This window comes from Centroberyx affinis, unplaced genomic scaffold (genome assembly GCF_046629955.1).
Source record: "Centroberyx affinis isolate AG114_WGS23_722 - 3 ecotype Tasmania unplaced genomic scaffold, CSIRO-AGI_Caff_v1 ptg000979l_1, whole genome shotgun sequence".
NCBI classification, from domain to species: domain Eukaryota; kingdom Metazoa; phylum Chordata; class Actinopteri; order Beryciformes; family Berycidae; genus Centroberyx; species Centroberyx affinis.
The window spans coordinates 3,951-76,039 of NW_027279548.1; the positions used below are offsets into that span (position 1 = coordinate 3,951).

At 41.0% G+C, this 72,089-nt stretch overlaps 2 protein-coding genes and 1 pseudogene across 2 annotated transcripts in view; 2 read left to right on the forward strand and 1 right to left on the reverse strand.

Annotated features, from left to right (window-relative positions):
- gm2a (ganglioside GM2 activator) overlaps positions 1–10,886 on the reverse strand; it is a 14,830-nt gene extending 3,944 nt beyond the window's left edge. Inside the window, exons 1-4 of the mRNA XM_071522377.1 lie at positions 10,636–10,886; positions 8,900–9,052; positions 1,840–2,022; positions 1–774 (exon numbers count right to left, since the gene is read on the reverse strand). The exon at positions 1–774 is cut by the window's left edge and continues 3,944 nt beyond it. Of these exons, the coding sequence (XP_071378478.1) occupies positions 619–774; positions 1,840–2,022; positions 8,900–9,052; positions 10,636–10,746 (603 nt within the window). The 5' untranslated portion in view covers positions 10,747–10,886 and the 3' untranslated portion in view covers positions 1–618. The remainder of the gene's footprint in view (positions 775–1,839; positions 2,023–8,899; positions 9,053–10,635) is intronic.
- Positions 10,887–18,485: 7,599 nt separating this feature from the next.
- On the forward strand, positions 18,486–24,393 carry LOC139646355 (N-acetyllactosaminide beta-1,3-N-acetylglucosaminyltransferase 3 pseudogene; annotated as a pseudogene).
- Positions 24,394–30,189: 5,796 nt separating this feature from the next.
- Positions 30,190–36,159, forward strand: LOC139646354 (N-acetyllactosaminide beta-1,3-N-acetylglucosaminyltransferase 3-like). The gene is made up of 2 exons (XM_071522376.1): positions 30,190–30,294; positions 34,940–36,159. Exons 1-2 carry the CDS (start codon positions 30,289–30,291, stop codon positions 36,065–36,067), a joined length of 1,134 nt encoding a protein of 377 aa, XP_071378477.1. The 5' UTR covers positions 30,190–30,288; the 3' UTR covers positions 36,068–36,159.
- Positions 36,160–72,089: the final 35,930 nt, after the last annotated feature.

The following is a 72,089-nucleotide window of genomic DNA, read 5'->3' on the forward strand; positions in this document are numbered from 1 at the left end:
GGCTTCATTTATCCTGGTTTTCATGTACGCTGAAATGAGCAGCAGACCCTAACGACTGGGAAAATATTTTTTCGACAAAGAAAGTATATTTTCTGGTGAGTAAGGCAACGATAAAATGCAAAATTTTGGCGAACTGTTTGATTCTACATTCTCTCCCATATGGCATGTACTGCAGCTAAGATACTCACTCCCAAAATTACATATTTACTGTATTTTCTATGTATGATGTTTGTGTAGTTTATCATTATTATTATTATAGATTGTTCAGCACATATCTCTGCAGGGTTTCCTCTTATTTTGGGGATTTTTTTTCCCCACTGGGGTGAAACACATGCGCAGCAGAAATGCAGTAAGCATGGAAAACGTGGAACGATTTGCTGATTTGCTCAATGTAAAAGTTTTGTGTATCTGTTTTGTCATCATGATTTTTTTTTTGCTCTTTTTCGTTTGAGATGCAGAGTTTCCAGAAAAACCCCCTTGAGGTTTCTCGGTCTGAGTGGTTTGTCTGTGCAACTTCTCCTTTCTTTTTCTAGGTATTAATCATTTAAATGTGCAAATGAACAAAACCTAAGGATCCTAAATGCGTCGGGGTCGGTGGCGGTGGCGGTGGCGGGCGTGTTACTCGGAGTGGAGAGAGAGCGCCACTTTGAGGCAGCCCAGCTCTTTGCCCTGGCTGCCCAGGACGCCCTGCACCCGGTAGTTTCCGTTGGTGAGCCAGTAGGGCAGATCCATGTAGGGCAGGTAGAAGTCCGACTGGGGCAGAGAGTACGAGCCCTGGGGATGCAAGAAGAATAGAATAGACACATAAGAGCAGAAAAATAAAATAAGTAGACATGTACACGGACACACACACACACACACACACACAGTCATGAGTATACATCCATCCACAGACACCTGATCAAACAAAACAAAAAGTTAGAGAGTAAAAGTGTTTTAAGACGATTCTTAAACTCTTCCACAGTTAGGCTGCGTTCACACATAGTGTTTTTCCCCAACCTCCAGTCAGTCAGTATAAGCAGCCCAGCCTTGTTATCAGGTTTGAGCGGGAGACAGAGCTGTGAAAAGGACATGTTGTACTTCTGAATAATTTTACCTAGTGGAAGCATGTATAGAGAGAACAAAAGGGGGCCTAAAATAGAACCCTGGGGAACCCCACAAGAACTACAGGCAGGGGTGGAAGATGAGTTACCTACAGAGACAGCGAAACTCATCAGCTGCATTCCCCCAAGCCTCAACAAAATCCAACAAACAAACAAGCGTCGTAGCATACACATATAACACAAAGTAAGACATGAAGTAGAAGCAATAAAATACCATAAAAAAATAAAATACCACAACTAAAATACCATAAACTAAGAAATATGTACCATGGGGATAAAATCACCCACTATACCCGTCATATTGCACACTCCCTTAGATCTGACAAACAGTCTGCAGTGCCTCAGTGCCTCAGTACAAGAGTTCAGGAGGTGGACATTATTTTGGGAAACCTAGACGTTCTGGTCTTAATGCTACTGAGTCTTTTAAAAGAAGACAGGAATTTAAAAAGCTGGTTCTGCCCTGTGACTAGAAAATACCCTCATAAAAACAGTCATAATAATAATAATAATAGCGGTCAAATTTCTGTGTTACTAGCTTGTTGCTAGCTCCCAAAGATCCCTTCCCACCCGGCATTAACATACATCTCATATCCACATTTTGCCTGGATCTGATGGAGCTGGATTAGATTTACTATTTGCACGTCACTTGAATCGCTATTGTGTTATATCAAAAGTAACAAAACGGACATTTATCTATATGAGAACGTCACAGATTATGACTTTAAAGCAGACTCACAGCCTTGAAGGGGCAGTGGCAGGGCAGGCCGTAGGTGTGCAGCGGCTCGGGACAGTCCTGACCCGGCGGGACCAGCTGGTCCAGGAGGTCACAGGCGTCCGGATAGTGGCAGCTGCCCAACTCCTCCACACAGGGGATCTTCACCCAGAAACCTGCCACCTCCTTCTCCAGGGTCACATTCACCTGGTGGGAGGAGGAGGAGGAGAAGGAGAGGAGGAATTATGAACAGAAACAGGAGGAGGAAGAGATATGGAGAACGATTTGGAGGGTGGTGAGGCAGATCTTCACCCAAAATCCTGACGATGACTTCTCCAAAGATCACATTTACCTGCAGGGAGGAAAGGAGGAAGGGTGAATGAAAGAACAGATGAGGAGGAGGAGATGTGGAGAACAATTTGGAGGTTGTTGAGGTAGTTTCTCTGCTCTTCTCCCCTTAGGATCTTCATCCAAAAGATGGAGAACGTCAAAAATGGTGCATCATAATCAAAGGAAAGTAGGAGACACAGTAGGTAGAACAGTTTTGGGTTGCTGAAATGAGGAAAGGGAAGAGGAAAGTGGTGAATGATGAACCAAAAAGAGGAGGAGAACAGTTTGAGGTTCTTGCAACGGCTTCTCTGCTCCTCTACCTTTGAGATCTTCACCCAAAATCCTGACATCTCCTTCTCTATGGTCACATTTACCCAAGGACAAGGACAAAGAATGTGAAAAATGGTGAATCATAATCAAATGAAAGTAGGAGACACAGTAGGTGGAACAGTTTTGAGTTGTTGGAACAGCTTCAATGCTCTTCTAGCCATGAGATCTTCACCCCAAAATCCCCTCCCACCTCCTTCTCCAAGGTCCCATTGACCCGAAAAGGTGAAAGGAGGAAAAATAAATGATAAACAGATGACGAATTACATCATCGAGGATGGAAAATGGAGTCTGGATGCTGAAAAAGAACCATGAACTCTCAGTGAACTTTCCCTGAAAAATTAAAGGCATTATACCTGATATGCGGAGAGACAAGAAAGGGGGTAAAGAGTGAATGATGAATGAATGATTATCTGAGAAAGAGAGAGTTGTAAACATGGATTGAATAAAAACGACAATGTGCAATAAAAAGAAGGGTCAATAAAGGAGTAAAAGGTTAAAATAAACGAGGTTGAAGTGGGCGAAAAGAGAACAACGGGCCTGTATAAAAACGGAAACATGACAGAGGCTAAACTAAAAAGAAGAAATGCTCAGTAGAGTTTTGAGGAAGTGACTTCACACAGAGGACATTACCCTCTAGATACTGTCAACATCTACAGTACTGAAAACCTTTTTACATCAGGTCATAACACCGGTGACCCAAACTAACCTCCATTCTCTGACTTCCAGGGCAATAAACCAACTTTTTCATCCAAACTGACTGCTGGATCCAAGAATCCCCTCCTACTTTTACTATTTCACCAGCCGAACAAGTAGAAATTACTCTAAAAAGCCACATCCAAAGTTTACCAGCGTTTGGTAAATGGTTGGTGTTAATTTTCATTTGTTAAAGGATAATTCTGTTTATTTTTTTCAAGCTGAGGCTTATTGTCTTAGTTTTTGCCATCATGCCGATTGATTCTAATAAAAAAAAAATGTAAACACTTTATTTATAGATATTCAGTTTACAAAATAAAAAAAACAAACATTGGCAGCATAGAACAACCCCCCCCCACCCCAAGGCCTCAGTGGAGAAAATAAAATAAATAAATAAATACCTATAATATGGTTGCAGACAATTCCTGACATGTACATCGTTAAGCAGTGTTTAGAATAGGAACATTGCACAACATTATGCATCAATGAATCCAACTGGCTATCTCATCTATATGTAAGTGTGTAAGAGAAAATGATATCAAGTGAAGGGTAGGGTCTGCTTTCGACAAATTCCATAAAGGGGACCCAGGTTTTAATATATCTATCCCGGGAGTTGTTTCGATTATATCTCAATTTCTCTAATGGAATCATAGAGAGTACTTCCTTAACCCATTGATTTCTGATCAAGATTTTGTCGATTACTTACACTGTAGAGTTCCTCTCAGTTTGCAAGGAGCGCAGCAGGGCCGAGGGAAACTCAAACAGTCGAACCCAAAAAAAAATCCTTACACTGTAAAGGCTCTAAGATGAGTGTAGATCAGGTCATAAGACAAGCAACTCAACGTAATCTACATTTCTTTGACTTCCTGGTTGTTTCCAGGGAAAGAAACCAACTTTTTCATCCAAGCTGACTGCTGGATGGAAGAATTCTAAAGTGACTTTTACCGTTTCACCAGCCGAACGAGTTGATTAATGATTTATGATAAATTAATGTAGGGCTGCAACTAATGATTATTTTCATTGTCGATTAATCTGTTGATTGTTTTCTCGATTAATCGATTAGTTGTTTGGTCTATAAAATGTCAGAAAATGGTGAAAAATGTGGATCAGTGTTTCCCAAAGCCCAAGATGACGTCCTCAAATGTCTTGTTTTGTCCACAACCCAAAGATATTCAGTTTACTGTCATAGAGGAGGAAAGAAACCAGAAAATATTCACATTTAAGAAGCTGGAATCAGAGAATTTTGACTTATTTTTCTTAAAAAATTACTCAAACCGATTAGCAAAATAGTTGGCGATTAATTTAATAGTTGACAACTAATTGATTAATCGATTAATCGTTGCAGCTCTAAATTAATGGTTAGCTGCCTCTTAAAGTGGCTGGTAGAGCAGACAGAAGTACCAGCCACAGCCAAAGTTTACCAGCAATTGGTAAAATGGCTGATGTTAATTTGGTTTCTATTTGTTAAAGGATAATTCTGTTTATTTTCAACCTTAATATCCTAGTTTTTGCCATCATGCTGATCGATTCTGATCAAAATGTTGTCGATCACTTCAGTGTAGAGTTCCTCTCTGTTTGCAAGGAGCGCAGCAGAGCCGAGGGAAACTCAAAAAGCGATTAAAACACACACACACACCCTTTCAACACTCACACAGCACACGTATTTAAATAGCTGTGGGTCTGAACAGTTATCACACAGCTTATCAGTTAATAGTTCATTTAATATTCTTTGGCACTGCTCACACACTTCCTTGTTCCCTCTTCTGGCGGCTGGTGGAGCGTGGCAGTGCCGTCTGCAGCCTGGAGCTAACGGAGTAAACTTTCTGCTTATATACAATAGTTGAAATAAACTTTCTGCTTATATACAATAGTTGAAATAAACTTTCTGCTTATATACAGTAGTTAAAATAACATATGTAACACCTCAGTATACTCAAGCTGCAGGCAACCGATATTCAGAAAATTGGATATAGTCAGGTCACATTGCAGTGAGTGTTACTGTGTTTTAGGTGCTTTTGGGTTTTACTGTTTGAGTTTCCTTTGGCCCCCGTTGGCGCTCTTTATGTCAGTGGTTCTCAAGATGGGGTCCGGGGACCACCAGGGGTCCTTGAGGGGGTTCCAGGGGGTCCCCAGCAAACTGATGAATTGTTAAACTTCAACATTATTTCATTTACAAGAAGTTAACACAATTAGAGAATGTAGAGGAATGTCTTGGGAGTTCTGGACAAAATCATATCCGACAATAAAAAAATTATCTAAGATTTGGGTCCGAGAGGCAAAATCTTATCAAATGGGGGGTCTAATGTGGACTAAATTAGGGGCCCTTGATATGAAAAAAGTTGAGAATCACTGCTTTATGTTGCTCTACAGTGAAGTACATTTTGATCAGAATCGACTGTCATGATGGCAAAAAACTAGGAAAATAAGGCCCAGGTTGAAAATAAGCAGAATTATCCCGAGGTTCGCTATCTGAGCTGTCCCGCTGCAGAACCCCACCCATCTGGTTTGGTTAAAAACACACACAACAAACAAAGGATGATTCACAAATTCAGTTATATCCACACATGATTTATAGCAGCACTTTAAAGCCTTGATGTGTGGGAAGGTATAACAACATCTACTGTTAAATCACTGAATGATTAACAGCCAGAGAAGCTGTTTATGACACAGAAGCAGGCATCATAAACTCAGTAGGCCTGTTTTAGGGTTTGTTTTGAGGGTTTATTGATGATGTAAATAATGTGATATGAGACAGAGTTATGTGTGAACTTTGCTGACACACACATGACTATACTTTGGGCTGGAACCCAAAATGGATCATAAACCTACTTCTGGAGGGTGGCAAGTAAAAGAAAAACAAGTCATGATAGATCTTGTGAGCCTTGCTGCCAGGGTGAGAGCAGATTTGGACCATTTTCTTTTTACGTTTATTTATCCAGAGAAAGTTGCATGTTCTGTTTTGGCACTGCTGTTTCATATTCATATATTTCCACACGTTCACTCTGGGAGCTGCACAGTCACAAGTGCCTTGCTCAACGGCAGCTCAGCAGGTTTTGTTGAGGGATGGGAGAGAGCATTTCTCAGTCTCTTTGGGATTCAAACCAGCTAAATTCCTGTCACAAGCCTGCCAGTCTAACTTCTAGTCCAGTGCTTCTCACGTTGGTCTGGTCACGAGATAATTATTTGGCGGGTCAAAAGATGATTTATGGGATAGGATATAAACATATTTATGCTGTACAAATCAGTATTATTATGTCCATTTTTCCTGATTTCTCTTTTTTGCTTTTCCCTTGTGAAATACTGAATAGTTTTCAGCCTCTCTGCCTCCTCTGATAATGAATCAAATGAAACGACCTGAAAAAAGGAAAATCATTCTTTGTTCACCAATCTTTACTTATGTTTTACCTATTTTATCTCTTTCTTTCTTTCTTACTTTCTTTCTTTCTTTTCATTTTAAATAGTTGTGGTGTGTGGCCCTGTATTTTTTCTGTTTTATGTGGCGCATTGGATTTGCCTTGTGTCTGAAATGAGCTATATCAATAAAGTTTGCCTTTGCCTCGCCTTGTCAATCTGTATATCACTGTTGTCATGTGGAGTCCTCTAGAGCTGCAACGATTAATCGATTAGTTGTCAACTATTAAATTAATCGTCAACTATTTTGATAATGGATTAATCGGTTTGAGTAATTTTTTAAGACAAATAAGTCAAAATTCTCTGATTCCAGCTTCTTAAATGTGAATATTTTCTGGTTTCTTTCCTCCTCTATGACAGTAAACTGAATATCTTTGGGTTGTGGACAAAACAAGACATTTGAGGACGTCATCTTGGGCTTTGGGAAACACTGATCCACATTTTTCACCATTTTCTGACATTTTATAGACCAAACAACTAATCGATTAATTGAGAAAATAATCAACAGATTATTCGACAATGAAAATAATCGTTAGTTGCAGTTGCATAACTCCAGTTCTGGTGATTTTCATTTTTTTTTAACTTCACTTGAAGGATTCAGTGTTGCTCTTCCACACTTGGCCTTATGAAACCCTCTCAAACCCCTTTGGATAAAGTCAAAAATACTTGGCGGTCAAGCTGAAAACAATACTGCTTTTCTTAGTTCCTGAAAAGTTCTGGAACATTCTGGAGATAAAAGTTTTTCGCTCGACCTCGTGACGATACGCAGCCTGTGACAGGAGGAAGCATCTCTTGGTCTGAAGAGTCTCAAGCCTAAAACCCAGAGGGCCGCTGCTCTCGCCCGCCTCCAGCCTCCATTTTAAAAGCAGGAGAACTCCACAGAGACTGGTGACTGCAACTGTTCATGTTGCTGATCTGAGGCTCACAGGATCAGAGGCAGATCCAGACACGTCTGTTCCCGCTTCACTGCTTCACATAACCCATATGACCGATAATAACCCCCCCCCCACCACACACACACACACACACACGCTGCAGACAGAGGGCCGAACCGCTCTTAACAGCCCACTGCTGCTTTCAGCTCTCTGATGGTTTTGAAAGCAGACAGTTAAATGGGCAATAAGGAAGATAATGCACTCATAGTACAAACAGACCATAATATATCTGCAGGGTCAATAGTGTTGTTGATCAATACCAATGAATCAATCAATACTTCGTCAGCTGCTTTCTGAGATTTCTGGCTTTCAAAACTCACTTTCTGGCCTGGACTCTGTTTTGGAACAAACCAAAAAAAAAATCTAGAATATAGAAATATGTAACCACATCTCTATTTTTTTTGCATAAATTATTTCTCATAGTGAAACATTTTTCAGCCCCTAGGCTTCCTGTAATAATGAATCAAGTTTAACAGCCTGAAAAGGAGAGGAGGAGAAGATATCTGGATGGCCTGCAAGGAGTCACTTTGTTTTTAGGGGCAACAGAGACCCAACCACACTCAGTTTACCCTCCTTTTTATCTGTGGAATAGATTTTACCTCCTTTTTAGGCTGACATAAATATTTAGGACATGAATTCATAGTACTGGCAAATGTCTCTCACATATATAGGGATGGGAGGATATAAGATTTTTATCTTTTATCGCGATAAAAACACTCAAGATGATTTTATCTTGGTGAATTTCCATTATCGGGATAATCGTGAATATCCTCACATGAGCATAAATATCCTCACGAGTGACTTGAAAAAGCTGTCTAGCTCACTAACGTACAGTCCTATTGATTTCCTGATTTATTTTGAACCATGTGAATGCTTGGATATCAGGTTGATAGGTAGATTCTTTTTATTAATGGATTTTTTTTCTCTCATTGTGATTACCTGCTGGGTGTTGGCGAGAGTCTGAATCTGTCCTTGTTTGTTTTTCACTAAAAAGGATGTTCACAAAAAAAAAGATATGTGTCCTGTGATGCAATAAAAATGTTTGTTTCTTAACAAAATGTAAGGTAAAGTGATTCCAGTATGTTTTAGAGCCAATTTAAGAGTTTTAAGCATATTTTGATGATTATCGGGATAATATCGTGAATTGCAATTATTTTGGCCAGGATAATCATGACATGAAATTTTCATATCGTCCCATGCCTACACATATATTTCTCAAAACAGTTTCCAAAGCTGTTTTAATATGATTTTCTGTACCATGCCATGCCATTATATCACACTGAGAAAATGTTATGGTCATTTGGGTTTGAACCAGGCCACTCTCTCTCTCTCCTCGCTGTCTAACCCTGACCCTACAGGCCAAAATGGAGTCTCAGTCTACTCACAGCCAGTGGAGAAGCTAATTCGACGGAGGTGGATCCGGATGCGGCGGCGGTCAGGTCTCCTGGGATGGTGATCGGGTCCGGAGACAGGGCCAGGGTCTTCAGCACCGCCGGGGCGTCCGGCTGGCCGCAGTTCTTCCAGTCGAATCCCGAAATCTGTCCCACCAAGCAGACGGTTCACAGGCTGAATCAGTTAAGTCACTCTAAAGGTTACTGAAGGTTTTACGCTTTAAATTAGTTAACTCACTTTAAAGGTAAGTGATGGTTTACGCTTTAAATTAGATTCCTCACATTAAAGGTAACTGACGGCCTACAGTTTAACTTAGTTAATTTAATTTACCTTAAATTAGTCTACACCGTATTTCTACAAGAAATACAGAAATCCTATAAGAAGTTTTAGAATGACACTATGCAAATATCACAACAAAACTATAATACCATGCAACTGCTACAGGTAAAAAAATTATTATAGCCTACCAAAGAAAATGAATGATACCATAGAAGTAAAAAAAACAAAAAACATTAAGTATGATAAGGAGTACCACAGCCACAATTTAAATTCCTGTATGAATATTATATCAATATTACAGTGATACTATAGGGGATAATGCCACTATAAACTAAGTGAGTACCACACACATAATAGGTCAGTAGCCTGCAGTAATATTATAGTGATGTTATAAGAAATTAATAAAGTACCATCAAATCACTATAAAGTCACTATTGAGCACCACAGACACTATAGACTACACTATAGACATTATATATCCCTATAGGAATATTATAGGAATGTTATAGTGATACCATAGGAGATATCACAGTGAATAGACTATTATAAGCATTGTGATACCATAAGAGGTACTGCAGTGGTTAAAATATTGTAGAAATATTATAGTGATACCATAAAAGATATTCTAGAGAATAGAATATTTTTTGGAGTATTACAGTGACTTTGTAAATACAGATATTACAGTGAATACAGTATTATGGGCATATAATGGTTCTAATAAGAGAAGCTGTAGTGAATACAATATCATAGGGAAATTGTGGTGTTTTTTTCCCTGTGTGTGTGTGTATGTGTGTGTGTGTGTGTGTGTGTGTGCACGCGCAGTGGTGGAAAGTAACTAAGTACATTCACTCAAGTAGGTACTTAAGTACAATTTTGAGGTATTTCAATTTTATATAGTATTTCCATTTGATGCTACTTTGTACTTATACTCTACTACATTTTAGAGGGAAATATTGTACTTTTTACTCCATTACATTCATTTCACAGCTATAGTTACTAGTTACTTTTCAGATCAATATTCAATATTTAAAACATTTGATCATCTTTATAAAATAACTATAAAATAGCATTGTTATAGATTAGACTACCCAAAAGTATAGCTAAATTGTTCAGATTAGCTTCACGTTGACAACGTTAAAATGCTGCTTACATGTACATGTATGTCAATAAATCAGTATTAATATTCCAATAATTTATGAAAAATATAACTCTCTAAATGGGGACAGTTTGCATAATGAGTACGTTTACTTTGATACTCTAAGTACATTTTGCTGCCAATACTTATGTACTTTTACTTAAGTAAGATTTTGAATGCAGGACTTTTACTTGTAATGGAGTATCTTTACATTGTTGTATTGCTACTTCCACCACTGTGTGTGTGTGTGTGTGTGTGTGTGTGTGTGTATAATGCTGCTGTAATTACATGTTAACGGTGCTTTCCTCTTCTTACCTTTGCATTAGTCCGGCGCGTCTTTCTGGAGTAGGACTTGCAGGTTGCTGGCATGATGAAACAGGCTGCAGCCAGGCTCAGTGTGACCGCGAGCACCAGATATCTCCTCATGGCTGTCGGTGAGTTTAGAGCCCGAGCGGATCGAACCGGGAGAAAACGGAGGAGAAAAAAACCAGCTGTGATGACGTTGACTACTCGTTAACTCCACGACGATCAAACCCCAACTGATTGGATCAGACTGAATGCCACCCCACTGTTTCTGACTGTTGAGCAACGTTACTTCCGTGTTTACCAGTCCAGTCTGTCACATGACCACTCAGAGTCAGCATGTCGATGAGTCACGTGCGCTGTTTCTGTTGCCTCGCCTCAATTGTAATTTAAAGTGAGTGTTATTGGGATTATTAGTGGGCTGCAAGCAACCATTTATTGATTTTATTTAACTATTATCGCTAATTAATTCCACATATACAATCATGACGGAATGTTCACAGTAGATGATGATGATGATAATAATAATAATAATAATAATAATAATAATATTTAGTTTGTAATGCACTTATTTATTTGTTTCTTTATTTGATAGGGACAGAGCACGTTAATAATCATCAGTATAAAAATACAAGATGTAAACATGCCGGAGTTAGCAAAAATGCTAATTTACATCCGTAGTCCCTAGGCAGGTAACAAAAACAGGAACATTACAAGTGACAATATACAAATACAAATATACAAATACACAAGTAGAAAATGACAAAATACATTGTACAACATGTCAAACCCTGTCTAACCGTGCCTAACCCTAACTCTAACCCAATTTACAAATTAAAAGTAAATTTCAAAGTGCTACAGAGTAAAAAACAGGTGCATAAATACAGATAAAATGAACAGCGAAGATCATTAAAAGCAGCACAAAGGAAAAAGGCCTGATTAGAAAGGAAAAGTTTATAGACAACGCATAAAAACAAAGAGATAAAAACCAACCGAAAGTTAAAGAAAGGCTCTGTTAAACGCACAGTATGTAATTTCTGCCGCTAGGGGTCTCTGTTTATTTGAACTGTTTTTATTTGGAGGATGGTGGTCACAATATACACAATAAAGACATAGTGGCATGACCTTCACATATGACCATACGACCAAAACATACCAAAACATACTCCATAACATCTACAGAAACAGACAATGAATAACACAGGCAATAATAAGTAACTTAAAATGTAAATAAAAAAAACAAAAACTTATGAGGTCCGGGGGGTGGGTGGGTGGGGGGTGGAGCTACCCTAGATTGCTAGAGGCAAACTCTTTCTCAAAGTAACTCAGAAATGGTTCGCTAGGGGTCTCTCAATCAATAACATAAGATGTAGTTTGATGACGTCGTGAAGTAGTGTGGGATCATGGGAGTTTTTTTTACAGGGACAGCTTTGGCGACAGAACACGCAGCAAACGGGAATGAATAATCGTGATCCGTCACAGTGAGCGATAAAAACAATAGAATGAAAAAAACAACAGAGCGGCTAGAGCGGCTAGCTAGCTAGTTGGCCGACTTCCTTCCTCACTCTCTGACGGATCATCTGGTGTTTCCCGTGTTTCCCCGGAGGTTAGGGGGTAAAGGGGATATGACGCCATGACAGGAAGTTAGGGGGTAAAGGGGATATGACGCCATGACAGGAAGTTAGGGGGGAAAGGGGATATGACGCCATGACAGGAAGTTAGGGGGTAAAGGGGATATGACGCCATGACAGGCGACCAAATGAAACGCACCGTTACCTTGAATAAAATTTTAACATTGTTGGAAACATTTGGGATAATGTAAGTACACAAATCAAAAAAATATATAACATAGGTCTAGTCGTTTTTAGATATTTTAATGCGGAAATGTTACATATTATACCTTTAAAAAGGACGTTTTTTAGGCCTCTTTTAAAAGCATGGAGAGTCTGTGGCGCCCTCAGGTGGTCAGGGAGAGTACTCCACAGACGAGGTGCAGCCGAGCAGAAGACCCGATCCCCCATGGTGTGGAGCTCGGTCCTGGGGCGGCGGAGAAGGTTGTTGTTGCCGGATCGCAGGTTACGGGTGGAGGTTTGTGGTGTGAGCAGTTCCTTCAGGTAAGGAGGGGCATTTCCGTGGATGCACTGATGAGTCGGCAGAAATATTTTGTATCCGCTCATCAGGATCCTAGCAGCACTGATCTGGATTTCTCCGCGTCTGACAGGTTAAGTGTGGGACGGAGTTTGGAGATGTTCCTGAGGTGGTAGAAGGAGGTCCTGCGCAGATGTTTGATGTGGGTGTCAAAGGTCGAGTGAGGGTCGAACCTAACGCCCAGGTTGAAGACTGATGAGGAGAGGAAAATGTCTTGGCCAGAAAAGGTGATGTGAGTTATGGGAGAAAACTGGACCTGGTGTGGGGTGCCAACTAAAATACCCTCAGTTTTGGAGCTGTTTAGCTGCAGGAAGTTGTGATTCATCCAGGCCCTTATCTCCTCAAGGCAGGTGGTTAGTGATGATGATGATGATGATGATGATGACAAGGCTGCAGAGGGGGTTGGGACAGTTTTTAGGTATAGTTGTGTGTCATCTGCATAGCTGTGGAATGATATTCCATGCCGGCTAATGACACGGCCGAGGGGGAGTATGTACAGGAGAACAGGATGGGGCCGAGAACCGACCCTTGAGGGACACCACAGGTGACGGGGTGTGTCTGGGACTTTGCACCTCCCAAAGAGACAGACTCAGTTCTTCCAGACAGGTAGGACTGAAACCAGGGGCCAGTTGCATAAAGATAGACCTGGTCTTAGACGTAAATGTGACTTTAAGTCAAACTTGCTATAGACATTTATATTTACCTGTTCCTACTACTTCTTGGTTGTTGTAGATCTCTAATGGCTTGTTTCTGTCTCTAAAGACTCTCTCTCTTCTTCAGACTCTTCCCAAAAACCAAAGATTTGGCATCTTGTATGAAACAGCTTCAGTATTTAAACGTCCCACTCTGACAGGCCGACTCGTTGCCATAACAACAAAGTTCTTAACTCAAGATTAGCCGGGGGGGAAGGTGGCTAACATTCCTACCTCAAAATAAGTCAGTTGTAATATTTAAGTAACAGACAGTCTTAATTAGACTAGTCCAACCTGAGAATCTAAGACCAGTCTAAGGCTTAGACTAGTCTTAAACTAGCTTTATGCAACTGGCCCCTGATCAGTCTGATGGTGCAATGGAGGCACTTAAGGAGGATGGAAATGGGCCTGTAACTGGCAAGAACTTCTGGTGATGTCATCAACTGTCACAGGCTCAGCTGTGCAGCCACCTCTCTCTCTCTCTCTCTCTCTCTCTGACTGACTACCTGTCTAACTACTCACCTGTCTAACTGACGAGCTGTCTAACTGACCACCCGTCCAACTACCTGTCTAACTACATGTCTAACTGACTGACATGTCTAACAGCCTGTCTAACTTAAGTATTCTCATACTTCCAGCTGCTTGCAGCATGCCCATCCAGTTTCTCCAGGAACTGTTTTTCTAGATATTATTGTTGTATTTATTTATTAATAGTTTATTGGTTAAAATATTATCATTTGATTAGTAGGTTATACAGCGATTTAACCATAATTTAATCTGGGGTTAAAGTTTCCATATTTACTGTATCCTATATGCGCTTTGTAATTATGGTTGTTTAATTTACTTGGATTTGTTCATCACCTTTGATTTACATTAACACAAATGCAGTTTTATGAGATTTTAGGCTCAGGATAAATACATAGATAGATAGATAGATAGATAGATAGATAGATAGATAGATAGATAGATAGATAGATAAAAGGGCCATGGGTCAGTTCACTTGTTTTGGAACAATGGATCCACAAAGACCTGAAGGTAGAGGAAGAGGACACAGGAGAGGAGGTGGAAGAGGAAGGGCAAGGGCAAGGGGACAAATAGTTTCTGATGAGATTCTCAAATTGGGATGCTGAGGCAGAATAAATGTGATTTCTTTCTTTATCTACAAACTGTTTTTTTGGTAAATACATGGAAATTATTTTACTGTATTCTACGTTCTTTATCAGTTGCATATTTTTACAGTACATTTACTTTTTCACTCAATTCAGTTTATTTTACTACAGTACATTGAGGAATTAAAAATGTTGAAAATGTATACATGTGTTGTGTCTTTATATTGTGTTCATCATGTAAAGAGGTTGTTCTGGGGGAAAACCATAAGTGCCATTATTCATTGCAGTAACAGGTTTTTACAGTAGTGTTTTGAATTGATCTCACCAGTGTGTAATGGCTACTTTGTAGTGTGTGTGTATTTGATGGCTTTTGTGTGATGTCTGAAGACAAAGTTTGGTTTAGATGTAAGATCACATGGTTTTGAGTGGAGAGTTTGGTTTTGACATGGAAGTTTGAAGTTTGTGAAGATGAGTGTGCAGTTATACATTTGTGTTTAGAGTTTTGGGAAATGGAGCATAATTTCAAGAAATGTGTCTTAGCAATCAAGAAAAACTGTATTATCTTATTATTAATATATTTAATAGGCGAGTTAGTTATATTAAATATGTGTGTTCTGTTTGTGTGTAACTCATTTATATAATGTTTGTGTGTGGACAGTTTGAGGAACAAATTGTGTGTAAGTTTTCAGACCAGACAGTATGAAAAGGGTTAGGAATTACTGTTTGGGGGCTTTTTGGATGATTGCAGCAGCACTCTGTCACTCTGCAGAAAGAGAACATTTTCCTATGATTCTTGTTACTGATAGTTATAGCAGAACTTCGGATGTGTATGGTAGATAGGTTAATACAAAGAAAAAATAATTGTGAACCTGAACCTGAACCCAAAAAGGAAGGAAAGGGACAAGAGAGAGAAGTAACAGGAAGAAGAGAGAAGCAACAAGAGAGAGAATTAATGTTCATAAATTCAGCTGCTAGAATTAATGTTTGTGATTTGAGCTGCAGACTCTTTCTCATCTGGGATTCAGAGGAACGCTCAACAGAAAAAAAGTTGAGTTAATTAGAAATGACTTTTTATACTTTAAGTAAATTTAAGATCATGTACTTTTATACTTTGACTTGAGTAAAGGATTTGAAATGGTACTTCAACTTCTACCAGAGTATTTTTGAAATGGTACTTCAACTTCTACCAGAGTATATTCTTAGAAGAGTATTTGCACTTTTACTTGAGTAGGGAATTTGTGTACTGCTACCACCTCTGGCCACAAGAAGTGTAATTTTCAGCATGTAGCTCTCCCCAGCTCTGCACAGAAGTGAAACGGTTTTGCTCAGCAGATAAGGGGGGCAGGATATCTTGTTTACAACCTCTGAGTCTGGTCAAATCATCCTCAGACCAAACTTTATTGTGCATAAAACTATCAACAGGGTTTAGGGGGTCTTGGGAATCAGAAGAGTGACGCTGGCTAATTATGGTAGAATGAGTTTTCTAAAGGTTCTCATTTCCCGTGTCTAGATCTAGGTTGATAGGCCTTGGTGACCAAACCACTTCCTGTGTGACTACTGTTTCTCACCCTCCAGTGTTCTATCAGCACACCGCCGTTCAGAATCAGCTTCATCAGAGCCTCATGTTACATTGGTTTGGTTTCACTGGAGGCAAACTGCAACACTAATAGCAATTAAAAGTGAATGTTTTACCACAAACAAGTTATCACATAGAGCTTTAACCCAGCACTCGGTTTTAAACAAACAAATATATTTTTTTTAACAACCCATCATATTAAATTTATTGTACCCTGACTTTAGCTGACCCAAAAATGAAAAAAGGTTGCCACCAACTCCATAGCAGCCTTCTCCAGCACAACTGAAGTCAGTAGGGACCAGTTCTTCAGAGTTCCAGAAAGACCTACAGTATATTTACACCATCATTTAGTGCAAATCTTAACTACAGCTGACTGATTTGCAACAAATAATGGTGTCCAGGTCTTTCTATTCACAGAGTGTGTCATGGTTGTGACTTTCTGCCTCTGTTCATTGTCTAGGTTTTGTATTTCTTTGTGTATTATGTTTCACTGTCTAGTTCTTTTAGTTCTGTGTGTACAGTGTTTCTTGTCTGCCCGAGCTGGGTCTCATTTGTAATCACCCCCCATGTGTATATTAGTCTTGTTTCCTAGTCAGTCTTGGTCGGATCATTGCTTCCTGTTACATGTGTCAGTTTATGTGTGAAGAGCTCTCGTTTTTGGTTTCCTGTGTCACCTGCAACCTGTTTTATTAAACACCCTGGGGTTAGATCACCACCTGCCTCGCTGTCCTGCATTTGGGTCCTGACCACACCTCCACGTAACAGTGTGATTGTTTTTGTTTTGGAACTCCAAAGAACAGGGGGGGTATTCCATCAACGCAGCTAATGAAAGCCGCGCTTACTTGAAAAAGCCCGGCTTGAATTAACGTCAACTCTCACTTAAGGCTCGAGCCGTTCCACTAACACAATCCAGCCTTGTCTAGTCAACGTTAACTCTAACCAGGCTCGAATAATCTTGCATATCTCAATCATCTTGAGTACATAAGCAGCCCAGAAGAGTCGATTGTCGAAAAGACGATATATGACGCGAAAAGAAGGGAAAACGAGAGCTGTGTTCTTCTCAGCGGCGGAATAAACCCTGCTGATGGAATTATACGAGTTATATAGAATTATACGAGCCATATAAAGGGTCATCACCAAAAAGGGCAATACTGCCGCAATCAACAAAGCGAGGGAGATGGCTTGGCAAAAACTTGCAGACAGACTAAATGCGTAAGTTATACAAGCCTACTTATTGTTTCATCTGTATTTATTAATAAATGAACATTCAGATCACTAGATACAGTAAGGCTGTGTGGCTATATTATCAGTAGGCTAGATAATATCAGATGTATGTTTAAAATAATGGTGTAGGCTAACTTAGGAGAACCAACATACCTACAATGCATTTACTGTTAATTAGCCTGATTCAGTGAGGTGTGTTAAGCCCCTCTGACATAGTAATCCTTGGCCTCTATATTCATTCTTCACTGTTACATCTCAACAGGAGCCATCTCAATAGCCGGAAAATTAGTAGTGAAAATTAAATACAAAAACACTTTCCAGAGTGGTAATAGCCTATAATGAAATGTGAAATGTATTTGTTAAAATAGTTGTTGCAACAGTTGCTGCAAATATGTACCATTATAGCCACCAAAAAAATGCCTACTAGCCAATCAGAGGCAGAGTAGGGCGGGTCTTCGTGGAATGCGGGTGGGAAATGAAATAAGGCCCCCCCCCCAGGTCCCCATTGGCTTCAGTTGTTTTGGAGAAGGCTGCTACCAAGTTGTGCTGGCAACCTCCCTGTGTGTTATATGGACTAACAAATTTCACCTGTGTTTCATATGGCATGAGGGTGAGTAGATGATGACAGAATTTTCATTTTTGGGTGAACTATTACTTTAAATTTCCCCTTAAGTAGCTTCAAAGGTAGACATTTTTTTTTATCTGTATCTGCTGTTCCAACGCTTTCTTGAAGCTCTAGCTGCTTATATTGAATGAAATATTCTAATACATGACGCCATGTTTTTATGGCTGCACCATTACATCAAATGGAACAAAGCTAGTGCATCATTATATACACATTTCCCTGTAATTCAGCATGACATGTTTGGTGTCTTTGGAAAACTTGTTATCTTGACTAGAATTTAAAATAAAATTCTGTGGTTTTGAACAAAGCTTGGCCGTGCAACCTGCGTTTGTAATGATGGAGCCAGTGGCGGGGCAGGCAGGGAAGAACAGGTTAAAATGCAGAAACAGCAGATAAGCACCACCCAGCAGGCTGTGCCACATAGAGGATATGATCATGCTGCTGCAGAGTTAAGTGAACATTTTTTGCAGAGGGAGCCAATAAAAGTCTTGTAACAGCAATCCGGTAAGTCTACTCATACAGCAACTTAATTTAGACTTGCTTATTCATTGAATATCCAGTAACCAACATGCTTTATCTCTCCTGGGAATTAAAATGTTGAGTTCATTTTCAGTTAATTTTCACATTTTAGCAGATCTCAGTATACTCAATAGTGAGTTTATAGTGACTTTAATGTTCTTTATGGTAGTAAAGCAGATTTGACTAGGGGAGTCCATGGGGGAAAATTAAAAATCTAGTTTGGCCTGTTTCTTATTAATAATTACAATAATTTCCGTCTTGGAATCACAGTGTTTTATATAATTGCATTTTCCTTCCAACTAACTGCACTGATCTTATCAGGTTTCTTGTGGTGCACTGGTCCTTTTAAGCTTTTTTAGATTTCTGAATAACTTGTAATGACAACCTGGCTCAAGGGGGGCTGGACCCAAATGCAAGACCGGCTCAGGACAGGGGTAACGGAAAAGGTTTTAATGAAAAACTAGGCAAACATACAAAACTAAAGTAGACAATCCAAAAAGGCAGGGACAAGTGGCCTGGGAACAGAAGGATGGAGCCAGGGACCTCAGGCTGACAGCCTGGAGGCGGAACAGAGGCCGAGCAGGGAACCTCAGGCGGACGGCCTGGATTCTGGAGACAGGAATGCTGGACTGGAGGCTGGAGACTGGAGCGCAGGACCAGAAACTGGCGGCTGGAGTGCAGGACTGGAGTCCGGCGGCTGGAGTGCAGGAACAGCACTCGTGTTACCCGAGTCACTGGAGTTGACCGGATACAGGAATGCCGGACCGGAGTCCTGCAACGGCTGTCTGAGACGGCCGACGGGGAATGGCAGGGCGTCGGCAGATGCGGCCGACGACTGGGGATCTGGCTGCAGAGCAGACTGCAGCAGAACAGGAACTGAAGTTTGCAACTCAGGAACAGAAGGCTTTTGCAACTCAGGAACAGAAGGCTTTTGCAACTCAGGAACAGAAGGCTTTTGCAACTCAGGAACAGAAGGCTTTTGCAACTCAGGAACAGAAGGCTTTTGCAACTCAGGAACAGAAGGCTTTTGCAGCACAGGAACAGAAGGCTTTTGCAACTCAGGAACAGGAGACAGCCGCGGCGCAGGAACAGGAGACTGCCGCAGCTCAGCGACAGGGAGCTTCTGTGGCGCAGGAACAGGTGACTGCCGAGAGTGCTGCGGCCCGGCACGAACAGGAGATTGCCGTGGCCCGGCAGGAACGCGAAGCTTCCGCGGCGCAGAAACCGGAGACCACCGCAGCTTGGGAACAGGGAGCTTTTGCAGCGCAGGAACAGCAAACCGCCGCGGCTCGGGAACAGGAACTGACTGGACCTCAGTAGTGGCGCTGGGCAGGGGAGACTCTGTGGCAGACACCAGGGGTTCTGGAAATGCCGGGCCAGGACAGGCTAGGTCAGGACTGGCAGGATGTAGGCTCAAAAATCCGAGCCTAACCGACTGGAGAGCAGGCTGAAGGCTAGCAGGCTGAAGGCTAGCAGACTGGGAGGCGGACTGAAGGCTAGCTGGCCAGAAAGCAGGCTGTGATGCAGGGGCGTCGAGGAAGCTCCTGGGACTGGAGGACACTAACCTGCGTGCCCTGCTCTGGGCAGCCAGCTGGTGCTCCAAAACAGTAGCTTTCCTCCAAATGCCATAAAGGCACTGGAGAGAGAATAACAGCTCCTCAAGATCCTCCCCAGAATTACCGGCTGCTGGGTCCATGTTGGCCAGTTCGTACTGTCACGTGTGAGAAGGGGGGCTGGACCCAAATGCAGGCGGAGACACAAGAGCAGACAGGAAACACAGAAACAAGGAAAATACAAACACAAAGGCAGGCCATGGCAGAACCATGACAAAATTAAAAGTTAAACAATGATTTATTAACTAAAACTAAGGGGAAACCGCAAACTAAAAGAACAGAAGGTGTGCATAGGTGAGGAGGAAGAGATACACTGATGGTCAGCCGGCTTTTAAAGCCCAAGGAGTTCACCGGGCCCAGGTGCACTCCATCAGCCTCGATGATGACTCCACCCACCAGGATCCTGCAAGATGCAGAGCCAGGAGAGTGGGAGGGTCGTCACACCCCCCTCCATTTAAAAACAGGGTCCCACTGGGAACCCCTGTAACATAAGCAAAAAACAACTTTACAAAATTACACATTTAATTTTCCCCGGCTCACCTGCCCCTGGCCAGCTTCTTGCCCCATCCTCAGCAAACCTCAGTACCTGAAGGCAGCAATGGGATTTAAGAGGAAGGGAAGAATAGCACAGGAGAAACAGGGAACAGAGACAGTGACATCATATTTAGGCTTCAGGGCAGGGGCAACATGACCGCCACCACATTGTCTGTCCCTTTGGTGAATGTTGAGGTTATGATATAAATGACAAGGCAGAGCAACAGGAGAATGCATATCAAAAAACTTACTGCCCCAGATGATCAGACAAACTACTCCCATAACAAAAAGAGATGATACTCACACTATCATCACCTATGTTTGGGAGAAGATCACGCAATTTCTTATTTTACATTAATGTATAGAAGTGCTCCCATTACGATGTCCTGGAAGCTTCTTGTTGGCAGCACACAGCCTGTATAGTTCCATATTTATGACATTTTAAATGAAACATTAAACGCGTTGAAATTAATCGTGTAGACCACATTTTTCCTACCAGTGCAATATGGCTTTGGAGAAATACCTTCACACTAATCGATATTGTCTCTCTTTCAAGCTACAACTGAACAAAAGTCAAAGTTTATTACATTAATTAATCAGATATGATTGTTCACAAATAGCCTACATCTTAATGCAGTGGAAAAAAGAAGGCAGGGGCGCACACATATCTCTCACATTGCCTACTTGTAAGTCTAGTCATGCCGTTGATGATGATGCTGAACATGCTGGTGGTATCATGAAAAATATTACAGAAAAGTAAGGTAATATTAGCTATGCCAGCATCTAAAGTTCCATGCAAGTTTTATGGTTACTTTGACCTAACCTTTGCGCATCAACAATAAACAGATTTTTTTCCATTAGGTAGGATTTTTTCCAACTGCACATTTTTGAGTGGCCTTTTATTGTGACCAGCCCAAGGCACACTTGTGCAATAATCATGCTGTTTAATCAGCATCTTGATATGCCACACCTGTGGATGGATTATCTTGGCAAAGGAGAAGTGCTCACTAACACCTTTTCTGTGCATAGAAAAAGTCTTAGATCAAAAACAAAAGTGTTGTGTTTATATTTTTGTTCAGTATGAATGGAAACTTACTTTTGTGACTCACATTTATCTTAACTGGTTTCCTCCACACCCCCATGCAACATTACAACATCAGGGGATTCTGTACGCCGGTGTCAAGTCACAAAGCCTCTGCTCCCTGTTATTCAGAGCAGTAGTGTTGCAATGTCAACCACTGGGTTGTGGTTCACTTGTAAGCACATTGGAGAAACATTTCAACAGTGGTGGAAAGTAACTAAGTACATTTACTCAAGTACTGTACTTAAGTACAATTTTGAGATACTTGTACTTGAGTATTTCCATTTGATGCTACTTTATACTTCCACTCCACTACATTTCAGACGGAAATATTGTACTTTCTACTCCACTACATTTATTTGACAGCTGTAGTTACTTTTCAGATGGAGATTTGACACAATGGATAATATAACAAGCTTTTAAAATACAACACATTGTTAAAGATTAAACCAGTGGTTTCCAACTTTTTTGGCTTTTGACGTCTTACAAAAAGCAGTGTGTAGTCGGGGTCACATTTCAGATGTCTGAGTTGTTAACAGCTCCATCAAATAGTTTTCCCTCTAAACCTCACATGGTTTCATTTCAATAAATGTTCAAATGATCCAATATTTCAGCAAAAATCAAAGATCAGAGAAAAAGTCCAAAAACTGAAAACAGATTTGTGTATCAAAACTTTGTTTTTTCTTCTTTCCTCTCCCATTAATCATCTCACGACCCCTCAGATTTATCTGATGACCCTTTGGAGGGGCCCGACCCCTAGGTTGGGAACCACTGGAATAAATTAGCTAACTGTATATAAAGTAGTTCAAACTAGCTCCACCTCCAGCAGCTACAACAGTAACATGCTGCTTACACACTGATGCTTCAGTATTAATAATCTAATGATATATATAATAAAATATCAGTCAGAGGGACCAAACCACTACTTTTACTTTAATACTTTAACTATATTTTGCTGCTAATGTACTTTTACTTAAGTAGGATTTTTCATGCAGGCCTTTTACTTGTAATGGAGTATTTTAACATTGCTGTATTGGTACTTTTACTGAAGTAAAGGATCAGAGTACTTCTTCCACCACTGCATTTCAACCAAATGGTGTATGTTTTTTGTTTTTTTTTCTACGGGGAAATACTGTATAATGTTTATTAAGGCTAGTTATGAGCTTGTTGCTGCAGGGTTGTAATGCCTTAATAATATAATGACTATCAATCAAGATAATCATGAATATTAAAGTAATGAGTCTTGATCGATTAATTTTTTGGTCATAATAGCTTTTTCTGCTGTCAGATTGACACTTGTTGATATGAGAACATTGCTTTGTTTTGCAGCTGCACAGTATGAAAAGGAACACGGCAATAACTTTTCTGCTGACTGGAGCTTTCTTCTTGGTCCTCTATCTCTGGAAAGAAGATTATGCTGTCCATGTAACCAACCGCCACCACGTACATGAGAGAAAGAAAGCCAGTCAAAACAGGCCACCTACCACTAGGAGCTCCTATGTTTATTCCTGGTCAAGTTGTCATCAAAATGCATCTGCAGCCAACATCACAGGCTTCACCTCTCTCCCGGGTCACATCCAAGCCTTTCTCTACCACCGTCACTGTCGCCATTTCCCCATGCTGCTGGACGTTCCCGACAAATGTGGAGGAGCTGACAAATCTGCGGAAGTATTCCTTCTGCTGGTCATTAAAAGTTCCCCCGAGAACCATGACCGTCGAGAAGTCCTACGCAAAACCTGGGCCAACGAGAGATTACACAACGGCGTGTGGATCAGGAGGATCTTCATTTTAGGAACGGCAGGTGCTGGATTCGAGAAGCAGAGACTGAGCAAGCTCCTGGAGCTGGAGCACAGCGAGCACAACGACATTCTCCAATGGGACTTTTTGGACGCCCCGTACAACCTCACCTTGAAGCAGATACTCTTCCTGGAATGGATGGAGAGGAACTGTCCGCAGACCCGCTTCCTCCTAAACGGTGATGATGACGTCTTCGCCAACACGGACAACATGGTGGAGTATCTCCAAAGCCTCAAGGACAATAACGGCAGCAAGCACCTCTTTGCCGGCCACCTGGCCAAGAACGAGGGGCCCATTAGAAACCCAAAGAGCAAGTACTATGTCCCTGTTCAGTTGCACGAGTCAGAGTCATACCCCCCTTTCTGTAGAGGTGGGGGCTACCTCCTGTCTGGCTATACAGCCATGGTCATATACAAAATGTCCAAGTCCATCACCATTCTTCCCATGGACGATGTTTACATGGCAATGTGTCTGGCCAAAGCAGGACTCACACCTGTTTACCATATGGGTATCAAGAATTTAGGAATGTACATTCCCTCTAAGAACCTAGATACCCATGACCCTTGCTATTATAAAGACGTTCTAGTGGTACACAGATTCCTATCACCTCAGATATATCTAATGTGGCATAGAATACACGACCCTAATCTGAAATGCTGAAATTCGTAGACACTTTGAAAACTCATGCACCTCGTGTGAATAGTTTCACCGAGTAACGCCGGCCTTACTAACACACTTTGTAACTTATGCTGTAGTTACTGGTACTACTGTTTTACACTTTGCATCCTGTATGACTGCACCAGTCATGAAAAAAGCATGCTGTCCACTGCTGACACACGTTCAGTCAGTCAGACAGGTGGTCAGTTAGACAGTTCAGTCAGTTAGACAGGTGGTCAGTTAGACAGTTCAGTCAGTTAGACAGCTCAGTCAGTTAGACAGTTCAGTCAGTTAGACAGCTCAGTCAGTTAGACAGGTGGTGAGTTAGACAGCTCAGTCAGTTAGACAGGTGGTCAGTTAGACAGCTCAGTCATCTGGTGTCAACCTGGTAGTGAGCTCACCCTATGGGGATAATAATAATAATAATAACTTTATTTATATAGCACTTTTCAAAACACAGTTACAAAGTGCTTTACAATAAAAACAGACACATTTTAAAAATGCAAAGAGAATAAAAACAAAGTAAAAGCCATAAAAACTAATCACTATATAAAAACACAAATATAGTAAAATGAACTAAAATGCCGGAAAATATAACGAAATCACCGTAAAAACACTCTTCCCAAAACACGCTCTGGGAAGAGTTTTGTGCCCTCAGCAATCAGTGCCTTAAATAGCCTGGGCACACTGTAAACAGACTTGTGTTGTTGTTGTGATGTTCTTGTTTTGTTTATACCCTGTTTTGAGCGTTACTTGAGTGTTTGATTGTGTACAGACTGTGAAAACAAATTTCCTCTATAGAGGACAATAAATAATGAATCTGAATCTAAAGCAATTTTAAATAAGTAGGTTATTAACAGTGATTTAAAAGACGATACAGAGTTTGCCGCCCTGATCTCCTCAGGCAAGTCGTTCCAAACTCTAGGAGCCCTGACTGCAAAGGCTCTGTCCCCTTTGTGTATCAGTCTGGACCTTGGAACAACAAGTAACGACGTATCCGAAGATCTCAGGGAGCGGGAAGGGACATAGGGCAATAAGAGATCTGATAGATAGCTTGGGGCAAGGCCTCTCTGGGCTTTGTAAGTAATCAATAAATTCTTAAAATCAATTCTAAAAGCGGCAGGTAGCCAGTGTAGGGAAGCCAGGATCGGTGAAATGTGATCATGTTTCCTAGACCGAGTTAAAATCCTGGCAGCAGAGTTTTGGATGAGCTGGAGGAGAGGGATTTTTTGCTGATGCCAGAGAGCAGGGAATTACAGTAATCCAATCGACTGGTTATGAAAGCGTGAATGACATTTTCCAGATTTTTGGCCGAAAGAAATGGTCTAATCCTTGAAATGTTTCTGAGATGATAAAAGCAGGATTGAACCATTGAATTAACATATTTATCTAGGCTGAGGTTTTGATGTCAAAAATGACACCAAGATTTCTGCAATGCTGAGTTATTGAATGAGATAGTGAACCAAGACTGTTCGAAATTTGGTTGTTTGCACTATCTTGACCTATGATCAATATCTCTGTTTTATCAGCGTTTAGCTGCAGGGAATTTTGTGACATCCACTTGTGGATGTCATGCAGACAGTTTAGCAGTTTGATATTGTTCTGAAAGTTGTTTTCAGGGTCACAGTTTAGATAGATCTGAGCAGAGCCAGTCCTGACCTCCCTGGGGCCCTATCTTGCATTAGTCGGAGGAGAACACAAGTTTACCTGATTGCTGTTCCCGCAATTCACTCTCATGGTGTTTTTTTCCCTCTTTTTGTGACCAGAAGGATAGTTCCGCTTCATCCTCTCATCGAAGTTGTAAACATTGACACACGCTTTGACACGAGGGGGAGGCGGGGCCCTTGCGTAATTTGCGGGGCCCTACGCGACTTGCGTAGTGAGCGTATAGGGTCGCCCGGCTCTGCTGATGAGTCAGCAGAAATATTTTGAATTCGCTCCTGAAGGAGCACTCTCATCGGGATCCTAGCAGCACTGATCTGGATGTATTGGAGCTTCTGGAGGCTCCTGCTAGGAGACCCGATGAGAAGTGCGTTGCAATTACGCATTATGCACTTACGCGCTTGAAGCATTTTATCTAGTGGGTCGTTTGATGTTGTTGCTAATTCCCCTACAGGTGCCAGTGTTTTACCCGTGGTGTTCTTATGTGTTGGAGTTTATTTTATTCTACTCATTTGTTTTATGCTTTTATTATTTTATGGCTTGGATGTTATCTATCTGTTTTATACTTTCTTTTTTGAATTTATTATGTTTTTTATAAGTGAGTGGTTCTGTGTGTCTGCCTGTGTTTAAGTGAGCTCACTAAGACAAATTCCAATCAACTCTGTTTATACGACAATAAAGTATCGAATCTAGTCCAGTCTTGAGGAGTCTAAGGCGTGGACGAGTTTCTCCACGTCTGACAAGTTAAGTGTGGGACGGAGTCTGGAGATGTTCCTGAGGTGGTAGAAGGAGGTCCTGCACAGATGTTTGATGTGGGTGTCAAAGGTCAAGTGAGGGTCGAATCTAACGCCCAGGTTTAAGACTGATGAGGAGAGGGGAATGTCTTGGCCAGAAAAGGTGATGTGAGTTATGTGAGAAAACTGGACCTGGTGTGGGGTGCCAACTAAAATACCCTCAGTTTTGGAGCTGTTTAGCTGCAGGAAGTTGTGTTTCATCCAGGCCCTTATCTCCTCAAGGCAGGTGGTTAGTGATGATGATGATGACAAAGCTGCAGAGGGGGTTGGGACAGTTTTTAGGTATAGTTGTGTGTCATCTGCATAGCTGTGGAATGATATTCCATGCCGGCTAATGACACGGCCGAGGGGGAGTATGTACAGGAGAACAGGATGGGGCCGAGAACCGATTCTTGAGGGACACCACAGGTGACGGGGTGTGTCTGGGACTTTGCACCTCCCAAAGAGACAGACTCAGTTCTTCCAGACAGGTAGGACTGAAACCAGGGGCCAGTTGCATAAAGATAGACCTGGTCTTAGATGTAAATGTGACTAAGTCAAACTTGCTATATATATTTACGTGTTCCTACTACTTCTTGGTTGTTGTAGATCTCTAATGGCTTGTTTCTGTCTCTAAAGACTCGCTCTCTTCTTCAGACTCTTCCCAAAAACCAGAGATTTGGCATCTTGTATGAAACAGCTTCAGTATTTAAACCTCCCACTCTGACAGTTAGGCCGACTCGTTGCCATAACAACAAAGTTCTTAACTCAAGATTAGCCGGGGGGAAGGTGGCTAACATTCCTACCTCAAAATAAGTCAGTTGTAATATTTAAGTAACAGACAGTCTTAATTAGACTAGTCCAACCTGAGAATCTAAGACCAGTCTAAGGCTTAGACTAGTCTTAAACTAGCTTTATGCAACTGGCCCCAGATCAGTCTGATGGTGGAATGGAGGCGCTTAAGGAGGATGGAAATGGGCCTGTAACTGGCAAGAACTTCTGGTGATGTCATCAACTGTCACAGGCTCAGCTGTGCAGCCACCTCTCTCTCTCTCTCTCTCTCTGACTGACTACCTGTCTAACTACTCACCTGTCTAACTGACCACCTGTCCAACTACCTGTCTAACTACATGTCTAACTGACTGACATGTCTAACAGCCTGTCTAACTTAAGTATTCTCATACTTCCAGCTGCTTGCAGCATGCCCATCCAGTTTCTCCAGGAACTGTTTTTCTAGATATTATTGTTGTATTTATTTATTAATAGTTTATTGGTTAAAATATTATCCTTTGATTAGTAGGTTATACAACGATTTAACCATAATTTAATCTGGGGTTAAAGTTTCCATATTTACTGTATCCTATATGTGCTTTGTAATTATGTTTTTTTTATTTACTTGGATTTGTTTATCACCTTTGATTTACATTAACACAAATGCAATTTTATGAGAGTTTAGGCCCATTCTATTTTTTCAAATTTAAAAGCTAGATTCCTGTAATAGTTTTTCTTAAATATTCATTTATTTAATAGGCAAGTTAGTTATATTAAATATGTGTGTTCTGTTTGTGTGTAACTCATTTATATAATGTTTGTGTGTGGACAGTTTGAGGAACAAATTGTGTCTAAGTTTTCAGACCAGGACAGTATGAAAAGGGTTAGGAATTACTGTTTGGGGGCTTTTTGGATGATTGCAGCAGCAATCTGTCACTCTGCAGAAAGAGAACATTTTCCTATGATTCTTGTTACTGATAGCTATAGCAGAACTTTGGATGTGTATGGTAGATAGGTTAATACAAAGAAAAAATAATTGTGAACCTGAACCTGAAGCCAAAAAGGAAGGAAAGGGACAGAGAGAGAAGTAACAGGAAGAAGAGAGAAGCAACAAGAGAGAGAAGAGCCTCATGTTACATTGATGGTTTCACTGGAGGCAAACTGCAACACTAATAGCAATTAAAAGTGAATGTTTTACCACAAACAAGTTATCACATAGAACTTTAACCCAGCACTCGGTTTTAAACAAACAAATATATATTTTTTTAACAACCCATCATATTAAATTTATTGTACCCTGACTTTAGCTGACCCAAAAATGAAAATTCTGTCATCTGCACTTGTGTCACCTGCACTTGTGTCACCTGCAGACCTACAGTATATTTACACCATCATTTAGTGCAAATCTTAACTACAGCTGATTGATTTGCAACAAATAATGGTGTCTAGGTCTTTCTATTCACAGAGTGTATCATGGTTGTGACTTTCTGCCTCTGTTCATTGTCTAGGTTTTGTATTTCTTTGTGTATTATATTTCCCTGTCTAGTTCTTTTAGTTCTGCGTGTACAGTGTTTCCTGTCTGCCCCAGCTGTGTATTTTATCTCATTTGTAATCACCCCCCATGTGTATATTAGTCTTGTTTCCTAGTCAGTCTTGGTCGGATCATTGCTTTCTGTTACATGTGCCGGTTTATGTGTGAAGAGCTCTCGTTTTTGGTTTCCTGTGTCACCTGCAACCTGTTTTATTAAACACCCCGGGGTTTGATCACCACCTGCCTCGCTGTCCTGCATTTGGGTCCTGACCACACCTCCACGTAACAGTGTGATTGTTTTTGTTTTGGAACTCCAAAGAACAGGGGGGGTATTCCATCAACGCAGCTAATGAAAGCCGCGCTTACTTGAAAAAGCCCGGCTTGAATTAACGTCAACTCTCACTTAAGGCTCGAGCCGTTCCACTAACACAATCCAGCCTTGTCTAGTCAACGTTAACTCTAACCAGGCTCGAATAATCTTGCATATCTCAATCATCTTGAGTACATAAGCAGCCCAGAAGAGTCGATTGTCGAAAAGACGATATATGTCGCAAAAAGAAGGGAAAACGAGAGCTGTGTTCTTCTCAGCGGCGGAATAAACCCTGCTGATGGAATTATACGAGTTATATAGAATTATACGAGCCATATAAAGGGTCATCACCAAAAAGGGCAATACTGCCGCAATCAACAAAGCGAGGGAGATGGCTTGGCAAAAACTTGCATAGAGACTAAATGCGTAAGTTATACAAGCCTACTTATTGTTTCATTTGTATTTATTAATAAATGAACATTCAGATCACTAGATACAGTAAGGCTGTGTGGCTATATTATCAGTAGGCTAGATAATATCAGATGTATGTTTAAAATAATGGTGTAGGCTAACTTAGGAGAACCGACATACCTACAATGCATTTACTGTTAATTAGCCTGATTCAGTGAGGTGTGTGAAGCCCCTCTGACATAGTAATCCTTGGCCTCTATATTCATTCTTCACTGTTACATCTCAACAGGAGCCATCTCAATAGCCAGAAAATTAGTAGTGAAAATTAAATACAAAAACACTTTCCAGAGTGGTAATAGCCTATAATGAAATGTGAAATGTATTTGTTAAAATAGTTGTTGAGCTGTAAATATGTACCATTATAGCCACCAAAAAAAAAGACGAATGCCTACTAGCCAATCAGAGGCAGAGTAGGGCGGGTCTTCGTGGAATGCGGGTGGGAAATGAAATAAGGCCCCCCCCCCCAGGTCCCCATTGGCTTCAGTTGTTTTGGAGAAGGCTGCTACCAAGTTGTGCTGCAGCCTCCCTGTGTGTTATATGGACTAACAAATTTCACCTGTGTTTCATATGGCATGAGGGTGAGTAGATGATGACAGAATTTTCATTTTTGGGTGTACTATTACTTTAAATTTCCCCTTAATGATGGAGCCAGTGGCGGGGCAGGCAGGGAAGAACAGGTTAAAATGCAGAAACAGCAGATAAGCACCACCCAGCAGGCTGTGCCACATAGAGGATATGATCATGCTGCTGCAGAGTTAGGTGAACATTTTTTGCAGAGGGAGCCAATAAAAGTCTTGTAACAGCAATCCGGTAAGTCTACTCATACAGCAACTTAATTTAGACTTGCTTATTCATTGAATATCCAGTAACCAACATGCTTTATCTCTCCTGGGAATTAAAATGTTGAGTTCATTTTCAGTTAATTTTCACATTTTAGCAGATCTCAGTATACTCAATAGTGAGTTTATAGTGACTTTAATGTTCTTTATGGTAGTAAAGCAGATTTGACTAGGGGAGTCCATGGGGGAAAATTAAAAATCTAGTTTGGCCTGTTTCTTATTAATAATTACAATAATTTCCGTCTTGGAATCACAGTGTTTTATATAATTGCATTTTCCTTCCAACTAACTGCACTGATCTTATCAGGTTTCTTGTGGTGCACTGGTCCTTTTAAGCTTTTTTAGATTTCTGAATAACTTGTAATGACAACCTGGCTCAAGGGGGGCTGGACCCAAATGCAAGACCGGCTCAGGACAGGGGTAACGGAAAAGGTTTTAATGAAAAACTAGGCAAACATATAAAACTAAAGTAGACAATCCAAAAAGGCAGGGACAAGTGGCCTGGGAACAGAAGGATGGAGCCAGGGACCTCAGGCTGACAGCCTGGAGGCGGAACAGAGGCCGAGCAGGGAACCTCAGGCGGACGGCCTGGATTCTGGAGACAGGAATGCTGGACCAGAGGCCGGAGACTGGAGCGCAGGACCAGAAACTGGCGGCTAGAGTGCAGGACTGGAGTCCGGCGGCTGGAGTGCAGGAACAGCACTCGTGTTACCCGAGTCACTGGAGTTGACCGGATACAGGAATGCCGGACCGGAGTCCTGCAACGGCTGTCTGAGACGGCCGACGGGGAATGGCAGGGCGTCGGCAGATGCGGCCGACGACTGGGGATCTGGCTGCAGAGCAGACTGCAGCAGAACAGGAACTGAAGTTTGCAACTCAGGAACAGAAGGCTTTTGCAACTCAGGAACAGAAGGCTTTTGCAACTCAGGAACAGAAGGCTTTTGCAACTCAGGAACAGAAGGCTTTTGCAACTCAGGAACAGAAGGCTTTTGCAGCACAGGAACAGAAGGCTTTTGCAACTCAGGAACAGAAGGCTTTTGCAGCACAGGAACAGGAGACAGCCGCAGCTCGGGAACAGGAACTGACTGGACCTCAGTAGTGGCGCTGGGCAGCGGAGACTCTGTGGCAGACACCAGGGGTTCTGGAAATGCCGGGCCAGGACAGGCTAGGTCAGGACTGGCAGGATGTAGGCTCAAAAATCCGAGCCTAACCGACTGGAGAGCAGGCTGAAGGCTAGCAGGCTGGAGGCTAGCAGACCCAAGGCTAACAGGCCCAGGGCTAGCAGACTGGGAGGCGGACTGAAGGCTAGCTGGCCGGAAAGCAGGCTGTGATGCAGGGGCATCGAGGAAGCTCCTTATCCACCCAGGCAGTGAGCTCTCCAGCCAGGGACTGGAGGACACTAACCTGCGTGCCCTGCTCTGGGCAGCCAGCTGGTGCTCCAAAACAGTAGCTTTCCTCCAAATGCCATAAAGGCACTGGAGAGAGAATAACAGCTCCTCAAGATCCTCCCCAGAATTACCGGCTGCTGGGTCCATGTTGGCCAGTTCGTACTGTCACGTGTGAGAAGGGGGGCTGGACCCAAATGCAGGCGGAGACACAAGGGCAGACAGGAAACACAGAAACAAGGAAAATACAAACACAAAGGCAGGCCATGGCAGAACCATGACAAAATTAAAAGTTAAACAATGATTTATTAACTAAAACTAAGGGGAAACCGCAAACTAAAAGAACAGAAGGTGTGCATAGGTGAGGAGGAAGAGATACACTGATGGTCAGCCGGCTTTTAAAGCCCAAGGAGTTCACCGGGCCCAGGTGCACTCCATCAGCCTCGATGATGACTCCACCCACCAGGATCCTGCAAGATGCAGAGCCAGAAGAGTGGGAGGGTCGTCACACCCCCCTCCATTTAAAAACAGGGTCCCACTGGGAACCCCTGTAACATAAGCAAAAAACAACTTTACAAAATTACACATTTAATTTTCCCCGGCTCACCTGCCCCTGGCCAGCTTCTTGCCCCATCCTCAGCAAACCTCAGTACCTGAAGGCAGCAATGGGATTTAAGAGGAAGGGAAGAATAGCACAGGAGAAACAGGGAACAGAGACAGTGACATCATATTTAGGCTTCAGGGCAGGGGCAACATGACCGCCACCACATTGTCTGTCCCTTTGGCGAATGTTGAGGTTATGATATAAATGACAAGGCAGAGCAACAGGAGAATGCATATCAAAAAACTTACTGCCCCAGATGATCAGACAAACTACTCCCATAACAAAAAGAGATGATACTCACACTATCATCACCTATGTTTGGGAGAAGATCACGCAATTTCTTATTTTACATTAATGTATAGAAGTGCTCCCATTACGATGTCCTGGAAGCTTCTTGTTGGCAGCACACAGCCTGTATAGTTCCATATTTATGACATTTTAAATGAAACATTAAACGCGTTGAAATTAATCGTGTAGACCACATTTTGCCTACCAGTGCAATATGGCTTTGGAGAAATACCTTCACACTAATCGATATTGTCTCTCTTTCAAGCTAGGTCAAAGTTTATTACATTAATTAATCAGATATGATTGTTCACAAATAGCCTACATCTTAATGCAGTGGAAAAAAGAAGGCAGGGGCGCACACATATCTCTCACATTGCCTACTTGTAAGTCTAGTCATGCCGTTGATGATGATGCTGAACATGCTGGTGGTATCATGAAAAATATTACAGAAAAGTAAGGTAATATTAGCTATGCCAGCATCTAAAGTTCCATGCAAGTTTTATGGTTACTTTGACCTAACCTTTGCGCATCAACAATAAACAGATTTTTTTCCATTAGGTAGGATTTTTTCCAACTGCACATTTTTGAGTGGCCTTTTATTGTGACCAGCCCAAGGCACACCTGTGCAATAATCATGCTGTTTAATCAGCATCTTGATATGCCACACCTGTGGATGGATTATCTTGGCAAAGGAGAAGTGCTCACTAACACCTTTTCTGTGCATAGAAAAAGTCTTAGATCAAAAACAAAAGTGTTGTGTTTATATTTTTGTTCAGTATGAATGGAAACTTACTTTTGTGACTCACATTTATCTTAACTGGTTTCCTCCACACCCCCATGCAACATTACAACATCAGGGGATTCTGTACGCCGGTGTCAAGTCACAAAGCCTCTGCTCCCTGTTATTCAGAGCAGTAGTGTTGCAATGTCAACCACTGGGTTGTGGTTCACTTGTAAGCACATTGGAGAAACATTTCAACAGTGGTGGAAAGTAACTAAGTACATTTACTCAAGTACTGTACTTAAGTACAATTTTGAGATACTTGTACTTTACTTGAGTATTTCCATTTGATGCTACTTTATACTTCCACTCCACTACATTTCAGACGGAAATATTGTACTTTCTACTCCACTACATTTATTTGACAGCTGTAGTTACTTTTCAGATGGAGATCTGACACAATGGATAATATAACAAGCTTTTAAAATACAACACATTGTTAAAGATGAAACCAGTGGTTTCCAACTTTTTTGGCTTTTGACGTCTTACAAAAAGCAGTGTGTAGTCGGGTCACATTTCAGATGTCTGAGTTGTTAACAGCTCCATCAAATAGTTTTCCCTCTAAACCTCACATGGTTTCATTTCAATAAATGTTCAAATGATCCAATATTTCAGCAAAAATCAAAGATTAGAGAAAAAGTCCAAAAACTGAAAACAGATTTGTGTATCAGAACTTTGTTTTTTCTTCTTTCCTCTCCCATTAATCATCTCACGACCCCTCAGATTTATCTGGTGACCCTTTGGAGGGGCCCGACCCCTAGGTTGGGAACCACTGGAATAAATTAGCTAACTGTATATAAAGTAGTTCAAACTAGCTCCACCTCCAGCAGCTACAACAGTAACATGCTGCTTACACACTGATGCTTCAGTATTAATAATCTAATGATGTCATATATAATAAAATATCAGTCAGAGGGACCACTACTTTTGCTTTAATACTTTAACTATATTTTGCTGCTAATGTACTTTTACTTAAGTAGGATTTTTCATGCAGGCCTTTTACTTGTAATGGAGTATTTTAACATTGCTGTATTGGTACTTTTACTTAAGTAAAGGATCAGAGTACTTCTTCCACCACTGCATTTCAACCAAATGGTGTATGTTTTTTTTTTTTTTCTACGGGGAAATACTGTATAATGTTTATTAAGGCTAGTTATGAGCTTGTTGCTGCAGGGTTGTAATGCCTTAATAATATAGTGACTATCAATCAAGATAATCATGAATATTAAAGTAATGAGTCTTGATCGATTAATTTTTTGGTCATAATAGCTTTTTCTGCAGTCAGATTGACACTTGTTGATATGAGAACATTGCTTTGTTTTGCAGCTGCACAGTATGAAAAGGAACACGGCAATAACTTTTCTGCTGACTGGAGCTTTCTTCTTGGTCCTCTATCTCTGGAAAGAAGATTATGCTGTCCATGTAACCAACCGCCACCACGTACATGAGAGAAAGAAAGCCAGTCAAAACAGGCCACCTACCACTAGGAGCTCCTATGTTTATTCCTGGTCAAGTTGTCATCAAAATGCATCTGCAGCCAACATCACAGGCTTCACCTCTCTCCCGGGTCACATCCAAGCCTTTCTCTACCACCGTCACTGTCGCCATTTCCCCATGCTGCTGGACGTTCCCGACAAATGTGGAGGAGCTGACAAATCTTCGGAAGTCTTCCTTCTGCTGGTCATTAAAAGTTCCCCCGAGAACCATGACCGTCGAGAAGTCCTACGCAAAACCTGGGCCAACGAGAGATTACACAACGGCGTGTGGATCAGGAGGATCTTCATTTTAGGAACGGCAGGTGCTGGATTCGAGAAGCAGAGACTGAGCAAGCTCCTGGAGCTGGAGCACAGCGAGCACAACGACATTCTCCAATGGGACTTTTTGGACGCCCCGTACAACCTCACCTTGAAGCAGATACTCTTCCTGGAATGGATGGAGAGGAACTGTCCGCAGACCCGCTTCCTCCTAAACGGTGATGATGACGTCTTCGCCAACACGGACAACATGGTGGAGTATCTCCAAAGCCTCAAGGACAATAACGGCAGCAAGCACCTCTTTGCCGGCCACCTGGCCGAGAACGAGGGGCCCATTAGAAACCCAAAGAGCAAGTACTATGTCCCTGTTCAGTTGCACGAGTCAGAGTCATACCCCCCTTTCTGTAGAGGTGGGGGCTACCTCCTGTCTGGCTATACAGCCATGGTCATATACAAAATGTCCAAGTCCATCACCATTCTTCCCATGGACGATGTTTACATGGCAATGTGTCTGGCCAAAGCAGGACTCACACCTGTTTACCATATGGGTATCAAGAATTTAGGAATGTACATTCCCTCTAAGAACATAGATGCCCATGACCCTTGCTATTATAAAGATGTTCTAGTGGTACACAGATTCCTACCACCTCAGCTATATCTAATGTGGCATAGAATACACGACCCTAATCTGAAATGCTGAAATTCGTAGACACTTTGGCCGGCGTTACACGGTGAAATTTTTTCACGCTAGGGCTGTAGTCGAGACCGCCTTGGTCGAGTCCAAGTCCAGATCGAGTCCAAGTCCAGATCGAGTCATTGATTAATTGAGTCCGATTCAAGACCAAGACCGAGGGGGGTCGAGACCGCAAAACTATGAGTCCAATTCGAGACCAATACCATAGCAATGTGTTATCCAAGGCTACCATTGTATTTATTGACTAAAATAGCATACTTTTGTTTATTGCCTAAAATAGAGGGGAGGTTTCTAAAGACATTTCAACAAAATTAGCATGTTTTGATGACAAAATGAAATGTAAGCAGCTTGTTTATGTTTATAACATACAGTAGTTGCACCTTTACTTCACTAGAAGTGGATTAATCTATTTCACCTACTTTTTCTTACTGCTCCACAACCAGATGCTGCTCTCAGCATTGCTTGACTGAAAATATTCTTACCTGTAATTTAAGAAGGCGAAGTCATTGGTTGGGTAGTTGGCAAAACGAAGTCATTGGTTGGGTAGTTGGCATATCACCAATCAGGAGTCACTAAACCTTTCAGTGGGCGCATAAGTTTATCAACTGAAAATTGTATCATTCACTGCTGGTCACTTTCTTAAAAGAGATTATAATTATAAAAACAATAATATAATGTAATGTTAATTAATCCGAGACAGATTCAAGACCAAGTCATATTCACTCCCGAGACCGATTCAAGTCCGAGTCATATTAACTACGAGTCCGGTCTCGAGACCGGACTCGAGTACTACAGCCCTCTTTCACGCAACTGAGTTTCATAAGTTGTAATGTGTATCTCCCCCTGCAATTAACTGAAAAGTTGCGCTCAACCTGGTTGCATCAAGTTGAAACTCTTTTTGCAGCTAGATCCATGCAACAGCCAATCAAAATGCTAATATCATGTCGTGTGACTTTCAGTTGGTCAGGTTAGTAGTACTACTGATAGCATCACTAACAAACGACGGACGCCAAACAGCTTGTGACAAACATCAAAGAAAAATAAATCAGTCACACAGTATTTTGAAGGTTTATGGATTAACTTTACTTTTAAATATTGTCGTATTCCAGGTAGTAAGTATTTCCCGTATAGAAAATTAACTTGGCAGTGAAAATTAGCTGGCATTAGCTTAACCGCTAACTGTAGACATAGCTTACGTTATGTTAATATTACGCCACAGCGAAGAGATTTAACATGCTGAATCACTTGCTTGCAAACTTGATGTCAACACAAAATTATGTAAAACATGACTTTCAACCATTTAAACTATTGTACAGTGTGTTGTGTGTAATTTTGATTGCATTTGAAATGCATTGTGTAACAGTAAAGTTGCATGAACCTCATGCACCTCGTGTGAATAGTTTCACCGAGTAACGCCGGCCTTACTAACACACTTTGTAACTTATGCTGTAGTTACTGGTACTACTGTTTTACACTTTGCATCCTGTATGACTGCACCAGTCATGAAAAAAGCATGCTGTCCACTGCTGACACACGTTCAGTCAGTCAGACAGGTGGTCAGTTAGACAGTTCAGTCAGTCAGACAGATGGTCAGTTAGACAGTTCAGTCAGTTAGACAGCTCAGTCATCTGTGTTTGGTGGCGGGTGTCAACCTGGTAGTGAGCTCACCCTATGGGGATAATAATAATAATAATAATAACTTTATTTATATAGCACTTTTCAAAACACAGTTACAAAGTGCTTTACAATAAAAACAGACACATTTTAAAAATGCAAAGAGAATAAAAACAAACTAAAAGCCATAAAAACTAATCACATTATAAAAACACAATTAGAGTAAAATGAACTAAAATGCCATAAAATATAACGAAATCACCGTAAAAACACTCTTCCCAAAACACGCTTTGGGAAGAGTTTTGTGCCTTAAATAGCCTGGGCACACTGTAAACAGACTTGCGTTGTTGTTGTGATGTTCTTGTTTTGTTTATACCCTGTTCTGAGCGTTACTTGAGTGTTTGATTGTGTACAGACTGAAAACAAATTTCCTCTATAGAGGACAATAAATAATGAATCTGAATCTAAAGCAATTTTAAATAAGTAGGTTATTAACAGTGATTTAAAAGACGATACAGAGTTTGCCGCCCTGATCTCCTCAGGCAAGTCATTCCAAACTCTAGGAGCCCTGACTGCAAAGGCTCTGTCCCCTTTGTGTATCAGTCTGGACCTTGGAACAACAAGTAACGACGTATCCGAAGATCTCAGGGAGCGGGAAGGGACATAGGGCAATAAGAGATCTGATAGATAGCTTGGGGCAAGGCCTCTCTGGGCTTTGTAAGTAATCAATAAATTCTTAAAATCAATTCTAAAAGCGGCAGGTAGCCAGTGTAGGGAAGCCAGGATCGGTGAAATGTGATCATGTTTCCTAGACCGAGTTAAAATCCTGGCAGCAGAGTTTTGGATGAGCTGGAGGAGAGGGATTTTTTGCTGATGCCAGAGAGCAGGGAATTACAGTAATCCAATCGACTGGTTATGAAAGCGTGAATGACATTTTCCAGATTTTTGGCCGAAAGAAATGGTCTAATCCTTGAAATGTTTCTGAGATGATAAAAGCAGGATTGAACCATTGAATTAACATATTTATCTAGGCTGAGGTTTTGATGTCAAAAATGACACCAAGATTTCTGCAATGCTGAGTTATTGAATGAGATAGTGAACCAAGACTGTTCGAAATTTGGTTGTTTGCACTATCTTGACCTATGATCAATATCTCTGTTTTATCAGCGTTTAGCTGCAGGAAATTTTGTGACATCCACTTGTGGATATCATGCAGACAGTTTAGCAGTTTAGTTGATATTGTTCTGAAAGTTGTTTTCAGGGTCACAGTTTAGATAAATCAGAGTATCGTCTGCATAAAAATGGAAACTGATATTATGTCTACGTATAAGGTGGCCTGGAGGGAGCATGTAAATGGAAAAGAGGATTGGGGCACCCCACAGTGAACACCTGTTGTAGCTGACCTAGAATCAGAGATACCAATACAGAAATGTCTGTCTTTTAGGTAGGACCTGAACCAATTTAGAGCAGTGCAACTGATACCAACCCAATTCTCAAGACGGTCCAAGAGGATATCATGGTCACTGGTATCAAATGCTGTGCTTAGGTCCAGGAGAACAAGAATGGATTTATGGCCAGCATCAGCTGACAGCAATAAGTCATTTATGACTTTGAGAAGCGCAGTTTCAGTACTATGGTTTTTTCTAAAACCGGATTGGAATTTCTCAAAAATATTATTTTCATGAATAAAAGCAAGCAGTTGATCTGCTACAACCTTTTCTAAAACCTTAGCTAAAAATGGGAGCTTAGAAATAGGGCTAAAATTGTTAAGATCAGAAGAATCAAGAGACAGCTTTTTTAAAAGAGGTTGAACAAGAGCAGCTTTAAAAAATTCAGGAACAGAACCTGTCGACAGAGAACAGTTTAAAATTTGCAGAATAGAGTGGGAAAGTGTAGTAAAAATGTCCTTTAGAAATTTTACAGGAAGAATATCTAAAGGACAGGTTGAGGGTTTAATTTCCATTATCATATCAGTCCGTGAAGGTGGAGAGATTGGATTTAATGAGCAGAGGGAAACTGCACATGGCTTCTCAACAGTAATTAGAGAATCTGGGGGAGAAATGCCACTTCTAATAATTGATACCTTCTGGGTAAAGAAGGAAAGAAATTTGTCGCATTTCTCAGGGGTGGCATCTAATATCTGGCCCGGGGGAGGATCAATGACACTGCTCACAATGTTGAACAACATTCTTGGGTTGGACTGATTGTTTTCAATTAGAGAAGCAAAGTATGCAGATCTAGAATTATTAACCTCTGCATTAAAAGTCTTAAGAAGAGACCTAAGATTTGATGATTTCCACAAACGCTCCACCTTGCGGCATTTTTGTTTCAGCACCCGAATATTTTCATTTATCCAGGGCATCGAGAGGCGACTAGATTTTCTGGTCTTGAAAGGAGCGATTTCATCTAACACGTATTATTAAAATTATTCAACAGCTCACTTGCGGAAAGAGGCGAGCCAGAGAAGCTAGTGGGAATGTTGAAGGCAGAATTAAATTTTGCAGCAGAGGATGAGTTCAAAGTTCTAGATCTAGTTTTGGGGACTGTGATGCAGGTAGCACAAGGCAGCACCATGTTAAACATAAGGCATTGGTGGTTAGAGTTACAGGCATCCACACATTCAGCATCCGGAATCGTTATACTATGGGATAGGACTAGATCCAGAGTATGACCTTTTGAATGAGTAGGTCCAGTCAGAGCACACGATAGGTTAAAAGACTCAATAAGGTTTAAGAACTCCAGGCCCAGGGGGTCGTCAGGGCAGCAGACGTGGATATTAAAGTCTCCAAGGATCAGAAATTTATCAAATCTAGGCAGAATTGAGGACAGCAATTCAGCAAATTCATTTATAAAGCTGGGATCATATCTAGGTGGTCTATATATTATCATGCATAGATAAGGAGAATTTCCTTTAATCAGGAAAGGAAGGGCTTCAAAAGTGCTGAACGGCCCCAAATCAATGCTGGAGCATTTGTAACTATTTTTATATAGAAGGTCAACCCCACCACCCCTGCCTGTTTGGGATATACTGTGGTATTCACTGTCTTACATAAAAAGATCACTGCTCGGGAAGTAAAATGGAATGTAATTTAATGTTCTACTGCAATATACAAAAGTGTATTTATGTTTTTTCTTTCATTTTTTGAGGTTTTAAATGGTGGAGATAGTACCACTTTCCTCTTTTTGTTTGTCATGTTTGAACAATGACATGTACAGTAAGGTTTTAGCTGTATTTGTGCCTTACATCAATGATTCTCAACCTGGAGACAGAAGGATTTATGTTGCAACTTTGCAATTATGTGTTTATATTAGATTTGGATTTTTCTTTTGTATATTTAATTTTTTCTTTTGTCCTGTCTCTCCTTTCTTTGTGGACTGAAGGGACTGTTCTAGAATAACTCAAAGTCTAAGCAATGTAATAAAATGTACTGTGCCATGAAGGCAAATGTTAAGTTGTATGTCTTATTTTTACATTTTGTGTGGACCCCAGGAAGAGTAGCTGTTGCATTGTGCACAGCTAATGGGGATCCTAACAATAAACAACAATAAACAACACACTTGTAAAATATGTCTAATCCAATATATTAACAGCTGACTGAGATAGCCTGCATTTTATTCATTCATTATCATCTTCTCTTCAACTTTACTGAATCCTCTCCAAACATATTTACACTATTATTATTATTATTAATTATTAAATATATTATTGTTAGACGTTAGTGGAATTATTAAACCGATAATTGTGTCGTAATGCTTCAGCGAATTGAACTGAATTGAACACACGCGCTGTGGGTCTGTACAGGATCTGTGCTTGTTCTCTAAGTTGTACTATTGTGTCCCTCATACCTGAATGCATCACCTTGTCATGACTGTATTTCATCAGCATTTCAGAGAGTCTATGGTTAGTGGGTAGCAGCCGTGGATGCTGCTGTCTGAAGTTCAAATCTGACTGATGCAGCCGTCCTCCATTCAAATTTGTGTGAAGAAAGGATTAAGGGGGTGAGTGGGGTCCTGAGTTATTGGTTAGTGCTCTGTGTATTATGGCTTTGTTATTGAAGTCTGAGAGACTGGGGATGGGAAGGCCAATGGATGCGTTGTGTGAGATGTGGGTTACCCGGTAAGGTAATATGGGCTGAATTATACTTTTGAACAATAACAACAGAAGGTGGGGTTTGGCAGAAAGAGCTTTGAGTGCCTTGAGTTTGCGGAAGACAGAGAGTCTTTGCTGGCAGCGTTTACGGATGTCACCCAACCCTCTGGGCTACAGCAGGGTGTCTGGAACATACTGCATGTACAGACTGGGGCAAATCTGTGAAGAGATTATTTTCCTTCCCTTTGAAAATCCACAAACTGCTAATAAACCTCCGGACTGGAGCTTTATCCCACTTAGGTTTGACACAGCAGATAGTATTTCTGTCCTGGCCTCAGCTTAATTTTGTTTTGGGTCAATACTGGTGTCTGCCAAGGGTGGAATTACTATTTACTCTTGTTACTGTAATTGAGTACTGTGCACTTGTACTTTTTTGAGTGTTTTCTAAAGTCCATCTCTCCTGCAGTTTTCTCCTTCAGTCCATTTTAAATCCATCCATCACAGAACAGAGTGTGTGTCTCTCCATCAGCAGCAGAAACTGGATCAACGTAAACTGACAAACTGTGGATCCATTCACAGTGAGAAGAGGAATCTGACTTTACTTTGTTTCTGCACTTTATTTTGTCGTTTCTAATGTTTCCAGTGACAAGAATCTAGTCTGAACTCTGTCCTCTCTCCTTTTAGAATCACATGGAAAAGATCACAGCTGACAACGTTCTCTGTTCTAAAGAGGAACTCAGGAACTTTTACTCCGAGGACATTTTAAATCACACACTTTTTACTTTTACTGAAGTAAAGTTTTACACCAGTACTTTTACTTCTACTGAAGTAAAATATCAGCAAAGTAACAGTACCTCTACGGCAGTAGGACATTCTGGTACTCTTTCCTCCACTGCTGTCTGCTCTGCCATCAGTCCAGCTGCAGGGAGCTGCTGCCATCTAGTGGTGAAGAATCGACTCCTAAAAGAGTCGATTCTTCAACTCCAACAAGCTGGAGAGTCCCCCAGCGGCTAAATATCAAATCCAAGAATGTCAAATCGATACCTGTGTTCTACCTGTTGTCTTTTAGAGAACAAGAGCAAGAACAGAGAAGCATCTTTACAGTTTGAGAATATCTTTATTGTTGGTTATATGCATTCCAGTGTTATAAAGGGTCTAAAGTGGATGAATATGCCTCGTGGTCCTCAATTGTATATTAATGAGCAAAAATCAAAACAGGGAACAAAATCTGCATATACATAAATAATAAATAAAATATGTCACTATTTATATTTGCATCCATGCTGCCTCTTCATTCAGACAGCCCACTCCCCCCACACATGCGCAAATGGTTTAGTCCGTCGCTGCCTGCAGCATGGAGAAGGGAGGAGGGGGAGGGGGAGGAGTAAGAGGAGGGGGGGGTGGGGTTCAGGGGATCCAGATGATGCTGTCAGTGAAAGGAGGAGGAGGATCCTGTCCGCCGGCCAGCCGAGCAGGAGCGCTCTCCATCCCATGTGCGGAGAAGAGAAAAAAAAAATAATGGGATCCTATCCAGACATGTGCTGATAGAAAAAGCCTCTTTGTAGCTTTCCTTAATTGTAAATTGGCTCGTCTTGTTGGAGAGAAAGAGGGGAGATATTTTCACTCCGGTCCTGAAAATGCTTCCCTGTTCATCCTCTGCGCAGATGGAGGGATGCGAGGAGGAGAGAGACGCACAAATGCAAACAGAGGTAAAATAAGAAAAAAAAAAAAAAATCTTTTCGGTGTTTTTGCTTCTAACCGTCTGTGCTGTAAACCACTGGAAATATCTTTTAAAATATTTGTTAATATGTCTATCAGGTTCAAATGTTGGAGCCTAATTTCTGCCGCTATAATATTTTTTGCCGGCCGGCTTCTCCTGTAGGTTTTTTCTATTCTAGACATCAAAGAGCTGAACCCCTCCCTAAATTTGTCGCTCTTCTCGCCATTTACACGGAGACCGATATGATGCTATAGATTTATATTAGTGTTTCATTTTTGCTTTATGTGTTTTATCAAGAAGTCACTGAATTTTCAAGAAGGATTTTAGCCTTTCTATGGAAATGTGCTGAGCGATAATAGTCTCATATTTGGCTGTAATGTGTGAATTCGGTGGTTCTGTAAAGACAGAAAGAGCCTCGCCTCAGGTTTTAATTGATATTTAGCGGTAAGTAGTTCATGGATCCTGTAGATGTCAAAGCGTCCTGTGTTTCCTCTGCAGAACAAAGCCTGCATCACACAAACTGTCACATCTGCTGGACGCTTTTATCCTAAATACCTTATAATAAAAGCCCCAGTGGGAATTGAACCCCCAACCTTATCAGCGTTAGTTCCACCTATTGACCTACAAAGACATAATTAAACCCCCAACCCTGGCAGTGTTTGTTAGTGCCTTGCTCTAGCCTTTGAACTACGCAGGGAATTGAACCCCTAACCCTGTCAGTGTTAGTGTCTAGCTCTACCCACTAACCTACAAAGAAGGAATTGAAACCCTAACCCTTTCATTGCTAGTGCCTTGCTCAACATATTGAGCTATAGAGAATTGAACCCCTAACACTGTCAGTATTAGTGCCCAGCTCTATTGATCTACAAAGACAAAATTGAACCCCTAACCCTGGCAGTGTTTGTTAGTGCCTTGCTCTACCCATTGACCCTACACAGGGAGTTGAACCCCCACCCTTTCAGTGCTAGTGCCTTGCTCTACCTACTGACCTACAAAGGCTGACTTGAACCCCTGGTAGTGTTTGTTAGTGCCTTGCTCTACCCATTGATCTACAAATAAGGAATTGGACCCCCAACTCTGGCAGTGTTAGTGCCTTGCTCTACCCATTGACCTACAAAAACATAATCAAACCCCCAACCCTGGCAGAGTTTGGTAGTGCCTTGCTCTAGCCTTTGAACCAGGCAGGGAATTGAACCCCTAACCCTGTCAGTGTGAATGTCTAGCTCTACCCATTGACCTACAAAGAAGGAATTGAAACCCTAACCCTTTCATTGCTAGTGCCTTGCTCAATATATTGAGCTATAGAGAATTGAACCCCTAACACTATAGTGCCTATCTCTATTGATCTACAAAGACATAATTGAACCCCTAACCCTGGAAGTGTTTGTTAGTGCCTTGCTCTACCCACTAACCTATAAAGAAGGAATTGGACCCCTGATCCTGGCAGCATTAGTTCCTTGCTCTGCTTATTGAGCTACACAGGGAGTTGAACCCCTAACTCTGGCATTGTTAGTGCCTTGCTCTACCCATTGACCCTACACAGGGAGTTGAACCCCCACCCTTTCAGCGCTAGTGCCTTGCTCTCCCTATTGACCTACAAAGGCTGACTTGAACCTCTGGTAGTGTTTGTTAGTGCCTTGCTCTACCCATTGACCTACAAAGCGGGAATTGAACCCCTAACCCTGTTGTCATCATGCAAGTGAGGCAAGAGCAACACACAGATCAATGGTTAGTTACAGCCTCCATTTTTAAACACCCAGCTGGTGTAAATAAACAGGATGAAAGTAGAAAGTAGAATTGTATACCAGCATTGTTTCTAATGAAGCTAGCATAAAACTTGTAGCTAGCTAGAGCCTATCTTAATGTAAACGTACCTGGTTCCTTCTCAGCTCCAGTAGTCTCCTCCAGTTTTTACGTCTTTGAAAAGATCTATCCATATTACAGATGACAATTAGCTCTCTACTGCTGCTGTAGTTTTTGTGGCTGATGTGTTTTAATGCAATATTATTTCAAAAGAAAGATATAGTCCCGGGCAAAATACGGAAAAAAGACTCCAGACTCCAGAGAAAAAAGACTTGGTGCCTCGCTCTCCCCATTGACCCACACAGGGAATTGAACCCCTAACTGTGGCAGCGTTGGTTGGTGCCTTGCTCTCCGGTGAACCTGCTAACCTTGCTGCGGTCTTCAGGATATATATCGAACCTGACAGAGCGTTAGACTGCAGGTAGAGGAGGGGAAACTGGGCCAAGAGCTTTCCTGCTGCCGGCAGAGAGCATGCTGGGTGCTGAATGGAGAAAAAAAAACAAAAAAAACAACGTCCTTTATTTGTCCTATTGGTGAAACTTCGAACGGGTGGTGCAGCAGTTAGGAAATGTTAACCTTTAATTATAGCACCCCATCAAGCTGATCAGTGTAATTTTTTTAAACACCATGGCACAGTGCCAGAATGCATCGTCCCTCCAGGTTTTGTCAAAATAGCACCAGTGCTGTCTGGGATGTTCTGTTGGAGTTTAAAGTTTTGTCCTTTAATTACAGCGCCCTGATTAGACCAATCAGTATAATTTGATAGCTGGATTTTGCAGGCTGAGTCAGTCTGTCCATCAAATGTGATTCACCCAGGTGATCATCAGACAACTCCGGCCCGATTTGCGAACGTGACATCTCAGACACAACTGGTTCAATTTTGATGAAACTCGGAGGGGACGACGCATCTTGTTGCTGATTGGCCCAGGGGATGATTGCATCATTCGTGGGGGACGACATGTTTACTTTTCTTTATTGTATTGCTGTAGAATGAGTTAAATGGTTGTGTTCTGGCATTTAAAAACATTACGCTGTTCATGTACACTGGTGAAGATGCTTTGTAAGTAAAATAAAATAAATAAAAATCGTTGCAGAAAAAAAAAATACACTGATTGGCCTGATGGGGTCGCTATAAATATGTAAAAAAAACTTTAATTGGCTTTAATTGCTACACTGTAAGTCCGATTCACATGAAACTTGCCACACATCCAGCTATCCTTACAAATTATTATTATTACAAATTGGCCTAATAAGGGTGATATAATTAAAGGTAAAAATTTGAAACTCAAGCCTTCCATGATCTCCTGTGTAACATCTCAAACACCACTGGTGTTAAATCGTTAAAGGTAAAAAAAAAAAATTCAAATTCTAAACTGCAACTTGATATCTCAAACACCATTGCTCCAATTTTGACAAAACTTGAAGGGATGATGCATATTTGTGTTCTGGAATTTAAAAACATTACACTGATTGGCCTGATGGAGGCGCTATAAATAAAGTCAAAATGTAAAACTATGAAAGGCCGTAACTGCTGCACCACCGGTCCGATTTTGCTGAAACTCGGAGGGACGATGCATCTTGTTGCCGATTGGCCCAAAGGGGCGATTTCATCATTCGTGGGGAACGACATGTTTACTTTTGTTCATTGTTTTGCTGTAGAATAATTGGAATGGTTAGCGATAAACTGACCCAGTGTAATGAACCAGTGTGCAGGGAGTTTGTCCTGGCTGCTGTCGGCAGTCTGACTGCAGTCGGCTTTCTATTCGGACGCTGTTATCTCTGTTGCACAGGAAGTCCCTGAACGCTCCGCGAGTTCCAATTACCTCTTTAAATGAACCGTGTGGAGAGAAGCAAAAGCATGGAGGATTCACCGCTATACACTGTGGTGACTGGAGAGGAAGACTGTACATCTCTGTCCCAAGAAGAAAAGAGAAAGTAGCCTCGATTCTGGTCGAAAATGAGATTCTGTCATGTTTTTGTTGGTCAGTCAGGTCTGAGGAACGATAAATGGATGAAAAATAAGAAATCACCGTGTTTTCAGAGATCTTACAGGTCATTTGGCTGAGGCAGTAAAAAACTTCAAAAGAAAATATGAATAATTTTCTTAGTTTCCCACTATGAGTGTGAGCACAGGCGTGGATTTTGGGGGAAACTGGCATGTCCCCCTCAGTATTAGGAAAAGGATTAATTGTCCCCATAAAACACATATACAGGATTTTTACTCACAGTTGCGTTTTATTGAAGAACATTTTGCGATTGGCTTTTGGCGATTGGCTTTTTTTACAAACCCAACCTAAATATAACTAAATAAAAACATGGAGCTCTTCCTGTAGTTGTTTGAAACTCCTTAAAATGCATTTAAAGGCATTTTGACAAGAAATTACACTGCCATGTTTCATATTTTGATTGCTATTCACCCTCAAGTGTCTCAATTTAGCACCGTCTCACTGTATTTCACTTTGACCAATAATTCCCCTCACCTTCTCTCATACCTGCAAACTTCTCTCATGTGAATTCATATCTTTCCTTTTAATTTTGCTGATGAAATGAAACCTACACCCTTGAATGTTGACAGCAGGTTTGGTGGTGTTCCTGTTGATCCTTCTTGGTCTAATGCAGTGGTTCTCAACGTGGGATCCGGGGACCACCAGGGGTCTTTGAGGGGGTTCCAGGGGTTCTCCAGCAATTATTAAACTTCACCATTATTTCATTTATAAGAAGTTAACACAATTAGAAAATGTATAAGAATGACTGTTTTGATCATAGTTTCCCTGTTATCTCTCTACCTACAATACAGATAGTTATGGACTTGACAAAATCATATCTAACAATAAAAATATTCTCAGATTTGGGTCTGAGAGACAAAATCTCATCAAATGGGGATCTGTGGCTCTAATGTGGACTAAATTAGGGGTTCTTGATATGAAAAAGATTGAGAATCACTGGTCTAATTCAACCAAACGTCAACCTTTTTTATATCGAGGACCCTAATTTAGTCCACATTAGAGCCACAGACCCCCATTTGATGAGATTTTGTCTCTTGGACCCAAATCTGAGAATATTTTTATTGTCAGATATGATTTTGTCCAGAATTCCATGACTATCTGTATTGTAGCTAGAGAGATAACAAAGAAACTATGATCAGAACAGTCATTCTTCTACATTCGGTAATTGTGTTAACTTCTTGTAAATGAAATAATGGTGAAGTTTAACAAAATCATCAATTTGCTGGAGACCCCCTGGAACCCCCTCAAGGACCCCCTGGTGGTCCCCGGACCCCACTTTGAGAACAGCCGACCGGCAACATGGCTGCTCTCCCCCGTCCATCCAGGCCAGACTTCTACACCGGCGCTCACCCTAAAAATAGCACAAGCAATATTTACATCAGATCCTGTGGATTGGTAAATGAGCGGTTTGTAGGGAAGCTGTCAAGTCAGCAGGAGCAGAGGAAGGCAGCGTGTCATCAGAGCTGAGAGGCCGTCTGTGTGATTAGATATTAGTTGCTGGCCTTTTTCGGATTTTGGTGATACTATTTATAGGTTTGCCTCATCGTCCACCTTGCCCAAACTCGACCCCCTGTATCACTCAGCCTTGAGGTTTGTCACTAATTCTAGCTTCAGGACCCATCACTGTACCTTATACAGCATGGTAAGATGGTCATCCCTCACTTTGCGTAGGCTTCAACACTGGTACAGTTTAGTCTATAAGATTATTTCAGGCAAATTACCTATTAAGCCAGAATTTTTTATTTTTGCAAAGCAGTCATAATCTTAGGTCACATATGGCTTCAGTTTAAAGCCTTCTAGCAGAACAGAGGTTGGTTCTCCTACAGTCCTTGGTCCTGGAATGATTTGCAGGCCAATCTCAAACTTGAGACCCTTATCTCTTTAAATGATTTTAAACTTAGAATAATAGAAGTGGTCACTGTTAGCTGCAGTTGCTTCAACTAACAAACACATGACTAAATATTGCTGCCTTGTTTATGCACTGTATTATGTAATGTATTCTTGTCGTACCTATTGTTGCTGTTGTGATTTGATGTTGTTGTCCTGTTATGTGTTTGATGCTGCTATTTGACCCTGTGTTGGCCAGGTCTCACTTGTAAAAGAGGTTTTATTCTCAATGTGACCTAGTTAAATAAAGGTTACATATACAGTACTGTGCAAAAGTCTTAGGCACCCTAGACCTTTTATATAAATTTTGTCTTAGATGTTTATTTATGTGTCTTCTGCATTGGTGTAGTCAGTAGACTGCTCTTTATAGTATTTTTTTTTAGATTTAGAAACTTTTGATCCTCTTCGCTTTACAGATTTTTTTTACATGGGCCTAAGAGTTTTGCACAGTACTGTAGATATTTATATATATATATATTATGAAGCCGGGCAACATTTAGAGACAAGGGAGACGGGCAGTGTCGCCTTCAGCCGGGGAGGGGGGGTTTGGGAAGTTAGTTAAAATGAGTTTTGATATGGAAACGAGGCTGCGTTCACACTCATCATGTTCTGATCGGTGTATCTGAACTCTGCAGCGTTTCCTCCTTCAGTTCAATCGGTTTGTCCAGGTGAGAACGATGACCTTTGACCTCTGGTGGCACCAAATACACGGCACCGAGAGTCTCAGTCCTCTAACAAGAGAACTGCGGTGCGGTTCGTTAATCCAACCGACTACAGGAAAACCACCCCGAAACACAAGGGATTATGGGTAGAAGGAGACGGATGCTTGGAAAGCCTAGCAGAACAAAATGAAGTCTGGACCGATGCTCACATTCAGCTATTTCTTCTTCATGTGTTCTTAACTGGTATGAGCACCACAGAAGAAGAGATGGAAGGATGCTGGCATGAGAGTAAAGCACATTATGAATTAGTATTGAAGTTTTGTGTCATTTTAACATCTTTGCTCACAAAATATCTAATATGTTTTTGAGGATGGAGTCACATGTGGTTTTTAAATACTGACTGATGAAATTCGTCTCTTAAAATGGATTCATAGTGTTTTGGGATGAAAAGCGTCCGAAGTGCCTGATTTGTACTGACAGTAAGTCTGTGGCTGCATTTTACAACCGTTCTGCGTAAACTCCCGCTGTTTGTCTGTGTAACCGAACACTGCCGGTGTCAGTGACCCCGCATGCGGTCTGTTGTGGAACATGAGCTAACGCGTTGACCCCGCTGTCTGCCCGCAGTGCAACAGACTGACCGAGGAGAGGGACGAGGCCGAGAGACAGCTCAAACACATCAAGAGAGGTGAGTGAGTCGCTCCGGGCGACGCTGTCATGTTCAGATCCCACCGATTGGTCCCAACGCTGCAGATTCTCCCTGTGTGTCCAAACTGGTTTAAGGTGGGAAATCTCCTCTATAGGAAAATAGTGATACACACATCCAATTCAAGTCTTTCACTGGTGCTGAGATGAGATAACTGTCTGTTCAGGCTTTGACAAAACCTGAAGTCATGATTTGGTGTTATTGTTGATTTTATGTCCTTTTTTTATTATGTCTTTTCCTTTTTTTAATTGTCTTTTCTGATCCTTACATGGGTTTTTTTTTAATCTGTTTTACTGCTGTATTTTGTACTTGTTTTGTTAAGAAAGGTGCTATAAAGATAAAGGGGTAACACTTTACAATAAGGGTCACTAAGTTAAGGGTTTGTTAATGCTTAATAAGGGTTAACTAACCCTTAATTAACAGTTAACTAATGTGTAATTTACTAATGGTGTTCATGATAACTAAGGTATTAATTTATACATTATTTAATAGTTTATAAAGATGACTATTAAATAATGTATAAATTAATACCTTAGTTAACATGAACACCATTAGTAAATGATTACAGACACATTCGTTAACTGTTAATAAGTTAACTTAGTGACCCTTATTGTAAAGTGTTACCGATAAAGTTTCTTCTTCTTCTTCTTATTATTATTATAAGTCCATATAGAAGTAGCTTCACACGCCAGCATTGTGCTCCACAAAAATGTTTATTTACTAGACAGGACAAGCCACATTTCGACCTCAATCAGGTCATCATCACTTTAGTGGAGCAGAAGCCTGCTGTGCTCCACAAACCTACTTCTGCAACAAGTTCTCCTCTGGAAGTGAGGAGTTACAATTCATTCATTCCTTCAGTCATTTTCCATATCCGCTTATTCCTATCCATAGTATTCTGTTCCATCAGCACACGGCCATCTTGGAAAGAAAAGAACAGGTGATTGCGATATATTAACAAGTGATTATGATCGAATGACAGCCACAGCCAATGAGCTGTGTGTATGGTAATGTTCTGTATTGGTAGGAAATGTGTGTGACATTGTGGGAATACTATTGCCTGGGTCCAGACCTTTGACTCCGCCCACTCCACCGAGTTGACTGATTCTGGTCTGGCATCGTGACATGAAACAGCGGTTTCTCGGTTGAAAAATGATCGGTCCAATGAGCGCCCGGGGGGGGGGGGACTAACGATTAGCCAATCAGCATCACGGGCGGGACTAACGCCGCCGTCAAGCTGTTGTCAAGCTGTGAGCCGGAACCAAGGAGGAGTAATAACAACGATGGTGACCGCTATAGACAAGATAGACACTGCTATCCAGGCTGTTCTAAATCCATTACCAATTACAAGTACCAATTACTTTGAAATCCGAAATACTTTGTTTTTACTTGGCTCCGTGTTGTCAAAGATGCTCTATACTTTCTGAACCGTCTCTGGTATTGTCATGGCTACGCATCAGCGTCGACTTTAAATTACGTTAGATTCAGGCGGATACGTCGGTCTCTAGTGATTGGTTAGGGAAAATCGAATCCCCCTCCCCCACGGAAATCGGTTAGAGTGGAGGCAATGTCAGACTGAAGATGGAAATGGAGTGGAACGAGTTCAGCTCAGCTCAGCCTCACTGTGGTGTTTCTGCTCTGCGCTTCCCACAGATCACCTGTCAATCAAACAGTGTGGGCGGGGCTTGGATTTTCTGTTGCTGCAGTTTGAGTTTCTCTTTTCTTTGTCTGTTTTCAGCCATGGTGGCTATCGCTGCTCATGCTAACTACCCAGTTCTTCTTCTTCTTCTTCTGTTGATTCCAAACAAACCAGAAAAAGTAAAACGCATCACTTCCTGTGCGGCAGGAAAGAGCGACCAGACACCGGCTGTTTAGAACAAACAGACAGAGGAGAAGCTTCATGAACTGGATATAGGTTGGATCACTGTTGAGTTAGAGAGAGAGAGAGGAGCAGGGAAGACATTTACTTATGGGAAAATGTCAGTTTGTCAGTCCAATGTTGTTATTTTAAAGGTAGAATTGGTTTTGAATGGGATCCCTCAACACACACACACACACACACACACACACTTGGACTTTTGCACCTATCCAGGTCTCATTTACCACCACAGACACATCGCCCCACCCACCATGTGACTGACACCTTTACTTCCTCTCTCTCTACCTCTCTCTCTCTCTCTCTCTCTCTCTCTCCGCCCCGTCACCTTCACACCTTTCCTCCACACCTGTCGCGATGACATCACCGACACCTCCTCCTCTGAATGGGTGTGTTTAAGAGGGGGGCTTCTCAGTTTCCATGGCTACTGCCAAGTCAAGTCGGCCAACCGAAGACGAGCGTTTTGTGTCTTGGCGAGCTTAACCCCCCGACTCTGCCTAGCGACTAGTTATGGAGGAGCAGCTACTTAACCTCCACTATTAACTATTGATTTGGGTCAGAAACGATGCTGAGTAAGGCTGCAGTCATGACCGTTCTGCAAGGTAAGAGAACACAGACAGTGTGTTTCAGAAGTAGGAATACAAATGTTATTAATAGTACTAATAATAATGAAAATAAAAGCTATATAATTTTAGCTTTTTTGCATTTTTTTTTAGCTTATTTTTTAACTTTTTTTAGTCATTTTAACAAAATAATTCAACATTCAACAGTCCTACTAGGTGTACCTGAAAAGAAGAAAAAATATTTCATAATACAGTAAGTGTTAATAATGTATATAATAATGTATACCTACTTTTGAAACACCCGGTATGGAGAGTACATAGAAGGGTTTCGTGGCCATTTTACACACAATGAAGGGAATTTGTGTTTTAGTTAATTACAGAAGTATTGTAGTTTTATCTTGTTCTGTAGTTGGCAAGGAGAACCTTTCTTCTTTCCTCTGTCTGTGTGTGTGTGTGTGTGTGTGTGTGTGTGTCTGTGTGTGTTGGGTCGACAGAGCTGTTGACTGTAACCGTAGAACCGGGCAATTTCCACCTGGAGGTTTTCCTCGGTGTGAAGTTTCTTTTTTTTTTTTTTTTCTTTACATTTCAGGCGTTTAGCTGCTACACAGTGAGACTCACAGCTCTGATATGATGGAGGTTCCTCCTGACCACAGATACAGAAAAACAGGCTGGAAAACCTGAAATGAAATTAGATTTTCTTATTTCTTGCATATTGTATTTATTCATTTAATTGTTAAATTGTGGCTTTTTGTAAATGAGTTCTTCATTTAAAGGCAGTAATGTCTCCTGTGGAGAATCTGTGGTGGGTCACTCTGCCTCTTAAAGAGCTGCTGACACTAAAAGAATTCAATTCAATCAGTCTGGGTTTCAGTGGAGAGTTTTAGTGTCCCATTATGTTCTGAAGTTTCAGAGGCTTTTCCACCCTGATGAGAAGAAACTTCCAGGGGAAACACTGAATACTTAGGAGAGACTGGAGTGTTTTAGAGGAAGTAGAAGAAGAAGATATGGGGGTGGTGGGGGGTGCAGACTGTCTGTTGAAGAGATCAGTTTTCAGTGTGACATCACAGTGACAGTAATCTGCCGTATCCCATTACCATGCAAATTATACTTTGTTCATTGAGCTATAAAGGCATAAATAATCCAATCCTAACCTGTCAGTTATTTGTACAAACTGAACAAAGGGGCTGACAGGCAGGTACTGATGGTTTAGTCTGTGGGAATTATACTTTCCTCTATAGTTAATGAAGGGGATTATTTAAAAATTGGTGCTAACAGAAGGCCCTTTATGTCCATGATTTGTTTGGCTGGTGGGAGTCGGCAGGTTAAATCTCTGTATGATTCTGGTAGAGTCTTGGGTTGTGTCTCTTCCTCCGTGATGAAACCCCCAAATCAGTGATTCTGTGATCTGTTGCTCCGGTAGAGGAGACTTGAGGAGAATTGTGGGGGTTTTTTTCTCTCTCCATTCACTGCCATTGTCTGGAGGAACAGTCTGAAAATCACTTCTAGCACATAAAGGAACGCTGACAAAGCAGATTCTGACAATATATAAAAAAAAAACTAGTCAAGCTGCTGAATTGTTTTTAATTGAATCTCTTTCTTTATGTTTATTAAACCTTTCAGTTTGAACAAGTGGAAATCCAGTCAGAGGAAACTTATGCCGATGAAACGAAGAAAATAAAACGTTTACCAATGATTGTAAATAGGCAAAAAAAAGTGAGACTCGTTTTTTAAATATTGGCAGAATCTGCTTCGTTCACGTTCCTTTATGTTCCTTTTTCCTTTATGTTCCTACATTCCAAAAATGTCCAAAGTCCAGTCAAAACAGCTAGCTACACTGTGCAGTTTTAGACATTCAAACTGCTGAAGAACGGGCTCCCATTGGCTGCTCACTCTTCTCAAAACTCGTCTTTACATATCTCACAGTACAAGAGCGCTGCAGACAAAATCAAACGTTTGAAAACCTGCAGACGTCTGAGATGATGTCAGATCCCGGGTCAGATCCTGGGTCAGATCCCGGGTCAAACTTAAATAGCTTCGGTGACGGCTGTGCGTATGAGTCGGGATTTCGCCTCAGATCTGAAAAACTGGTCTGGGACCCTAAACCGGCTCGGTGTTCGCCCTGCAGCTTTAGAAACCAGCAAAAAAAAAGGTGATTCTCCTTCTCACTGCGGGGCCGCTGTCACTTCATACATCCAGCCTTTCATTCATTCATTCATTCATTCATTTATTCATCCACTCCGTCTCCCCCCGGGGGCGGCAGCAGTCGCTGATGAAGACAGCGGTCGCTCTCGTCATGTTATTCCACTGAATTATTAAAATCTCCCTCCCATGAATTATTCAGTGGTAGAAAATGGGGAAGGTGGAGGGGAGGCTGCCGCTCCTGCATGACTCTGTGTCTATTGTGGCGCTTCAAAAGGCCTTTCTACCTGCTACTCCATATTTGATGGCCACGTTTTACTCAGTTCAATGAGGGAGAATTAGCTCGGTGCCAGGTACTTGATTTCGGGCTCATTTGAATCTCAAAGCGCAGTCTGGGCAGAGGGAGGCAGGTCAGATGGTCTGTCTGTAAAACAACATGACCGAACCCACGACTCGCTGACAGATGAGCGCTCTCATGTTTGCACTTAATCTGGACTGCATTAGTGTCACTGAGTTATATCAAGTATCCTGTGCCTCAAGTATATTGAGATGAAGGTAACGCTTTATTTTCTGGGTCCACAATTTCACAGTTTCCCGGAAAGACCCATGAAATGATGTAGTAGTCGTATAGAAAATGTCAGCAGTCTGGTGGAGTTGATAAGATACTGTCAATTTCTAAAAGGTTTTACTAGAAATAACCGCAAAACTATAAACTATTTATTGGGAAAATAATAGGCAGAGGTCAATTTCAAATTTTCTATAAAAGTACTACATCATTTCATGTTTCTGTCTTGGAAACAACAGAAGAAATTGGAGGTACCAATTACCAACTTCCACTGAACTCTTTCATTATTTTCCCTATAAAGTCAAAGTGTTTTTATTTATCAAATGCACAGTATAACACAAGGTCATTCTGAACAGTGAAATTCTTAGGACAAGGCAAGCAACAAAAAAATCTAATATTTGTTAAATATTAAATATTAAATATATATATTAATATATTAATATATTAAATGTTAAATAATTGTTAAAAAGAGTCACAAATAAGGCAAGAATAGCAAAAATATACATAATTAGTACAACATGTAATCGTTCTTTCCAGGAAACATCCTAAGAAATTAACAGTTCCTTTCTAGGAAATTATTAGGAAATTACAGACCATGAAAATAAAGCATTAGCGTTACCTAGATACTGTATATATATTTTAGCAGTGAACTAGATGTTCAGAATCAGGCTTTATTGGCCAAGTATGCAACGCATACAAGGAATCTGACTTGGGTTAAAAGCCCCAGCTCCTGCTTCTTACATTCATACATAAATAACTCTTAACACCTACCCACACATATACTTCCATCCCACACTAAAACATATACATGCATTCATATATATGCACATACAATGACATTAGATATTTTATCACTTAACAAAATGTTTAGGATAGATTAGGACTCCAAATGTTGATTATTGTATTATAACATCAATGCAGACAGAACCTCAAACTCCAAGGAAGAAGACGTCACAGTACAGTAGCACACTGTTTGATTGACAGGTGATCTCTGGGAAGTGCAGTGCTACAAAAATAGTGTGGAAAACAAAGGGCAAGGCGCTCAGGGGACCAACATGGGAGCGAAAAAAGAGGAGGGAGCCGCCGATGATGCAAAATATATTTACTTGAAACCGATGCTGTGTCCTTCACAGCCTTGTACTTTGTGCTTTTTGAAATACAGAGATTTGAAGTGTGTATGGAGCCCAAATAAATTTATTTTTGCATCATCGGTGGCTCCCTTCTCCTTTGTTGACATCAGTTTTCGTCGCAACAAACAAAGTCATTCCTGTGTTCCCAGGGTCCTGTGTTCTAGGGTCAGGGTTTAGGGTCCTTCAAAATCAAATAAAATGATAACCATTGGTTTTGTTGTGTTTATATAGCTGTTTTGAAGCCTTGTTCCAATAAAAAAAATGGATAATATTTATGAAATATTTTAACTTGAAACGGGTCAAATTTGACCCGAACACAATAGGAGGGTTAATGTGTGTTAACAGAATATTGAACTGGGGAACATAGGACCCTGGGAACACAGGACCCTGGGAACATAGGACCCTGGGAACACAGGACCCTGGGAACATAGGACCTTTGGAACATAGGACCCTGGGAACATAGGACCCTTGGGAACATAGGACCTTGGGAACATAGGACACTGGGAACATAGGACCTTGGGAACATAGGACACTGGGAACATAGGACCCTGGGAACATAGGACCTTGGGAACATATGACCCTGGGAACATAGGACCCTTGGGAACATAGGACCTTGGGAACATAGGACACTGGGAACATAGGACCCTGGGAACATAGGACCCTGGGAACATAGGACCTTGGGAACATATGACCCTGGGAACATAAGACCCTGGGAACATAGGACCCTGGGAACATAGAACCCTGGGAACATATGACCCTGGGAACATAAGACCCTGGGAACATAGGACCCTGGGAACATATGACCCTGGGAACATATGACCCTGGGAACATAGGACCCTGGGAACACAGGACCCTGGGAACATAGGACCTTGGGAACATAGGACCCTGGGAACATAGGACCTTGGGAACATAGGACCTTGGGAACATAGGACCCTGGGAACACAGGACACTGGGAACATAGGACCTTGGGAACATAGGACCCTGGGAACATAGGACCCTGGGAACATAGGACCTTGGGAACATAGGACCTTTGGAACATAGGACCCTGGGAACATAGGACCTTTGGGAACATAGGACCTTGGGAACATAGGACACTGGGAACATAGGACCTTGGGAACATAGGACCCTGGGAACACAGGACCCTGGGAACATAGGACCTTGGGAACACAGGACCCTGGGAACATAGATATGCTCCCGCAAACAAACAAGCATGACAAAAAAAAATGGGCAAAATAGAAATCTGCTTTAGTGCTATAGCAGCTTTATCAACACATAAATAGAATAAATCCGATGCATGCGACGCCTTCATCGCAACACAATGCATTTGCAGCAGAATGATGCTAACAGACTCTCTCATCTGAAGAGAATGAACTTCCATGGGAGGTGTGATCTGGCCCCAGAGCCGCGATCCGCAGCCACAGCAGCAGCAGCGGGGATGACGCTGCAAATGTCAAGGCAGATTGGCCTACTTCCCTCTGCCTCCCCCAGCGATGAGCCTGTCTGCTGCTGGGAGCTGCACACTGTAATTTATGCTGCGTGTGTTAGGCCGAGCTGCACGGCAAGTCACTTAACAGAGGAGCTGAGTGTCACAGGAGCCTCTCAGAATGGGATTTCGCTCTGATCTCGCAGCGGATGGGTTGCGAAGATCTAGGTTGGGTTTCGTTTATTTCACGTACAAACGATACGAACACGGAAAATAGAGAAATACAAAAAGAAACACACACTGTGAAAACGATGCAAAAGAAATCCCAAGGGGCTTACATAAAAAGATTACACCTCAAAAGAAAAACAGAGGAAATAAATCAGGGGACCCAGGTGAATTGGGCAACAAAAACCAAATGATATCAAAACTCAACATGGAGGAGACTCGAACATGAACAACAAAACAAGTAAGGGGAATGAAATAAATTAGAACAGGCCTGAAATTAAATAACCATGAAGCCGAAAATGGAACTGGGAATAAACGGAGCTGCTTCTCTCCAGACGTTTGCATTTTTCTTTGTTCTTCGCCTACGGCAAACTTCTTATATCACACAGCGCACCTGAAAATTATCCATCATCTAAAGCAGTGGTTCTCAACGTGGGGTCCCGGGACCACCAGGGGTCCTTGAGGGGGTTCCAGGGGGTCCCCAGCAAACTGACGAATTGTTAAACTTCACCTTTATTTCATTTACAAGAAGTTAACACAATTAGAGAATGTAGAAGAATGACTTTGTTGATCATAGTGTCTCTGTTATCTCTCTACCTACAATACAGATAGTCATGGAATTCTGGACAAAATCATATCTAATGATAAAAATATTCTCAGATTTGGGTCCGAGCGAGAAAATCTCATCAAATGGGGGTCCGTGGCCCTAATGTGGACTAAATTAGGGTCCTTGATATGAAAAAGGTTGAGAATCACTGATCTAAACCTACTGTAACTGCACATGTAGCCAGAAGCTAACTGTGTTGTTGCCACTCAGCAGTGCAAAACTGACTGCCTGTAGCGCTGTTAGCTTGTAGCCTAGTTACTCAGTCTACTGTGCTTAGCTAAGAGCCGGTGGCAGCACTTTCCCTGCGTTCAAGTGCTGTCGGAAATATCATAATTACGAGTTGAGCGCACAGGAACGACCCAGCAGAGTGGTAAATACGACTAGGAAAGACTCACACTGCTGAGATGTGACATTTAGGGGCGGAGAGCATGTAAGCATGTAAATAACTGATGGTAACAAGGTAATTTATCACTATATGTTATTGTTTGGCATCCCATGTAGGCCCAAATAATTACTGTTGTTGGATGTTTCTATTTTCACTCTATATTTAACTTTTAGTCGCCATGCATTTTTGTTTTTAATAAATGAAGACATCAATTCCATGCCTGAGCCAATAAACCAATAAACTACTTTTTAAAACAAAAATTACAAACCAGACATAGAAAGAAAGACAAGAGCACAAGGAGCAAATAAAAAATAGACGACGACATACAGGGACAAAAGAGAAAGCATTGGAACTTGGACTGGACAGACAAATGCTCAATGAGTTTTCCATTTTCTGATCGTAAGATAAATCTGAGATAAATTTTGGTATTGATAACGCTATATATTAAAAAATCTGATGAAAGAGGAGTTATTTTTGTTATTTCCAACCAAAAGCATGTGAATGCGTGGCATCTCGGGAAGTAGGGAGCTTACGAGAGGCACTTGAAAGCAGCATTAGTCCAGCTATTGTTCACAGCTTAGCTCTGGGTTAGTGTTGGGGCTTATATGCTACTACTCATGATTGTGGTTGTTGTTTGCAGTAAATCCTTAGGAAACTGACTTTTTCATCCACCAGTGCCTCCCAAAATTCATTCATTATTTGACCTACCAGGTTATTAGAATACAACCGGACAAACTGTCTAGAGAAAACAAACTTACCAGGAACGCTTGTGATAATTCCCCACCCAGTTTTTGAAGGATATTTTAACCCTGGGTGTTGGGATTTGACCATCACACATGGATGAATGTGATTACCGTTGGCTAATCCCCCGAATCATCTGTTAATAACATGCATCGTCACTATAAAGAGGCTTTCCCCGGCTCCGCTTCACTGCCGAAAACAAAAGCTGTGTTCTGTTTTTAGTTTTGGCGTTCGTTACAGGTTTTAGGGCCATTCATCTCATGAAGCGCTGAACTCGGAGTAGCTGCTGACCTAGAATGTTTTTACGACGGGACACACAGCCCGCAGCCCAACTCTTACTCTCTGTCTCATTAAAAGGAAACCCCACTGACTTTCAGCACTCAGTATGTTCCTCTAAAGCCCGAGGAGCTCGGTTTGTAAAGCTAAACGAGGTGTTTTCTGTCCACCGGCCACAGAGGCTTACATCCCAGAATTCATCAAATATGCTTTTTGGGGAGAGTAGAGGGATTTTGTCGTAACACCAGCCTCTGGCGGCCATATTGGAGGTCCTCAGCTCTCTGAACAGCTGATTGTGTTTCTAAGAGTCTCAACAGAATTGAACCGATGGTTAATTTCGGTCTGTTTTTGACTGAACTGATCATTTCATCACTGATCCATCTTATTACCTCCGCCATGGAGGTTTGTTTTCGGTGCCGTTTGTTTGTTTGTTTGTTAGCAGGATTATGGAAAAACTACTGGCCCGATTTTTATGAAACTTCGTGGAAGGGTGTAGCATGGGCCAAGGAAGAACCCATTCAATTTTGGAGTGGATCCGGATCCGACTCACGAACAAGCAATAATAGCACGAACCTTGGCGGAGGTCTGCGCTCTCCGAGTGCAATTCTAGTTGATTTAGTGTTTAGATAATGTCAGCTTGTTAGCTAGCTAACCATAGTATCTGGTCAGCTAACCATCACTGTCATGTTGTTAACACATCTGATTAGCACACTAGCTAACATATCTAGGAGCAGCTAGCAGTAGCATGTTCACATAACAGTGTATTTGCTGGCTAGTTAGCTAGCTAACAGTTTGTTCAGGTTAACTGAGACTCTTCTCAAGCTACAACTCAGAGTTGACACCCTGAAGAAGGCTATTTGTGGGTTGTAACCCAGTTCTATTCCAACATGCACAAGCTTTGTCTATGTTTTTAAGAATTTCACCATGAAACAGCCATCTGAATAAAGGCTTTTAAACTTTTTGCCAGAAGAGTGCCTTGGACCTTTCTTCTTTTTTTCTACAACTCTTCATGTTTTGGAGTAGAGACTAGGGCTAAAGACAAGACAGTTTACTGTGTCACAGTAACCTACATTTGGAAACAAATCCACCTTATCACACTATTCACTTTCACACTTCACTTTTAGCTCTCTGTTTCTAGCTGCTTGGTACAGATTTACACTTTATTAACTAACAGACAATTCTCCAGTGTTCCTCCATGATGGAGACACAGCTGGTTGAAAGCAGATTGGTGATGCAGCTGCAAAGCCTCTATTTAAGTGTCACTGACAGTGTAACACCACCCCACAGAATAGAATAGCCTAGAATAGAATTAGAATAGAGCTCTGTACAGCAGTGTATGAACCAGCTCCCCACCATCTCCTCTGTGACTCAGCCTCCTGTTGGCATTGCGTCTGACCCTGCAGAGCCTCGGTGAAGCTGCGGTGCAGCCAGGCAGAGGGCGATCCGCCGTGGCGTGTGGGTTGAGACGGTGGTTAAACCGACCGACTCGAGCCCTCGGAGAGCGCTCAGGGTTTAAACAAGACTCCGGCGTTGGCGGTCCGGCGAGGGAATCGCACCGCAGAGGCCGTATGAAGCCATTAAACATTCAATGAGGGATGAAAAATAGATCCATACAGAAGGTTTCTCCGTCCTTCTTCCCTCTCATATCGTCATCTCTCCTCTCGTCTTACCTCCCCTCCCCTCCTCTCCTCCCTTCCATATTCATTTCTCTCATCTAAAGCAGAGGCTCTTTTCTTTGGGTTCAGAGATAAACATCACCGAGGCTTTTAAAGGTTACCAGGTTAACTGCCACAACAACTAAAATATTCCATTATAGCCGTCTCCAGCTTTTAGCCCTTTAGTGAGGTTAGACCGATATCTTCGCTGACATCGAATCGCTGATATTGGCCCTTTAATTTACATAGGATCTGGTCCAGTCAGTGTGGTCCATCTCTGATATGATGCAGTTTGATTGATTACATATTTATTGTAGAATTGATCAGTACTACACTAGTTGTCTATGAAGCCTTTAACCTGAATTGATTCTACTGAGGCATTTTGATTGGATTCCACAAATGTTGAGAATATGAATGTTTCTTTTTCTTCTTCTTCTTCTTCTTCTTCTTCTTCTTCTTCTTCTTCTTCTTCTTCTTACTACTATTATCCTGTGTTGTAAATGTGTAAATGATGCTGTTTCAGAGGCTTTTCCACTTTTTTCATGTTTTCTCACCTTGCCAAGAATCTAATTTTGGGGGGAAACACTGAATGCTAAATGTATGCTTAATATACTTATACCTAAAATGTATACTGATCTCTTTGTGTGATTTGGGGGAATTTTGTTTGTCATTATTTTTCCAATCAAAGCCTTGATTCACCTGCTGATATTTCAAAAGTATTATAATTTGGTTTTCAAGAGTGAAAAGGTGGATTTGGAGCAAAACTTTCCAAACAAATCCATTTGCGTTACATACTGTATATTTGCAGTCTATATTACACTGCAGATAGATGAAGCTTTAAATGAAGTGGGTCCTCGGCGCTTTTGAAATCAAATCAATATCTTAGTAGGCTGCTGATTGCAGTGTGATGTTCTGCAGAGTCTGCTCACTAAAAGCAGCCCTACATGCATAATGCATCGCCACTCGCTGGAGACAAAGCCCTGTTAAGATGAGCTGGGCTTGTGTGTGTGTGTGTGTGTGTGTGTGTGTCTTTGTGTAGGCCTATTTTTACTGCATCAGGCTACATAACCAGACAGAGAAACATTAGTCATTTAGCCTGAAAGCACACCACCCTTCACCTGAAATAAAAGCGAGGTAGAAACCAGGCTGAATGGGGTCAGTAGGCCTGCAGGCCGCTGGACACAAATAGTTTCATGGTGCTGTTTGTCATGGTGGCATTCCCATTCAGTCCTGTTATATTTTGTTCAGTGGGACGTTAAATTTAATATCAAACTGATTTCATTTCACATACAATTCTATACCTGATTTATTTGTCTGCTTTCTTTCTATTTCATCTTTTAAAGCAGCATACCTCACATGCCAAAGCACACAAATTGAATTTCAGTCAGAATACAAAAAATATAGATTAAGAATTACCCTCATTTTACAAGTTATAAAAGAGATAACCAACAAGCGATAGCTACACCACCGTGTTGTAGCTAATAGTGACAAGAAACAAAAGATTTTAACGTTATCACCTCTTATCTCCTGACAAAAAATGCCTTATTTCTGCCTGTTATAGTGGATACAGGGCTTTCAGGTGACGTAACCCCCCTCTGGCGGCCATATTGGAGGTCCTCAGCTCTGTAAACAGCTGACTGTATTTCTGTCCGTCTCAACAGAATTGAACAGACGGTTAATTTCTGTCTGATTCTGAGTGAACTGATCATTTCATCACTGATCCATCTGATTGATTTAGTGTTTAGATAATGTCAGCTTGTTAGCTAGCTAACCATAGTATCTGGTCAGCTAACCATCACTGTCTTCTTGTTAACACATCTGATTAGCACACTAGCTAACGTATCTAGTAGCAGCTAGCGTTAGCATGTTCACATTAACATCGGTTTGTTTGCTGGCTAGTTAGCTAGCTAACAGTTTGTTCAGGTTAACTGAGCTGACTCTTCTCAAGCTACAACTCTTCATGTTTTGGAGTCGAGACTAGGGCTAAAGACAAGACAGTTTACTGTGTCACAGTAACCTACATTTGGAAACAAATCCACCTTATCACACTATTCACTTTTACTGAGAACGTTACTGAATGCATCTACAGCCACACCACAACAAGCTGACTCAGCTGCTCTCTTGTTATAGATTTGGACATTACTTGCACACAGCCATTTTCTGAAGTCAAAATCTTGGTCACTCTTCCAACGTGGCAGGTGGTGACACTGAAAACATTCAGTAACAGGCCTCCATTTGAATTGAATGACTGATACCAGTGTTTAGCCTACAGTAGGATACAGTATTCTCTGAACTCTGCTGTCTGTATGAAACCGGAGCGTCTGCTGAGAGTCAGGAGGTTTGAGTTTCAGCGGCCTAACAACCGGTCTGCGTGTGGAAAACGACGGCCGGGCAGCGTGTTATTAAGTGCTGAATTGATGTTTGCGATGTGAAGTATGGAATGAGCAGGTGTTAGAGAGGATAGCCTACGTTGTGTTTGCTGATGTTGAAAGCTGACTGTTAAAGAGACAACACCCTCATGTTTTGATGTTGGGTTTCTGTTCATGTTTATTGATTTGCACAGCGATTGAACATCTATTCAAGTAACAAACAAGCACAGTAATGAAATACAGTGGTAAAAAACAGAGAAAAAAACTCCAGTGAAGTAGAAAAACAATAGACTATACGAGTATCTACATTACTATACACACTCTTCATAGACTTTTCTATTCTATCTTTAGCTTTTATTGATTTTATCCTTGCTGCCTTGTCTGTTAGGCTGTTTACTTATTCAGTTTATTTTATCCGTATGGCTTGGACCATTTTTTACTTTTTGCATATTGTTCTTTCTGTTTTGTTGATGACATTTGTTCTCTCTTTAAACATTTCCTTGGTTGTTGTTTTGAGAAGTGCTATATAAATAAATCCTATTATTATTATTACATGTGGACAGTAGACTATACATATCAGTCTACATATAGACAACATCTATATGTATCACTGTACATATAGACAGGAAACTAAACGTATTACTCAGTATGCATATAGTATATTCAGCTTTCTAGCCTCAAAACATGGAAAAGTAACACTAGTAAAAGGGAAAAAAACACCTGAAGAGTTCATTTACAAAAACATATAACTCCCTTTGTATTCATTTCTATAAATCATGTTTTTTTTCCCCAGGTAATATCAATCAAACAAACAAATATTGCATTCTCATTAGGCCATATTGACTTTTGCGACAAAACAGATTTTGGATTCAGAGAGTAGGTTATGTGAAGCATTACATACAATTAGGACTGGGCGATATGGTTGAAATCAATATCACAATAATCATAAGGATTTTTTTTCGATATCGATTTATATGACGATATGGCTCACATAAGCGAAATCACGTTAAATAATCAAATTAATGTTCATCATATTGAACCGAATGGTAATGTTTGGTGTGATGTCAAACTAAACTTAAATTTTCACATAATATTCCTACCATACTTCATGTTGTCCGAGTTTCTTTTTTTTTTTTAGTATTTTATTTTTCAGTTTTTTCAAGATTCGTGAAGGTAAACACATACAAAACAGGCCCACAAAGAAACGGAAAAATAATAATAATAAATACAAAAAAGTGGGAAAAACAAAATAGGAAACACAAACAATAACCCGAACAGCTGCCAGATAATACACACAGCCTTTATACACTCATAGCTACCCCTACATTCACATGTCTATTGTACATTCACCGTTCCTCTTAAACAGTCTATAAATGGGCCTCATATTTCTGAAAATTTCTTGGCTGACTTGGACCTATGGAATCAGATTCTCTCCATCTGTATAATTACATTTTGTCTGAGTTTCTAAATAAAATTAGCTTGTTCTCATCAGTTCAGACAGCAGAATTGTGCGTCTCGATATCCCAAAATCACCATATCATCACAATATAATCCCACTGAAAGTCGATAAACGATAATATTGAATTATCGTCCAGCCCTACATACAATAGTCAGTTTATTTTTTTTCAGGAATGGCGTTTTTCTGTTTTTGCAAATGAACTCTTCATCCCTCTTTTCAAGTCATTTAGGACAGGTAGAGTCTCTCTGGCAGCGGGTTGAGAGCAGGACCGACAGAAGCAGCTCTCTCTCTCTCTCTCTGGCAGAGGCTCCTGCTTGTGGCTGTGTGTAATCAGATTTGGGAGCGAACATGGAGCGGGGAAGACTGTGTTAATGGATCAGGATGTTAACACAGGCTTCCTGCCGGCTGTAATACGATCCGGACACAGGCCAGGTCCAACTCTGTCGCCACAATGAAACTCAATGAAGATGGAGAGAGAGAGAGAGAGAGAGAGAGTGAAGAAGAAGAAAGGAAGAGAAAAGAGGGAGAGAGAGGAGTGTGAAGGCACTTTCCAGTAAATGTCAAGGGATTTTATTCAGTCTCCATCTTTGTTACTGTGGTGTTTCTGCTCTGCACTTCCCACAGATCACCTGTCAATCAAACAGTGTGGGCGGAGCTTGGATTTTCTGTTGATGCAGTTTGAGTTTCTCTTTTCTTTGTCTGTTTTCAGCCATGGTGGCTATCGCTGCTCATGCTAACTACCCAGTTCTTCTTCTTCTGTTTATTCCAAACAAACCGGAAATGTAAAACGCGTCACTTCCTGTGCGGCAGAGGATTTTTCCCAGGAAAGAGCGACCAGACACCGGCTGTTGAGAACAGACAGTGGAGAAGCTTGTATACCAATTTGCGATAGAGTAGCAAAAGAAAATATATTTTTTTTTTACGAAAATGCCACCAATTATTACTTAAAGCTTATTTCACAATATTTTTGTCAAAGATAAGTCAAGATTCTTTTTTTAATTTCAGTAAATGTTACCTTTTTTCAGGATAATGTAATTTGCTTCAGGACATTTGCTTGAAACAAGCGAAATTGTCTTCAAGTGTTTTTCTTATTTCAAGATTTAATTCCTTGTTTTGTGATTATTTCTTGAAGGAAGTGATATGAATCATGGGACATGGATTGAAAGAAGTACGGCTGATGAGTCTGGATACAAAATAAAATCTTTTGCCGAGCTCGTCTTTTGTTGCACTGCAGGAGAGAGAGGGAAAGGAGAGAGGAGAGAAGAGGAGAGGGCAAGACAGAGGGAGGGAAGGAGGGAGAGAGGGAGACGGATGGAGGGCGATCGAGAGAGATGGAGGGAGATTGACAGGAAGGACGAGAGAGAGGGAGGGAAGAGAGATGAGTCAATCATCATTTTGACAAGATGGCAAAGCTATTTCATCAATTTGGAGTTTTTCCTCTCAGTATAGATTTTAATCTTTATTTAGGTCACTTTAACAACTGAGAAGCAGCTCAGCACCAGTTCCATATTCACCAGCTGTGAGCATCTCTGCTGTGAGAATACAGCAACTGAAGGAGTCTGGAACCTTAAACTCACATTTTTCAGCTGTTAATCAATGTTTATGGTAATTTTATGATGAAAGACACCTCAGTGCTGGTCATAATCTAAACAATACATCACATAATGCTTTTTTCTGGCTTTTCTGTGCAAATCCCGGCTTACAGTCTTTCCACCTCCTCCTCACGCTGCTTGCATTTTTCAAAAAACGCACAGCAGGTAGAGAGAAGCTCAAACTGAGGGTATCATGACCTTTTAAAAGATCAAATCACTACTGACTCACTAGTACAACTTAACTAACATTACTGCTACACACACTTAACAAGTCCTACTACGCTAATGTTACATCCTCAACAAAGGATTGTCACTTAAAACTAAGAAGTCAAACAAATGATGTGCAAAACCTAAATCAAACCATCTAATGTTGTAAAATGACATGAATTACCTTTTCAGGAAACAATATAATCTGAAATGAATCTTCTACTATCTAGCCAAACACTTCCACCAGCAGTTTGAATTGTAGAGAAATGAGAAATTAAATCTGCCAATGAAACTTGCGGTGAAAACAAGCGTCAGCAGGAGCATCAGCTGGTTTATGAAGGTTAAAAACAGACAGTTCAGACCTGATGAAAATCCTACAGTCTGTTAACATCAGCTCATAGAGAGGTTTGTCCCTCTGGATAGCATGAGACATTTCACAGATCATGTGCTTCTGAAAAAAAGAAACAAAGCCAGTGTTGAAAAGGGCAGATGTGCCACTCATATAATGTTGTTCTGTGTGTGTGTGTGTGTGTGTGTGTGTGTTGGGTGTGAGCATGCATACACATGTCTGTGAGTTTATCTGTGTCTTTTTCTGTGTGTATGCATATGTCTGTGTGTGTGTGTGTGTGTGTGTGTGTGTGTGTGTGTGTGTGTGTGTGAGAGAGAGAGCTAACAGAACTACATGTTGTACCAACACAGGTTTAAATGATTTACAACGTTGAAGTGAGCTGTATTTACGCAACATGTCAGGAAATTTATAACAACAAATTGTGTGTGTGTGTGTGTGTGTGTGTGTGTGTCCTCCCCCCAGTGTCCCAGATGGTGATTGAGGAGGTGAGCGTTCTGCAGACTCAGCTGGAGATTGAGAAGTCGTGCCGTGAGAATGCAGAGGCCTTGGCCACAAAGGTGACAGACACACACACACACACACACACTCACACACACACACACACACACACACTAATCAATGCTACAAGATTAGCCCAGGGTCCTGCTGGCATTAGCAGAATAGACGTTGAACAGATGAGTCAGGATGACTCTGCACAGACACATTTCTATCCAAGACAGAATGATTTGACAACATTAACTCTGCCTGGCAACAAAAACAGTATTCTAATATTAAAAATGTAATAGTGTTGTGATCTAGGTATAATATAATATAATAATATATCATACTGTATGTACAAAATTGATCTTCAGTGTTTGAAATTATTATTTGAATTAAAGATATGTATGTGAAACTTCCAATGAACAATATTATTATTATTGTTTATGTATTTATTTTTAAGATGATGGTGATTATTATTGTTGTTCTTGTATGTATGTTATATTTGTGTTGAAAAAAATAATATATCAATACATTAATACATAAATACATGAATAAATACATTCAATAATAGCAACACAACATGTACACAATATCCCAAAATGTTACAATATGCAAATACTTTAAATACGGCAATTCTATATGTATTTTTTATTACATTGTCATTGCCCGTGACCCCGTGACCTTTGCCCTCCAGCTGAACTGTGAGAACAGGAAGCTGAAGTACCTGAGCCTGTCGTCTCGGCCCTGTCTGGACGAGCTGCTGCCCAGCATCTCCGACTGCATCGCTCTGGAGGAAGACGCAGACGCTCCGGACAGCAGCCCCGACACCTTCACACAGTACCAGCAGCAGGTTAAAGGTACATTCACACTGTATAAAGGTACATTCACACAGTTAAAGGTACATTCACACTGTATAAAGGTACATTCACACTGTATAAAGGCACATTCACACTGTTAAAGGTAAATTCACACAGTATAAAGGTACATTCACACTGTATAAAGGTACATTCACACAGTTAAAGGTGCATTCACACAGTATAAAGGTACATTCACACTGTATAAAGGTACATTCACACTGTATAAAGGTACATTCACACAGTTAAAGGTGCATTCACACAGTATAAAGGTACATTCACACAGTATAAAGGTACATTCACACAGTTAAAGGTACATTCACACAGTTAAAGGTACATTCACACAGTTAAAGGTACATTCACACTGTTAAAGGTACATTCACACAGTTAAAGGTACATTCACACTGTTAAAGGTACATTCACACAGTTAAAGGTACAGTCACACAGTTAAAGGTACATTCACACAGTATAAAGATACATTCACACAGTTAAAGGTACATTCACACAGTTAAAGGTACATTCACACAGTATAAAGGTTCATTCACACAGTATAAAGGTACATTAACACAGTATAAAGGTACATTAACACAGTATAAAGGTATATTCACACTGTTTAAAGGTACATTAACACAGTTAAAGGTGCATTCACACAGTATAAAGGTACATTCACACATTTAAAGGTACATTCACACTGTATAAAGGTACATTCACACTGTATAAAAGTACATTCACACAGTATAAAGGTACATTCACACAGTTAAAGGTACATTCACACTGTATAAAGGTAAATTCACACAGTATAAATGTACATTCACACAGTATAAACGTACATTCACACTATATAAAGGTACATTCACACTGTTAAAGGTACATTCACACTGTATAAATGTACATTCACACAGTATAAAGGTACATTCACACAGTAAAAGGTACATTCACACTGTATAAAGGTACATTCACACAGTTAAAGGCACATTCACACAGTTAAAGGTACATTCACACAGTATAAATGTACATTCACACAGTATAAACGTACATTCACACTATATAAAGGTACATTCACACTGTTAAAGGTACATTCACACAGTATAAAGGTACATTCACACAGTAAAAGGTACATTCACACTGTATAAAGGTACATTCACACAGTTAAGGGTACATTCACACAGTTAAAGGTACATTCACACTGTATAAAGGTACATTCACACTGTTAAAGGTACATTCACACTGTATAAATGTACATTCACACAGTATAAAGGTACATTCACACAGTATAAAGGTACATTCACACAGTTAAGGGTACATTCACACAGTTAAAGGTACATTCACACAGTTAAGGGTACATTCACACAGTTAAAGGTACATTCACACAGTATAAAGGTACATTCACACAGTATAAAGGTACATTCACACAGTTAAAGGTACATTCACACAGTATAAATGTACATTCACACAGTTTAAAGGTACATTCACACAGTTTAAAAGTACATTCACACAGTATAAAGGTACATTCACACAGTTAAAGGTACATTCACACAGTATAAATGTACATTCACACAGTTTAAAGGTACATTCACACAGTTTAAAAGTACATTCACACAGTTAAAGGTACATTCACACAGTTAAAGGTACATTCACACAGTATAAATGTACATTCACACAGTTAAAGGTACATTCACACAGTATAAAGGTACATTCACACACTACCAGCTAGTATCAATGCCAGCTGTTAAAAGCAGCTATTGGTGATCTACTTTTCCTTCCTGGCTCCATCCAGTAGTTAGTTGTGTTTTTCTTCTTGGTGGATAACCGGCCAATCGTAGACGAGGTGACGTCACCTCCAGATATTTCCAGCAGCTACAGTGGAGTTTGATATGAGAAAATGTTTCAGGATGTAAAACATCAGCGGTAAACGTCAGGTTTTGGTGTCAGTCCCTCAGAATCAAAGAGCAAGGGCTTCTTTCTAGAGCTGCCATTTTGCACCAAGAGACGTTCAACAATCATACAGGGAGAAATCCATCGTAGAAGAGGAGAGAGACCAGTTTCTCCACCCACAGGAGCAGGAGAGAGACCAGAATGCACTGCAGCCACAAGACAAGTTGGGGTTTGAGTAAGGGCGGCAACTCTCACTTTTTCTGGAAAAACTGTCACTTCGCTATCACTGTTTCTCTCTCTATCTACACAGCTGAATTCAACAAGTTCAGGCCTGTTCCCTGGGGGTTGTTGAAAGGCATTCTGGGAAGTGTAGGAAATCACTAACTGAAGTAGAAGTAGACGAGGCAGGAAAAATTATACTTTCATCACAACTTCATCACAAAATAGCTCCTGGAATGCATCGAACATCACAGATCGATGAGACCTAAGGATTTTTCCCTTTAAGAACCTGCTGATGTGTGATCTGAAAGTTCTCCTCTGTTCTCCTCTGTGTTCCTGTCAGAGCTGCAGGAGACAGTGAGCAGCTTGTTGGAGGAGAAGAAAGAGTTCGTCTGTCAGATTCACGACCAGCAGAGACGGATAGAGGAGCTCACTGTACAGGTGAGGAGCCGGCAGCAGGGAGGAGACAGACTTTTAAACCTGGTGTTGGTTGGATTTGGTAAAATTCAGAGTGAGACAAATGTTGAACAAAATCTCTCTATTTCTACTTTAAT